Source organism: Helianthus annuus, chromosome 7, assembly GCF_002127325.2.
Source record: "Helianthus annuus cultivar XRQ/B chromosome 7, HanXRQr2.0-SUNRISE, whole genome shotgun sequence".
NCBI classification, from domain to species: Eukaryota; Viridiplantae; Streptophyta; class Magnoliopsida; order Asterales; family Asteraceae; genus Helianthus; species Helianthus annuus.
This window is the reverse complement of record NC_035439.2, coordinates 110027426-110099514: the sequence shown is the minus strand read 5'-3', so window position 1 is coordinate 110099514 and position 72089 is coordinate 110027426. Positions and strand designations below refer to the sequence as shown.

The following is a 72089-nucleotide window of genomic DNA, read 5'->3' as shown; positions in this document are numbered from 1 at the left end:
TACTAACGGGTTGTGTGCAGGAATACGCGTGCAGGTGCCCAACGTTCACAAAGACCCTTTCTCCAGGAGACTCGGTCCAAGTCGTTCAAGTGAAGACGTTGAAGCCGCATTACTCGGTCTACAACGTTAACAATGGAATATTCAGGAGCATCCCATATTTGAAGGAATTTCAGTTTGTATTTGGTTACTATAAATAGGTGGGTATATCGGATCGAATAGGACATCACAGCTACACTCACTACACTTACACACTTGTTCTCTCGCAACTTGCACTCTCACACAAATCATTGTAACACTTAGCGATCTAGTCATTATCCTAAATTGTATCTTGAAGTTTGAAGTAATAAGAAGAACTAGGCAGCTGCGATTGTCAGCTCCCGAGGTTTTATACTTGCGATCTAGATTGATCAAGGGCTTTCCTCGTACATCTTGTGTCAACCCCTTTACTTTTTGCTCATTGTTTGATCATAGATACAGCTCAATATCCTGAGCCGTATCCTGAACACTGTTTTTCCAAACAACATAATCAGCATATTTTCAACACACTTTTCAGCACACTACCTCACTTAACTAATTTGATCACTTAATTGCTTCGGTAATTTTTGACCAAAACAGTGTAGAACTGCTTGATTGATGAGAACTTGATGCAGCATTTGAAGTGTTATAAGCACTGAAGGACTGCCTTTGTAGTATAAAGATATGTCTTGTTGCATGCTAGCAGAATTCATCTTCTTTATCTTCAACAACTCAAGCTCGTGGGCTTCGATCTTTTCAATAAACGAAATCTGATTGAGATTCACAAAATCAGAACTGTTTTTCAGCATCATAAGATACGTTCCCCACTCATCATATGGAACTGCATCACAAAGCTTATCAATCCATTCTTCATCTGTTTTTTCAATTTCTAATCTTTTCATTTCAACTACAAGGTGGCAATATCTTTCGATAAACTGTTTTGTTGACTCTCCTTTGATCCCAGTAAAAATATCGAATTCTTTCTTGATAAGCGCCTTTTTGCTCTTGATCATAGAAACACTTCCTTTAAACTTCAGTTGTAGTGCTTGCCAGATTGACTGAGAACTTTCGTCATGTTGTAGCAATACGAGGATGTCTTCTCTAATGGCTTGCTGCATGAAGGGGTAAGGTCCCAAAAACCTCATAAAAAGGATTTGAGACCATACCACAAACTGGCCTTTCAACCTTTTAACCTTGCGCGGTCGCGCATTGATCTTACAAAAGGGAGAAAGTAATCAACAAATTATAGTCGCGCGCTCAAAGGAAAGCATAAAATCCTTGCGCCTTCTTCCATTAAAATCCTGAGATCAATACTTCCGCCCAAATATCCAAACTTGAATATCATTTTACCCAGACTTGGGATTTATTCATCTGTGTACACACAGTAAGGTGTCACACTAGATTACAGCAGTAATCTTCTAGAAAGAATATGATTGTGCACCACCCAGACGGTTATAACCGTCTGGACACGTGTCATTACCACAAGCATCCCTGAAATCACAACAAAAGCATGCAATTGGAGAATGATCTCCACTTAATCACTTTCCACGTGGCAATCCCCCAGCCATAGATCAAACCACGATCCGTGTGCATTCACATCGGATCGAGGCAACTTAACGTGGGATTAAAGAACTTAACGGAAGAAAATATAACCGCTACGGCGTTAGCATCTTCCGTCATCTTTTCAATAACAGGTTTTCCCTCCCAAACTCCCGGTTATAAATATGAGAACTGTTCAGGTATAAACTCAGATCTCACTCACTTCTCAAATACTTTCTCTCCTCCATTACCAATACTTATTCTCACACCGGAGTCGGGTCAAGGAGAGAACCCTCTTCTCCCCTTGACGAGGCTAACGGTGCTCTTTTTTGCAGAACCATCGGAGAAGAAGTTCGGCAGCAACTGAATCAACCGAGAGAGAGCTAACCCTTTTATGCGGATTCGAACCCCCTAGATATTTCGGTTCTGACCATTTATCTAGTGTTTCTTCATTGGTGCCCACCGTTTTCTCAGTTTTTCTAGTTTCTACCTCTTTTCGATTCAGTTCATTCCATTTTTCTGTTTTTGCACATGGCAGAAAAATCATCTTCTCACCGGCAACTGGTCCTCGACCAAAAGTCGGAAACAATTTCCAAATAAAAGGATCCCCAGAACATTGGGTTAACAGATGCCAAGCTGCTTTAAACACAATCGTTATGCAAATCGCCAGATCTGATTTACCAAACATCAGATCTGGAAAAGAAATCAGTACTACAGAATTGGACCCATCAACACCACGTTGGGGGGATATCCAATCCAGCCAATCCAGAGATAGCAGTTATCAGAAACAAATACCCATGGTTCAAGGAGGTCTATCACGAAGACCAAATAAACGAAACTATGATCAACATTGGAGAGAACAACAAGTCGTGTTCCCTGTTGTTCCTGGGGGTCCTCAGGAAGAACGACCAGTGATTACCACTGGTATTTTCGGTCATTACCGAACGGATTATATGTTCATAGATCCAGGAAGCTCGATGGACATCATATACGAACAGTGCTTTAAACAGCTCGATTCAGAAGATAAAGCACGTTTAGAACCGGTCGATTTTCCCCTCACCGGATTCTGTAATGAAGCTGTATTCCCATTAGGGAAAATCGCTTTCCCGGTGACTTTATCAGATGGCAAACATTCACGAACAGTTACAGTCAATTTCATGGTCATGCCAGCAACATCACGTCATGATGTTTTGCTCGGAAGAAGGTCACAAAGAGAATTCAGCATGATCACTTCCATTCCACATGCTGCTTGTGGATTTCCGACAGAAACCGGAGTTGCAATTCTCTATTCAAGCAAAGAAGTCATGTCTGTGGACGATGAACCACCAGCAAAGGTAGTCAAATCTTCGGCACCAAACGAACTAGAGAAAATGGGCTCTGAACAACGAATACCCAGAGCAGACCATTCTGCTAGGACAAGCCATTTCACCAGCAACACGCATACAACTGAAAGAGTTGTTGTCTAACAACAAAGATATATTTGCCTGGTGCCCAGCAGACATGACTGGAGTTCCATGCGACATCGCGCAGCATTGTCTAAACATCAAACCATCAGTAGAACCTGTTGCTCAGGGGAGGCGCAGCTTCAGTGAAGAAAAAGCAAAAGCGATGGACGAGCAAGTGACAGAGTTACTCAATGCGGGAATCTTGCGAGAAGTAAAATACCATACATGGGTTGCCAACCCAGTGATGGTACAAAAACATAGCGGCGGGTGGAGAATGTGTGTCGACTTCAAGGACCTAAACAAAGCATGCCCCAAAGATTGCTACGCGCTCCCAGAGATAGACAAAAAAGTCGACTCTCTAGCATCATTCAGATAGAAATGCTTTCTCGACTGTTATAAGGGTTATCACCAGGTCCAGATGAAAAAAGAAGACGAAGACAAAACCGCGTTCCGCACAGATAAAGGCATCTACTGCTACACGAAAATGCCGTTTGGCTTGCGCAACGCAGGCGCAACTTATCAACGCCTAATGGACGCAGTCTTTAGCGAGGATATTGGCAAAACTGTCGAAGTATACATGGATGACCTCGTCATCATGAGCCATGAAGAGGAGACGATGCTCAGCAATATCCAGCGCACGTTCGATTCCTTACGTAGCGTGAACTTAAAACTTAACCCGACAAAATGCTCCTTCGGCATGGAAGAAGGAAAATTTTTGGGTTTCATAGTTACAAGAGACGGCTTTAAGGTTAATCCAGAAAAAGTGCTGGCCATCCAGCTAATGCCATCACCTGCAACAGTCAAAGAAATGCAAAGGCTCGCCGGACGATTGGCAGCTCTGAACAGATTCTTGGCCAATCATGCGGCAAAATCTTATCTATTTATCAGTACGCTGCGAAACTGCGGAAAGAAAACTCCTTTTCAATGGACGCCTGAAGCAGAAGCAGCATTCAAGCAAATGAAAGAATGTTTAATTCAGCTGCCAACACTGACCGCGCCAAAAGAAAAAGAACCGTTAATCTTATATCTCTCAGCCGCGGAAGTAGCAGTAGGCGCAGTATTAATGGTAGAACAGGAAAATATCCAGACTCCAATCTACTATATCAGCAAAATGCTCACTGGCCCCGAAACTCGTTACTCAATGATAGAAAAATTGGTTCTAGCGCTAATACACGCATCCAGACGCTTGCGCAGGTATTTCTCAGGCCATGTCATCACAGTTCTCACAAATTATCATTTAGGCCAAATCTTGTCAAAACCTGATGTGGCGGGAAGATTAGCTAAATGGGCCATTGAGCTGGGAGCTACAACATTTTTTACAGACCAAGACCAGCAATCAAAGGGCAAGTTCTAGCAGACTTCACCACTGAAGTTCTCATCGATAAAATACAAGAATGTGAGGCAATCCAGAACCCGACACCTGTTTTTGATGACAGAGTCTGGACCTTACACACAGATGGTGCTTCTAATGATGATGGAGCAGGAGCAGGCCTCCGATTAGTCAGTCCGGATAATCACGAACTTACATATGCCATACGCTTAGATTTCCAAAGTACCAAAAATGAAGCAGAATACGAAGCATTTTTAGCAGGCCTCCGTCTAGCACTCAAAATGGGGGCAAGAAACCTTGAAGCCAACGTTGACTCAAAGCTAGTAGCCGAACAAGTTAACGGTCGTTATGATGCGAAAGGGGAAGCTATGGCGTTGTACCTTGAACAAGCGCGGATGTTAATCAGCCAATTTCAAACATTCAAAGTTAATCACATAAACAGAAGCGAGAACAAGCACGCTGACGCGCTAAGCAAGTTAGCTGCTACCAGTTTTAAACACTTAGCAAAGGAGGTACGCATAGAGGTATTATCCAACCCTTCCATTCATCTCAAGCAAGTAAGCGTCATAGAAATGGGAGATCCATCCTGGATGTCTCCAATCATCTTGTACCTTCAACACGGAAAACTTCCGGAAGGAAAGGCAGAAGCTCGAAAAATACAACACAAAGCAATAAATTACGGGATGGCGGATGGCGTCCTTTATCGAAAATCATTCATGGGCCCATTACTACGCTGTGTTGATAAAACAGACGCCCAATACCTAGTCAGAGAAATCCACGAGGGATTATGCGGGATACACGCGGGACCGCGCATGGTCGTGGCAAAAATAACGAGCGCCGGATACTACTGGCTAGGAATGCACATGGACGCAGTTGATCTATTAAGAAGATGCGAGGCATGTCAACGCCACGCACCAAAGACACTCCGACCCAAAAATCCGCTAATTCCCGTTACTTTCGCCTGGCCATTCCAACAGTGGGGCATCGATCTTATTGGCCCATTTCCTGACGCGCCAGGTGCAGTAAAATTCATCATCGTCGCGGTGGATTACTTCACAAAATGGGTGGAAGCTAAAGCTTTAGCCTCAACAACAGCAATGGTAATCCGCAAATTTATATAGGAACATATCATTTGCAGATTTGGATTACCATTGCGCATCATTTCTGACAATGGTACAAACTTCGCCGCAGAAGATCTTCAAAAATGGTTCAAAGAAATGAAGATCGAGCACAACTTTGCCTCTGTTGCGCATCCTCAAGCGAACGGTCAGGTAGAGAGCGTAAACAAACAAATCGTTGACGGCATAAAAGCGCGACTTGGGACAGCGCGTAGAGGGTGGGTTGACGAACTTCCCAGCATCCTCTGGGCACGTCGAACAATGCCAAAGACTAGCACCGGAGAAACTCCGTTCAGTCTAGTCTATGGGTCTGAGGCCGTCATTCCAGCTGAGATAGGTTTACCATCACCGTGCATGTTAGCCATGGAAAAACAGAACAATGAACAAGAGCGAAGAATGGATTTGGATCTTCTGGAAGAGAGGCGCGAGAACGCCGCCATAACGGAAGCAAGGTACAAATCCAAGCTCGAAAAATATTACAATGCGCACGTGCTTGTTTGCACCTTTGTCCCCGGCGATTTTGTCTTGCGTGACAATGAGGCTTCAAACACTGAAAAGCCCGGCAAATTAGCGCCAAGGTGGGAAGGACCATACGTCATTAACGGGGTCCTAGGCAAGGGGGCATATACCCTAAAAAGGATCGATGGGACCCTAGTCCCCCGCACCTGGAACGCACAACAGTTGCGCAGGTGTTACATATGAACCAAGTCTACAAAAGCGGAAAGAACATACAGGCAATGTATTTCTTTATTATGTCTTGTATCACAAGCCTTGCGCTCTTATCAATACAAACATCATTTTTACTTATATCACTGTTTATTACAAATTGCATGTAATTTCTTTGGTTCGCGCGAAAACGATATGGTCAAACATTGTACACCTCATGAACAGTCTAAAAACAGGCAAGCTGTTGTGCCTTTTAGACAAACGTTCACACATGAGCACAATACCATCCCTCATTCGCCTTACCTATCCAAAAGTAATTATACACATGCAACATATTGTAATCCACACATACAAGAATTAAACCCTACGGGAGTAGAAGTATATCACAATATACATCATCAACAAAGTGTAACATAAACACTTAACAAGATCATAGCAATGATCTTCAAAAAATTGTCCAGTACCAAAAACTTACAAAAAGCATTAACAAAAGACGGAAACTGGTCCTAAGGTTAAACACCTAACCAGTACCAGAATCATCATCAACAACAGACACCTGCTCACTCCGACGAATTTTCCGGCGTCGATACACTAACCGGCATTCACCTTTTTGAAGCATCGGGAACCGAGCCATCAACCCATCGACATCCAACACAATACTAGCACCAGCAGTAACATCCGTATGCTGAAGAGCCTTGCAGTCAGAATCAACAACCGCCGGAGAAACAGGTTTGACCAGATTCTTTACCGGAATAGTAGTAAGTGGCGGTGAACGAGAAAGAAGTACGAACCTTCAGTAGCTTCATACACCCTAAAAACATCCAGCAAGAGACGAGTATGGTAAGAACGTTTCATCCTTTTTGATAAGAATCAACTAGGAGACAAGGTATCTCGAAAATACATATATATAAAGAGAACTCAACCTCGAGAAAGGAGAAACCTATCATTAACTGTCAGAATTACATCACATCCAAACGTCGCTACAGGAACCAGGGTCATTTCCTCATTAATGAAGTCTGACAAGCGCCACTACAAATCTCAAGACCAAAGAGAAAAATACCCACTCTTACTGCCAGTTGACGTCATTACATGTCAGAGCATGATTACAAAGTCACATTTTTTCCTTTCCCAACAAAATAAAGCTTCCAAGAGAAGATTTCTTACGTCTCGCGCCCAAAAAAGCATTTCCCTCTCATAAGTCCAGTGCTCCACTTATTTGCATAAGTACAACACTAGACTGGGGGGACTTGAAGGGGTAAGGTCCCAAAAACCTCATAAAAAGGATTTGAGACCATACCACAAACTGGCCTTTCAACCTTTTAACCTTGCGCGGTCGCGCATTGATCTTACAAAAGGGAGAAAGTAATCAACAAATTATAGTCGCGCGCTCAAAGGAAAGCATAAAATCCTTGCGCCTTCTTCCATTAAAATCCTGAGATCAATACTTCCGCCCAAATATCCAAACTTGGATATCATTTTACCCAGACTTGGGATTTATTCATCTGTGTACACACAGTAAGGTGTCACACTAGATTACAGCAGTAATCTTCTAGAAAGAATATGATCGTGCACCACCCAGACGGATATAACCGTCTGGACACGTGTCATTACCACAAGCATCCCTGAAATCACAACAAAAGCATGCAATTGGAGAATGATCTCCACTTAATCACTTTCCACGTGGCAATCCCCCAACCATAGATCAAACCACGATCCGTGTGCATTCACATCGGATCGAGGCAACTTAACGTGGGATTAAAGAACTTAACGGAAGAAAATATAACCGCTACGGCGTTAGCATCTTCCGTCATCTTTTCAATAACAGGTTTTCCCTCCCAAACTCCCGGTTATAAATACGAGAACTGTTCAGGCATAAACTCAGATCTCACTCACTTCTCAAATACTTTCTCTCCTCCATTACCAATACTTATTCTCACACCGGAGTCGGGTCAAGGAGAGAACCCTCTTCTCCCCTTGACGAGGCTAACGGTGCTCTTTTTTGCAGAACCACCGGAGAAGAAGTTCGGCAGCAACTGAATCAACCGAGAGAGAGCTAACCCTTTTATGCGGATTCAAACCCCCTAGATATTTCGGTTCCGACCATTTATCTAGTGTTTCTTCACTGCAAGATGCTCACCATTTTCTTTTCAGCTTTAAAATCTGTCTGTTCAGTATCTGTAAGACTTCCAATATGTTTAACCATCCTGAGCCCATCAACTGGAGGTACGTATTTCTTTTCGATCTTTATCCAACACTCGAAATGGTTGGCCTGAACCCAGTTTTTAAACCTTCCGGACCATCCAGAATATTCATCTAAGCTCATCAGTTTGGGTGGCTTTTGCATTGTTCCCAATTCATTTTCCATATTGACGTTCTGTACGATACTAGCTGGACTTTGAATAGCCGCACCACTTCCCGCAAACATGTTGAAGAAATCTTGATTATCCATTTTTAGTGACAAATCTCAAACACACACTAAATCTCCAATACTTGATTGCGTACAAAACGGACTAAATGCTCAAAACACAGATTTTTCACTAACACAGGTCAAATAAGCGAAACCAAACACCAAGTGTTCGTACAAGCGAAACCCCTCAGTAATACCCAATAAGCGAAACCAGAAGATGTACAACCAAGCGAAACTACACAATGACTTCACAAGCGGAACTATTTCAAGACTGATAAGCGAACCCTTCAAGCGAAACCTCAGCACAGACGTTTGAAGCGGAACCAATAAGCGAAACCTACAAGACTAATAAGCGAAACCCTTCAAGCGAAACCTCAGCAAAGACATTTGAAGCGGAACCTATGAGTGAAACCTTCTAAAATGTCACAATAAGCGGAACTCCACAAGCGAAACCTCTGAAAATGGCACTTGAAGCGAAACCTTTTGAGCGAAACCTTGAATTTCCAGGTCCAAATAAGCGAAACCTCTAGGGTGACACACAAGCGGAACCTATTCTCGAGCCATTTTAGGTTATTTTTGAGCTGTTTTAAGGTCTGAGCTTTTCAAGGGTTTGTTATTAGGTACTTTTACACAGTATGTCTAATTCTCAGTCCATTTTATCCGGCAAAACTGTCAGAAACTCACAAAGTGATTGAAAAATGCCTTGATTCTGGTCAACTACCTCACAACTGGCTCTGATACCAATTGTAGGATCGAGTTTGTCCTTCGTTTGAGACAATCGGAGCTAGCGCCTACCGAATATGTAGCGGAAATACATATTTGGCATGAATCAAAGCAAAACCGTAGAAGAAATGAGTAGAAACAGAAGGAATACACTTTAACAACATTTTCTCATTCAACTTTCAGAAAATATAAGGTCAGCAGGTCGGCTACACTTGTGACATCCACGTACAAAATGAGAAAACATATGGGGTATTTATAGGTGAGATGGTTCCGCTTGAATGGTCATGACCATACAAGCGAAACCTTATCAAGTAGTTCCGCTTGTATGGCATGTGTCCATTCAAGCGAAACCTAAACATCAAAATCATACAATTACACCTTTAACCCCTGTACATTACATAATTAACCAAAATAGACCCTATACATTAATCAACTACAACTAAGAGGCAGGCTTTAGACATTATGCACCAACATAGGGAAGTAAGGACCACAAAACTGCTTTTCTAGGTGATAGTTTAAGTGCCGGGAAGTGCCTAAAACTCACCCAAAGTGCAGAATTCTGCATATTTCAGCAAAATTCAGCATTTTAACAAGCTAGTAATGTGCAAAAATATGACAAAATGGTCATGTATGCCTTCCTAAGTGTCGGGAATTAAAAGTGTCAGAAAAGGGTCCTTAATGAACACTAAACGGTGCAATTAGCACTTTAACGAACCGGTATTTAACCGAACAACCGAACATTACCCGGAACATCAAAATATTACTAGAAGCATTGTTTTAATGTTTCTGAACTAGTTATGGTCCCCGAACACCATAACACCCCTTATAACATAACAACACATCATGTCCCTAAACTTTACACTTGAAAACTAACTTATTTATGTAACTAGGATTTGGAATTTACACTTTGCCCCCCCCCCCCTCTCATCTTCATGGTCATGAAGGGTGGCCCCCACCTCCAAGATCTTGCAAAGATTACCTAAATCTCCATGATCTTGCTTGGATTCACTTAGATCTTGTGTAATCTTCCATGATCTTGCCTAGATCTTCCTTGGATTTTATTTGATATTATTAGATATGGTTCAAATTTACACAAGACCCCCCTCCCCCTTCCTACTTATGGTCATGAGATGGCCCCACCCATGATCTTTCTTGATCCTACAATATATTATGTGATATCCTCTGATTTCATTAGATCTTATAAGATCTATGGAAGATTATATTGTGTACTATAAGTAAACTATCTCCATCATCATCTTTCACACTTCACAACATCTCCTTCCTCCCCCTCTAATGCTTACGGCCCAATATCCCCATTCTACTTCCACCATTTTCATTCCACTAACAAGCATTCCAAGGTGATTTTGAGGTGTTAGAAGGTGCCTAACGAAGTGTGAAGCTTGCGGTTTATCAAGGACCTCACCCGTTTGCTTTTATCCACTCAAATTTCATCATTGTTTCTTCCCTAGCTTGAAGCTAGTAGTAAGATTCTTTTTTACTCTTGTTACTTCTATTTTGTATGGTTAAAAGATGTAATATGTTGAAATCACTGGAACAATAAAAGACATAAACTTGAATCTTGAAACATATGATGAAATATGATGATATATGGATGAAATGAAGTTGTTTAGTATATGAATAATGTTTGCTTGTTGGCTACTAGAGATGATGATGTTAATCATCACATGGAACTTGCTAGATGGTGATTTAGTACATAATCTAGCAAGTGGGAGGATGATCATATAACAACATATGATGATCATCTTCTAGTAAAGACATGAACTTGATGAATAAATATGGTTTCTTGGAAAATAATAAACAAGTAAGTTAGTAAATTTGTAGATTCAAGATTTACAAACGATTTTCCAAGAAAACCAAGCTTAAAAAGATGATTTTTGAAAGAACATTTGTTTTTACTAAACTTACACTATTTTTGGTGATGAAATAAGTGTAGAAACACTAGAAAAACAAGAAGGTTTAATAGAGAAACCTTTTTGTAAAATATATTTGCAAGTTGTAAAGATCTAAACTTTCCAAGAATGAAGTTTACCAAGAAGTAAATACATTTTGGAGGGTAACTAAGGCTACTAAACACTTTACCAAGTTACTACGCGTTTTTGTTAAAAGATCAAGTTCATGTTATATTGTAAAATGTATAATTTTTGCACTTGGTAAGTGCAAGATGATTAGGGTTTGATTGAGGATTATTGTGTGATGATTTTTGAAAACAAAATGATATGCTAAATAGCATGGACACCTCTATTTACAAAGGGAACTATGGCGAAATTTTCTAAAAATTCGAACACTTAGAAAATATTTTCTAAACAAGTGTTCACAAGCGTATTTTAAATTATGATTTATAACATAAATTTTGCCATAAATTTTTGTAACAAAAATACAAGTATTGGAGGTTGGTTTTTGTAAATAAAAATGGGTAAATATATATTTAGAATATATATTTTACATTAAAGACACTTGTGTGAATATGTGTATACCTTGTGTATAGTTATATTATTTTTGGATTTAAAATAATATGACTTAACAAAAATACCAAGAACTTACAATGCAAAATAATACCGAAAATTACAAGGAATAAAGTATATGAGTTACACACTTAAATATTGGCAAATCAAACAAGAACGTAACTTATAAAATATTCCGAAAAATACCGTTACAAATATATTTTTGGTAAATATTATTTTGAATACAAGAAGTGAAAATATGATTTTGTACATATTACCAAGTTATGTCAATTTTCAACAAGAAGAAAATATACTATCTTTAGGAGATAAAAGTATATATTTTCTTGGAATACATTATTTTTGGACAAAACGATGTCTATATATATTTTTTAAGTGAAACTTGAAAATATATTATTTTGGAAACTACAAATACAAGAATACGAGAATACATGTATGAAATACTCCCATCCTTGGGAAGGAAATACGAGAATAAAAACTTGAGAAGTAATATAACTCTGGATAATGTTAAAGACATAAAGGAAACGTAACTTAAAACATGAATACTATGGCAAGGCACGACCCGCTCGTCTAATAGACTCTAGCACATTGTAGGTAGTCGTGTTTGCTGACGAGATTTGAGTTACGAGTACTGAAGACGCAAAACAGTGAGTTCATGCTCCCCCTTTTCTTTAACTGTTTTTTGTTTTATAACTCTCGGGGGTGAAATACATGTTACTTAAACGGTATGAAATGCCTGTGAAATACTAGATCATGTGAGCATAGATTAAATACAGAAATGCCATTAATACATAATTAGGGACGATAGTTAGATCTAACGGGCACGGCCAAACCCCACTCAAGGTCACAACTAGTACCTAGTAGTGCTTCGGAGTCCCAGTCGAGGTAAATCGACACAGTCGAGGTAAATCGACACAGTTGAGGTTAATCGACACAGTTGTGGGTAATCGACACAGTCAAGGTAAATTGACACAGTCGAGGTTAATCGACACAATCGAGGAAAATCGACAAGGGTATAAGCCATTACAAGTGCTTCCTATGTCCTCATATGCCTTAAAGCCCTTGAAAAACACTTATGTTCATACACGCTTTTCATACCTGTTTACAAAGGAGTCTCTCGAAGATTTACAAGAATTACAGTATACCAACAAGACGCATGAACTCGCTCAACCTTTGTTGATGTTTTCCAAAATTACATGTATTTCAGGTAACAGGAATGGATCTTGGGCGCGGGTGTCGTAACTAGAAGTAGACTACAAGTTTAGATGCCATCCACTTTTGTTGGTTTGTAACCTAGTCGAAGGTTGTGTTTTAAAAACTTGAATAATCAGTGTTTGTAATACTCAAATTTTATGAATGGATGAACAACGTTTTGATCATGTAGTTGTTTACTATGATTGAATGCAATGATATTAAACTAGTCACACATCATACGCTTCCGCAAAAGTCAGGGTGTGACAGTTTGGTATCAGAGCTTTGATTGTAGTGAACTAGGATTCCTTCTCGAGTCTAGATTACAATCACTAGAAGTTCTCTCATGAAAACATTTTATAAAAAGGTTTTCGTTGCATTCACGTAAGCGTCAAGATCCACGAGTCAAACACTTTTCAAAAAGAGACAAGGCAAAGACATTAGTAGGGAATACCCTCAAGATAAGGTGCCAATTAAGGCATAGTCTACACGAGTTAGACTTGCCAAAGATAAAATACACTCTTGGTGATAACTAGTACCGAGTAGTGTTTTTGTGTCTCAGTCGTAAATCGACAACTAGAAAAATGACCCCCCAAAAACGAGAGTCATAAGTAATATGATGCATCGAAATGCCTGCTTATGCTAAGTAACATATTTGTTTATCGATACATACATACGGATAAGTGTACGGAATAAATATTGACGTGAATACATACAAATAAGTGTACGGAATGATTATTGATGTGAACAAGATACTTTCGACTCCGACTCCTATTATTGTACATAACTCGCACGATGAAGCTACCGACCTCGCGTACTTAGCAAAGCTCATGGCTAGAGTGATTACCAAACAAGATTCCGAGCTTGCTTCCGTAGGAAATGGCGGCTCTTCCCTCTCGATCGTGAAGGTGCCTGACTACGATGGTGACGGCGAGGCAGAGGCGGCAACCTTGAACGAATTCTTAATCAACGGGACGAGATCCCTGCGGCTTATGTGAAGCAAGATTGACGACATACTTGACCAGAAAAGGAAGACGAAGTATTCATCTTGAAGGTGCCCCTCCAACTACTAGGAATTCTCTTTATTCCTACTTCATTTAATCATCGTGCCTATTCACGCGTAACGATAACGAGTGTTAGCGCGTGGACCACTGCAATGGTCCTTTCCATGACAAGAGGTATAAGGACAGTAGTGTCCCCTCCTTGATTGATCATCTGCTTGGACGAGAGAAAACTGGGGTAACTGTGCAAGACAATTTATTATTACGGGGGCCCACGTAATAACAACTTGTAGTGCATGGAAATCCTGGTGGACTCTGCGGGCCAAGCTAACGATTACTATACAAAAATAATCTATAGGTGTTCACACCTTCATCTGGTAGAACAATACACAGACCAGTGCCTTAGCACTCTATAAAGTAGGAAGCCTGTCTTCACCTACTTCCTTCTCTGACACTTCTACCCATGTACGAGACGTTTGAGAACCGATATTTAAAGATGGATAACATTCAGAAAGATTCAGTGATGTTACACTCTACCACTTTATGAAACTTGTATGACCAGGGTGATGTAGCCTCGAATGCATTATTACAAACAATAGGCCAAGTTACCAAGCCTATGTGAAGGCTCAATAATTGTTCCCTCGCTCATATAACGATGATTATATATATACATGTGATATCGGGTGATTACCTGTTTACTTATGGTACTATGTACCTCATGGACAATTATGGAATATTGTCTAACCCACCTCATACCTTTTGACAGAAAAGGAATGCCGCCCAGACGTGACACAGACACCAGTACGTTACCAAGGACAGAAGCCGAGCTTCAAGAACGAATCTCACAGGTAATTGCACGACATGAAGCCCTCCGCTCTAAGCACAGCGATGGCACTACCGGAAATAACCCTCCAACTGGCTGCACCTATAAACAATTCCTGGACTGCAAGCCATTGAATTTTGATGGCACGGGAGGTGCCGTTGCATTTGTTCGTTGGGCAGAAAAGACTGACTCCGTTCTAAGAAAGAGTAACTGTTCACCCCAGCAGAGAGTTTCCTTTATCTCAGGGTTATTTTTAGATGGCGCACTCTCCTGGTGGAACCTTCAGGTTCAAACCCTTGGCGCAGATGCTGCTTATGCACTGAGCTGGGACGAGCTCAAGGAAATGATGGAAAAGAAATACTGTTCTAGGACTGAAATCTAGAAGCTTGAGGTGGAGTTCTGGAATTTGAAAATGGACGGACCGAAGATTCCTGAATACGTCCAGCGATTTCACGACTTGTCTAGAGTCGTCCCCTACTTAGTCAAACCGGAATTCGAAAGGGTTGAACGATTCATTTGGGGACTTGCACCTCAGATTAGGAGCATGGTTACTACCTCAAAGCCCTCAACCATTGCAGAGGCTATCGATTTGAGTGTCACTCTTACTGAAGAAGCTCTACGCATGGGGAAATTTTCGGAATCTGAGGATAACAAGAAAGAGACTCATGTGGAGTCATCAAGAAACAAGAAAAGGAAGTCCTCAAACCTAAAGATGGGCACCCAAGTCAGCTATAGAAGCTCTAAAGTAAACAAAAGAAAGAAAGTGAATCCGCCGCATGGCAGGAAAACTGATGGAGCCACTAATAAGGCCGGTGGCAAAGTTTACTTGGGGACTAAGCCGAGGTGCGGGGAATGCAATTTTCACCATGATAGTCGATGTCTGAGGCCTAAGTGTGGAAAGTGTGGAAAGGAAGGACACAGCAAGGATGCCTGTTGGGCAAAGAATCCAGAGGGAAAAGATAAAGGTAGAGTCCCAGGTTGCTACAGATGTGGTAAAGCAGGGCACTTTAGGAAAGATTGCCCTAGGAAGAAACAAGCAAGGAAGGGTTTTCACGATCGAAACTCGTGAAGCACGCTAGGATCCAGATGCGGTTATGGGTACGTTACCTATTAACCAATCTTATGCATCTATTTATGAGTAATACTGGCATCAACTTTAACCTTGCATGCTTAGAACTTAAGAAACTGCTTGGCCTAGTTTCGAGTAAAATAAGACGTCCCGTATTCTTTAGAAATGGGCATATAAAAGGCTAGTTTAAGATGAAGTAATTAAGGATTGTATTTAGGGACTCAGAAGGCCGGAACCTTCTGTCACCATTGACTTGAGAAGTCATAATATGATAGTCAGCATGGATTGGATATCCAAGTATTGTCACACCCCGATATTTCCACGTATTACCGGTGGGCCCGGTGGGGAGTATCGTGACGTAGTTGATATCATCATAGTCAAACAACACAAATTTAAATGCACAGCGGAAGCAAAAGATAGATTTATTTCAACCAACAAAGTGTAATATAAAGTATGACAAAATGGCTGAAACAGATCCACAGGCGGATTAAATAAAAAGGAAACTTTGTTCAACAGACTTTATAGGCATCTAAGCTTGCGAGACTTCTCTTTGATGCTAGGAGAGACCAGCCTATTCCGATTAGTACCTGCACTTAGCCTTTTTGGGAAAATACGTCAGTTTACACTGGTAAATACAATTTAACTAACTCATTTTGAAAATGTTTAAGAAATTGATTTGAATGCACGTGGCACAAAAGATTTTATAACTTGGGATAATTATTTATAAATAAACTTGTAAAAGAATTACATGTTTCTTATACGTTCAGTAGCCCGGGTTGAACACTGGGTTAAAGATTAATTGACACACCACATGATATAGTCCCGCGGCGAGTTATTCTCGAAACCGGCGGTTATATCTCTTTATTTATAAATGCACTGGCGGGTGTACTGTTGGTGCATGTTTTGTGACAACAGCTTAGATTTGGTCTTTGGATATCTTGTAATTAGTAAAACGATAAACGGTTAGCGGGTTTAGCTTTGTAATAGTTTGTAATAGTGAATTAAGAGTGATTGGGCCAAACCAAACCCACATATGGGGGAGGGTTTGCGAAATGGGCCTTGCCCAAGACCTAGCCCATATGCAAAGCTTTGTCCTATATAAACAAAGCTTAGCATTAGGGTTTAGGTTAATCATCCAATTACCTTAATCACTTGGAGAGAATTCGTGAAAGACAATGGCTTGGACGAATTAGGATCTTGATTGATTGTAATCGTTACGAAGATAATCAAGAAAGATCGGGTTTGAAGGAATTTCTATTTTCAACACTTTTCTGTGAAATCTGATCTAGAGGATTCCGCACTCTAGGTTAGATCGACGATTCTGTTACGATCCGCACGTGTTAGGGGACTTACAATTGGTATCAGAGCATTAGGCTCTTGATTGGCTTGGTTCAGAATCGTTTTCTGCAGAAAATCGAGATTTTTCGGCGTTTTTGGAGGTTTTTGAAGGCTGAGTTCGTGTTCTGCTGGTGATTTCGGATAAGATTCAAGCATTTCGGATCATTACTGATCAAAATACTTGAATTTCGTACCATTACTGATAGAAATCTTGCATTTCTGATCAATTTCGGACCAGATTACTTGCATTTCGGACAGAAAACAAGCATTACGGACCATTTCGGATTTAAAAGGTTGCATTCCGGATCTAAAAGTCGCATTTCGGACCAGAATTCAACCATTTCGGACAAAACTGTTGAATTTCGGACCAGATCTGTTTCATTTCGGATCATTAAGTACCATTTCAGATCAGAAAGTGATTGATTTCGGACCAGAGTGTTTCATTTCGGATCTGACTAGTGCATTTCGGACAAAAAGGTGTTCGTTTCGGAAAATCATCTCCATTTCGGACCATTCCGGATAACCATCAACATTCCTGACCATTTCGGACCTTTTCTGATCATTTCGAACGAGGTGGAATTTTTCTTGGCTTGCGTAAGAAAAATTTCACTGTTTCGTGATTAGGAAATTAACCGTAGCTCATCTCAGGAAACTGTTTGCACCGTTGATCCTTGGATTTTTAGGAAAAAAAAAAGATTTCGGACAAAGGTTTTTGACATTATATATCATTGGAATCGTAATCTTGAGACGAATCTAACGGTATAATTTGGTAAAAACAGATTTCGGACAAAAGTTGTACGGTTTTGCCAGTCTGCTTACGTTAAAATGTCGAACATGACCAAATTGAATGAACTCTTAAGGATGGAACATGAGGTTGGCACTACGAACAAACCACCAAAGATGATGAAGGTGGAGAACTACTTGACATGGAAGGATAAGTTTCAATCCTTCATTGAATATCCGGACACTCGTATGTGGATCTGTATTGTTGACGGGTACACAAACCCTACACATGACTTTGAAGGCAGACCTCGTGTGACAGCTTATGTGAATATGCAAGAGAATGATAAGAAGATGCATGAGGCTGAAAAGAGAGCCTTGGCTGCTATTAAGATGTCCCTACCTGATAGCATCAAACATACCTTTAAGAAGTACACTACTTCAAAGGAAATGTGGGATGCACTAGAGAAGAGATATGAGGGAAATCCTGATGTCAAGAAGAACAAAGTTGATCTACTGAAAAAGCAGTTTACTGTGTTCAAGTACATGAAGAATGAGTCACTCGAAGATATCATCACTCGATACTACCATCTGATGTCAGAACTGGACAATTATGATGTAGATTGCTATACTGACATAGAGAAAAATGATAAGCTGCTTGATGCTCTTCCTGCTAAGTGGGATATCTACACCCTAATGATTAAAGGAGAAGCAGATTATAACACAAAGGAACTAGAAGAAGTTGTTGGAAAGCTAAGAGCTTATGAGCTCAGTATGAAGAAGAAGGACACTGCAGGTTCAAGATCCAGGGATCTACAATGGGCATACATCTTCTTCATCACATGATGCTTCTAGCGACTCTGCTACTGCTTTTCTTTCATGTGATAATGAGCAGGTTACAGTTAATGAAGATGGTGATGTGTGTTTTGTAGCTGCTGCAGGAGGATCAACAGGAGTTAAGAGACCATCAGCTTCTAAGCAAACAAGCAGTGCAAAGTCAATGCCTATAAGTGTGAAGTCTGCTGAAGAACACCGTGCACTACTTGCTTCGTTTGTTGCCTCTTATGAGAACTACATTCAGAGGAAGATATCTGATCCTGCCACTTTAGATGAAGACTATGATCAGATTGACCCTGATGATTTAGAAGAGATGGATTTACAATGGCAGATGGCCATGATTTCGAGACGTGTGAAGAGGTTCATGAACAGAACTGGAAGGAAGTTTGTGGGTAAGAATGTAGGTTTTGACAAGGCCAAAGTCAGGTGCTTTAACTGTCAGAGTTATGGTCACTTTGCAAGGGAATGTCAGAAACAAAAGCATGAGACTTCGAGCCAGAGTTCAAACAATAGAAATTCATCAAACAACTCTAACTCAAGGGCGTTGATCTCTACTGCAAGAGAGGGTTCATATGACTGGAGCATTCACTTGGAAAATGATGAGAATGTTACACAAGCATTTATGGCAGAGATCGTGCCAGTTGAAGAAGCTGAAACTAAAGCAAATGCTGAGAAAGAAAGTGGTGCTGAGGTAAAGAAGGTTGATCAGACAACAGATGCTGAAGAGGAAAAGCCAGAGTATAAGCATGAAATGGAAGCTGAAGAGAAAGATGAAATTATCAAAAGAATGGAAGCTCAACTTGCTGCTCTCATGGCAAACTCAGACAAATCGACAGGAGAGGTAAGTAACTCTGTCACTTCTGTTTGTTTAAAGTGTCATGAACTACAGGGTGAAGTTGACAAATTGTCAAATCAAAACAAAAGTCTTATGAGCGAAATGTCTAACGTAAAAGAATCAAATTTCTTTGCTAAAAGAAATGAGTCATCATATTTGAAAAAGATAAAAGGCTATGAAGCTGAAATTGATGCTTTAACCTGCAAACTGGATGAAAAACTTCAAGTCACTGACTTAGCTTATGACATGATGGCTGAGAAAACAAAAGAGATTTCTGATAAAAACAATGAGTTGTCAGATGCACAACTTAAAATTGTTGAACTTGAAAAGAAATTAGGTCAATTCAGGGATTCTACTTTTGTTATGAAACATATGATGGGCGGGTTAAAGAAGAGTAATGACAAGAAGACTGTGGGATTCCAGGGCTTTAATGAAGTCCCACCTCCTCTTTGTCATGACTATTCTTTCTTACCTGATGAAGATGAGTTCATAGACTTTCTGTCAACATCATCAAGTAGTTTCACATCCAGTCAAGATGATGTGTTTGACGACAATGATGCTAAGAAGGAAAATAACAGCAAACCTGTTTTGAAAAAGAAAAATACACCTTCTAAAAACAATAATCAAACTTTTGTTAAAAAGGTTAATTTTGTTCAAGGAAGTGATATGAAAACCAAAACAGCTGTTATCGAAAAGGAATCAAATGTAGAGTTTGCTAAAAACAAAAACATAGAAAAATCTAAAATTAAGCAAACTGAACAAAATCCTTCCAAGGCATCATCATCAAAACCAGAATCTAGTTCAAAGGCTTCAGGTGAGAAGTCTTTGAAAAAGAGATCGTGCTTCAAATGTCACACAAAGGGACATGTAGCTAGCTGATGTCCTAATAAAAAGGTTGAAGCACAAGTTAGTGAGAAATAGAGAGGGAAGTCACCAGAAAAGGACGGTGATAAAAAGGAAAGAGAGTCTAACTCTCCAAAGAAATCTGCTCCAAAGCAACAACAGGATGTTGCTAGTGGTGTAGATAAGGCTGAAAAAGGAACTCCTCAAGTTCCTCGTTTTCAAAGAAATCAACCAAGATTTCAGCCTGAATCTACATCAGGCAGATATGAGAGACCTAGAAGTAGTTCACCAAGAATGAACAATCAAAATTCGAATAATTTCAGAAGTCAAGGTCAATATCAAAATCGATGCCATAATAATGGTGGTCGAACTTTTTATAACAATGGATTTAGAAATTATAACAATCAAGCTTCTTGGAACCAAAACTCAAGATTTCAAAGGTCACATAGTCCAAACACATATAGGAACCCAAAGGACCAGAGACCTTATGGAAATCCTGCCCCATTTCCATCAACAGGTCCAAGATCCAAGACTCCAGTTAGGAGTGATGGACATTGGATGGATGTTCCTGTAGTTGATGAATCTGGACGACCCAAGACCATCAAGGCTTGGGTCCCCCACTCTAACTAATCTTTTGGTTGGTGTGTGCAGGAGCTGCTAAGGAGGATTATCAACTTATGGTATGTTGATAGTGGCTGCTCCAGGCACATGACGGGGGATGCGAGGTTGTTTTCTGAATTTGAAGAATATGATGGTGGACATGTTAATTTTGCTGGTGCTAAAGGTGGTAGGATTACTGGAAGAGGAAAAGTGACGAATGGGAAGATCACATTGGACAAAGTGAACTATGTTGAGCAGCTGAAACACAATCTGATGAGCGTGTCACAAGTTTGCGACAAGGGTCACTCGGTCCATTTTACAAATACTGAGGCATTGGTGTTGAAACCGGGTTTGGTCATTCCGGACGATTGGATAGTGATGCGTGCACCAAGGAAAAATGATACTTATGTCATGGACATGGGTGCCAAAGATCCAACTGCTGCGGTGGCGTGTTTACTGTCAAAAGCATCTGAAGCTGAATCTATGTTGTGGCACAGACGCATGGCTCATATTCACTACCGCAAAATGAATTATATCATAAAAAATGAGCTAGTGAAAGGAGTTCCATTGCTGAGGTTTCAAGTGGAAGACAAATGTCTTCCATGTCAAAAGGGAAAACAACACAAGAAACCTCATAAGTAGAAAACAGTAAATTCCATTAATGCCCCTTATGAATTACTTCACATGGATCTATTCGGTCCAGTGAACGTAAGGAGCATCGGTGGAAAGTACTACTGTCTTGTTGTCACTGATGATTACTCACGTTATTCATGGGTTTTCTTTTTAGGTACAAAAGATGAAACAGCAGAGATGATGATAGATCTTTTTACAAAATTGGAAAACGTTCATGATGCAAGGATCAAGAGGATAAGGAGTGATAATGGCACAGAGTTCAAGAATCGTATTCTAGATCTCTATTGTCTTCGAAAGGGAATTGAACATCAATACTCTGCTCCCTACACTCCTCAACAAAATGGAGTCGCTGAAAGGAAAAACAGGACGTTGATTGAAGCCGCTAGGACGATGCTTTCAGATTCAAAGCTACCAGTTCTTTTCTGGGGAGAAGCTGTGAATACAGCTTGCTACGTCCTAAACAAAATGATTCTCAGCTGATTCAAATAGTGATTGGTGAAGACGATGAAGGCGAGTTAATGCCTAGATCGAATGTTGATATGTCAGATGCTCCGGGAACTTCCCATGGTGCTGCTGATCCTGATTCAAGTGATAGTGAACCTGAACCCAATCAGGGGGAGGATTTCATTAATCCATTTGCAAATCAGAATGTTCAGGGGGAGGTTGGATCAAACCTGGGTGACAATCTGGAAGTCGATGTTGTTGCTACTACACGAGCAAATAGAGATCATCCAGTTGACATGATTCTTGGAGATCCTACTGCAGGTGTTCAGACAAGAAGAAGCATTGCAGCGAATTCTGGGTTATTTGTTTCGATTGAGAAGACTAGGATAGTGAATGAATACTTGTATAGTTGCTTTATTTCCCAAGAGGAGCCGAAGAACATTCATATGGCTCTTAAAGACAATTCATGGGTTGAAGCTATGCAAGAGGAATTGGCTCAGTTTGCGAAGTTGAAGGTCTGGGAGTTAGTGGACCTTCCTAAAGGTGAAAGAGAGATTGGCACTAAATGGGTATTTAGGTGCAAGAAAGATGAAAGAGGTATTGTCACGCACAACAAGGCTCGGTTAGTTGTTAAAGGGTTTAATCAGCAAGAAGGGATTGATTACAATGAAGTGTTTGCACCAGTGGCAAGGTTGGAGGCAATTCGTTTGTTTCTGGCTTTCGCTTCATTCAAGGGCTTCAAAGTTTACCAACTTGACGTGAAGAGTGCATTTCTTTACGGAAAAGTCCAAGAAGTGGTGTATGTCTCACAACCAGAAGGGTTCGTTGATCCAGACTATCCAGATCGAGTGTAAAAACTTGATAAGGCTTTGTATGGGTTACATCAAGCTCTCAGGGCGTGGTACGAGACACTGTCTACACATCTGCTCAAGAATGGTTTTGAAAGAGGTCAGATTGACAGTACACTGTTCATTAAGAGGAAGAAGGAAGATTTTCTGCTGGTACAGGTATACGTAGATGACATCATCTTTGGGTCATCTGATGAGAACATGTGTAAGGAGTTTGAACAGGTGATGAAGAGCAAGTTTGAAATGAGTGCTATGGGTGAGCTGTCTTACTTTCTGGGATTACAAGTTGAACAGAAGGAGGATGGGATGTTTATTCATCAAACGAAGTATCTGTATGACATTTTGGATCGGTTCAAAATGAATGATTGCTCTACTTCCAACACACCTATATGCGAAAATCACAATCTTGGCCCAGATCATGAAAGTACTGAAGATGTTGATCCAACTCATTACAGGGCGATGATTGGTTCTCTAATGTACTTGACTGCTTCAAGACCTGACATCATGTTTGCCGTATGCTTGTGTGCCAGATATCAGGCGAATCCGAAAGAGTCACATATGAAAGCAGTGAAGCGTATTCTTCGTTACTTGAAGGGGAAACCTAAACTTGGGTTGTGGTATCCAGCTGATAGTGATTTGAGGTTCGTTGCTTACATTGATTCAGACTTTGGAGGATGCAAATCGAACAGAAAGTCTACAACTGGTGGTTGTCAGTTCTTAGGAGGCAGGATCGTGTCTTGGCAATGCAAGAAGCAATCCTGTGTGTCTACATCTACGTGTGAAGCTGAATATATTGCTGCGGGTAGCTGTTGCTCTCAGGTTCTCTGGATTCAACAGCAGATGCGTGATTACGGTTTAGATTTCACTCATACTCCTATTATGATAGATAATAATGCCACTATATCAATCACAAACAATCCCGTAAAGCACAGTAGAACTAAACATATCGACATACGTCATCACTTTATACAGGATTGTGCTGAAAAACGACTAATTGAATTACATCGAGTCGACACAGAAGATAACCTTGCTGATCTTTACACTAAAGCTTTTTATCGAGCTCGCTTTGAACACTTAGTCGAACTCAACGGGATGAGGAATCCTGAATAACTGGTTTTTCATAAGAATGTTGTAAATAGTTTACTGCTTTCTCAAAAATCAAAAATACAAAAACATTAAAAAAATCAAAAACATAAAAAATAGAAAATCAAAAATGAGTTATCACTATGTGAAAAAGAAGAAATGATAGTACATCGGCAAGTTAGACTGTCACACTGAAATTGAACCAAAATTGCTTAAGTGTGATAGCAGCTTCATCATATGATGTACCAGTAGGCAAAAGCATGAAATAATCAACTTACCAAAGTGATATAAACCTAAATGCACTGAGTATGAGTGGGGAACACATCAGTGGTGTATGGTTTAATGACCTTAATTCTTGCGTTGATTGATTGCCAAAATCTGAAGTTTTGGGTCTTTATACTGTTATTTCATCCGGGGATATCAGGGGTGTCCTTCTGCTGCATCCAGATACATGCTGACCTAGACACACCCAGGATATCTTAAAAGAGCTAAAATATGCCAAAACCCTGAAAATGAAAAAGCTCTCATAGAGAGTCATTCAATAAGTGCAAAATGCACAATTCGTACCAAAAATGGTATCTGTCTTAGCCCTCGATAAGATATTTTGGTCTCTCTGCTGTACGGAAGTACTGACCTGTTCACCAATTATCTATCGTTCAAATACAAAACGGATGAATTCAGTATACTCACCTACTACGATGAATCATTGTGCATACCTTGATCGTGGGGGTACATCCTGAAGTGGGACACGCTTGTATTTCGGTATAATAAAATTACCTTAACGTATCATATGGTAATGGTACTTGAAATGTTCATGCATTTTGTTTAAGTGGAAAAACATACTGGTAATCGTCTTGAACTGCTTTTCACGAAAATTACCTAAAGAATTATCTAAATGTGTGAAACAGTTTGATTTTGCTGATATGATCTTCTTACCGGTGATTCTCACAAAAATAGAGTGTGTATTGCTTTTCGTATTTATTTGCTTTCAGAAAATACAAAAATAGTGTCTTTTTCTGTTTAAAATTCTTAACGTACGGAAAACTGTTATTTCATGGAGGAGTTGTTACCGATAGGGGGAGACAGTGTTAGAAAGTGAGTTCAAAACTTTCAAATCAAGCAGGTTATAAAGTGTTTGTTTAAAATTTGTGCGTGTTGGTGCTGAATGGATAGTGCTTAATCTGTGATACAGTTTAACATTCTCTTGAATAATAATAATTTGTTTAACTTTTTGTTGAAAAATTCTTATGGTTTCTCGAGATGTTTGTTTTATAGTATACAGATTGAAGCTGTGTGTTGCTGAGAAGTTGCTGTGAGGATGAGAGTTTGCTTGGATGCATGGTAGGACCTCCTTTCTACATTGCAGACAAAGTTGAAGAGTTGAAGATTGCTATTCAAATGCTGAACAGAAGTTTACTCAAGCACTAACGTTTTGAAGATTTGGTGATTGGATGCATCAGCTTAGGGGGAGTCTGTTGCTGACAGATGCTGTTAAAGCTGAAGCTATCCAAAGACCAAAAGACTTGAAGATTCTGAAGACTGAAGTTACCTTTGCGAGCTATTGTCAAGGGGGAGTTTGTTGGTGCATGTTTTGTGACAACAGCTTAGATTTGGTATTTGGATATCTTGTAATTAGTAAAACGATAAACGGTTAGCGGGTTTAGCTTTGTAATAGTTTGTAATAGTATTAAGAGTGATTGGGCCAAACCAAACCCACATATGGGGGAGGGTTTGCGAAATGGGCCTTGCCCAAGACCTAGCCCATATGCAAAGCTTTGTCCTATATAAACAAAGCTTAGCATTAGGGTTTAGGTTAATCATCTAATTACCTTAATCACTTGGAGAGAATTCGTGAAAGACAACGGCTTGGACGAATTAGGATCTTGATTGATTGTAATCGTTACAAAGATAATCAAGAAAGATCGGGTTTGAAGGAATTTCTGTTTTCTACACTTTTCTGTGAAATCTGATCTAGAGGATTCCGCACTCTAGGTTAGATCGACGATTCTGTTACGATCCGCACGTGTTAGGGGACTTACATGTACGCCTACATCCGCGTGCTAAGGTCGTGGCCATTTCTATGAATGATGCCAAGGATATCTGGGACATTGTCATTAACCCCCCAAAGGCTTTAAGCAAACAAAACAATTTAAACGGGTCATCTCAATAAATTAACCTTCATACGATCAACGATTCAATGCCCGACCAAGCGGTATTTTATATACCGTACCCCAAGCCCATATAGGGAAAATAAGTTAAAAGTATTTACCTTTGCAAGTAATAATCACAAATAGCAAGTGCACGTAGCTTTTACCGGGTCTCCTATTCTGGAATGAAGGTTTATAATAATCTATTAGATTCCTAACGGGTCTTTAATTAAGCTTAAACTTGGACCGATTAGTTTTAAAGGAAGATACGGTTCAAACGAATGAATAAGCGAAGACCGGAATAGAATGTGATTTAGACCCAACAAGTTTGAAGACTTGTATAATATGGGTAAACTAAACACATTCTGGATTTTGAGACAAAAATGATAAGGTTTGACCAGTTTTGGTCAATTTATGCAAACTAGTCACATAAACCGAACCGAACGCGAAATATGCGCAACGGGTAACCATAAGAGTCATATACAGGTTTCCTAAGTTAATATGCCTTAAATATGTTGTGACATCAGTAAGATATCTTCTATTATGCCCAAAACGAATTTAAACTCAAACTATGCCCCGTAGGGGCGTTTTGGTCATTTTAAAAGGTTATAAAAGAGTTTAATTAATAATCTGAGTTACAGGTCTGATATAATCAGTAAAAGTACTAATTTAATAAGTTATAACAGTAGGGTATTACATATATGTGAAATTTATCATTTATAACCAAACTTTGCACCTTAGGGGCATTTTGGTAATTTCACATAGGCTTAAAAGGTCAAAACTGGAAATCTGAGTTTAAAAATTTTGCTTACTGTTAAAATATAAAAATTTACTGAAAATATCAGTAGGCATCAAACCTTATATGTTTAAAATAGTTTTAATACATACTATGCGTTAAAAACGCTTAAAATGCGATTTTAAGCTATTTCCGGGTTTTTAAAGGAAAGCTGATATTTTTATTATTCCAGAAGGCTTAAAATAATTTATTTATCATATAAGATCAGTAGAAAAAGGTTTGGTATCAAAATGATTTGTAAAACTCATTTTATAGCCCAAAAGGGCAAAACCGACAATAACCGAGTCAAGCTTAGAACCCTATGTTATGCTCAGCCTAAAAATAAATAAAAATCTTCAAAACTCCCAAAATATTATATTACATCAGTGGGTAAAAAGTTTGGTATCAAAATTTGGGTTTAGATAGGCTATACGCTAATTATGCTGTTTAATTACTAAAAAGCTTTTCATTTACGCTAATGAGCATAACTCCTAATCTATACCTCAAACTGATGTCAAATTTTAGGGACAAGTCTATAAATCAGTAATGAAGGTTTCTATTCTTTTACTTTTTCAAAAATCACGTTTTAAGGTGAAAAGGGCATAATGGTCAACATTTAAGCACTTAACGGAAACATGCATATGAATCGGATAACTAATGAACCAAATTGTATAATCACAGAGGGTTATACTAATATGAAACCTGGTCCTAATAAGGCTCTAAGGCATTTCTAAACTATGCTCAAACGTGTCAGAACTGAAAGTCAAAGTAGAAGTCAAATTATGCGATTTTCAGTTGTGAACCGAGCCTAAACTGAAAATTGTCGGGTTGAACATGTTTAACATCTTCTTACATTAATTACCAAGTTATATTAATGATAAAACAGGTTGCATGGCTTCTACATTGCTAACTATGTGTTAATTTGAAAATAAGCTTTCTGTTGACTTTTTAAGATTAACTTTGACCCGGCATTGACCTACTTAGAGTGGGAATCAGAGAGTACCCTTTTAAGGGTTTATTACCTACATAATTACCAACTCATAGGTATTTTCAATTCGAGATTTGACTGGACAAATTATGCTTAATCTCGAAGTCAAACCTTAATTACGACGGTTTGACTTTAAGCTAATTAACTAAGCAAAACTGAATTAAGGAAGGTTAAGGACACTTACAAGAGTCCTAAGCATGATTAGGGATCCTAAGAAAGCTTGCTTGCTGACCAGAGAACTCCAGAGAATTGCCTTGAATGAATTTGAAATGAGCAAGTTTAATGTTGCAACAACGGGTCCTTTTATAGTAAACACAAATGCATGAGATCCTTACACCTAAGTCTAGGAATGATCCCAGATGAGTCCAGGTGCCCTCTATGCATGAAAAACTGTTGGCCATACTCCTGAATTCGAAAACCATGATAATAAGGCGGTGCAACAGGCTGAACAGGCATCTGTCCATTTTCTGCTGCCAGCGACAGTCTTACGGACCGTAAGTCTAGGCGGATGCGGTCCGTAACCGTCTTTTAATTGTATCGCCCAGTTATGCCCCTTGCGGACCGTAAGCCTAAGCTTATACGGTCCGTATCCGCTAGTCAGAAGACAAAAGTTTGCCAACTTTCAAGCTTGACCATGCAATCTTTACCATTCTGAATCTTATGCTTTCCTTTCATTGTAGGGACCATGGGACCAGGCTTTGCATGTCCTTGCCATGCACAATTGCCATCTTGGATTCTTGTGGGAGAGTCTTGAACATGATTTTGTAGTAAACACCCATAATATCCATTTCTTTGAGGTTTTAATCATTTATTCCAAAGGAGAACCAGATTTGTAATTCATATAAATCCAATGTTTATATATTAAGGTTTGGGATTTATAATTAGGCCGCTCAGAGGTATTTATTAACATGTCGACACTTTTAAATTCTACCATACATCTTTTAACTTGATCTGGTTTTCCTGACACGTTTACCTTACATGACACGTGTCTTTATTTTATTGGGTATGATTTTACGAGGTGTTACAAGTATAGAGCCTAAGCACATCCCCGTGATGGAAGAAGTTCCAGAAGCCTTTTCTGAAGATTTGCCAGGAACGCCCCTCCACAACGACAAGAGAGGTTTAAGATGAACCTCGTGCCAGGAGCGGCACTAGCGCCGAATGACGCCTTACCGACTAGCTTCGTCCGCGACGCATGAGCTTTCGGTATAACTGCAAGAGCTGCCAGACAGAGGAAATTAAGGACATGACATCCTTAGTTAAGGACATAAAGAGAAAGTTGACAGTTTACACCTTGCACCAATTCTAGAGAATTGAGAATCAGAATCCTTTGCCAAGGACTGATAACATGAACAGACAAATCGTCAGGTTATAGTGACCACTCAAAGATCAACTTGAGGACAAGATGTCCTCCACTGTGAATACAAGAAGGAAATATCCCTAAAACGACCTTTAGGACTCGCTTCGAGCATTACGAGTTCCTTGTCGTACCATTTGGCTTAACACATGCAACAACAATGTTCGTGGACCTCATGAATCGAACGTGTAAGCCATACCTGGATAAAGCATGATTATACTTATTGGCCGCATTCTTATATGGCCAACGACCAAGGAAGGTCGTGAGCAACAGTTGCAATTTACCTTACAACTCTTAGAGAAAGAACAGTTATGTGCTATGATGACGAAAAGCGGATTTCGAATTCGCGAAATTTAAGATACATGGTGGATAAGAACGAAACTCATGCCAACCCTGTAACCAAGAGCTAAGGAGCTAGAGTTGCAATTATGTGACGCTTCTCGACAAAGTCTCGATTGCACGTCGATGCAACGAGACCACAACATTGCATACGTGGCACAGTGATTAAGGAATCATAAGAAGAAACCTCGAGCTAGATACAGTAATTGCGCGCCGCAAATTCGACGTCATTACCTGAAAGAAAATGCTCTACGATCTTTACTGATCACAAAGATTGCCGCAAACCGTTGATCGTAAGAACTTAAATATTAACGTAGATGGACTAAGCTACTGAACGATGCAAACTGTATGGACATGATACGTATTTGTTTGATAAACTTTGATGAACAGTTGGAAAACTCACTTGCCCTTAGTGGAGTCTTCGTACAACAGTATTTATCATACCACCGTTCAAACCGCTTCGTGCGAAGCTTTAGATGGGACATAATAAGTCGATCCCCGTCATGTTGAACGGAGACCCGAGATAAACGATCTACTAGCCTAAGTTGGTGCAGGAAAAACTAGAGGCAAGATCGTTCAGATATGTGATCATATCGAGATAGCCGCGGAATACAGAAAGAATGCGCCGATGAGCGGCAGAAATCGTAAGAATTTGAGATAAGAATTATGACTTAAATGGGAGCCTCGCCTAGAGAAGGCGTGGTGTGATTTGGAAAACGTAAAGGTTGAATCCTCGATGTAGGGATCAGAACCATTGTTCACAAGATGAAACTTCAAGAAAAAGATCAGTAGTGATCGTGACATATTCCATGTGTCTAGAGGAGTCTGACTCAAGGAACAGTCGTTGTTCCCACAAATAAGATTCACGTCAATGACAAAATGACAAAATTACTATAAAACCTGTTAAGGTTTCGGACCAAGAGTCCACAATACTATAAAACCTGTTAAGGTTACGGACCAAGAGTCCACAAGACACAGAAAAGACATAATTGATTTACTTGAGTGCAATAGAATTCATTACATAACCCAGAGTATATGGGAACATAAAGACAAATCTTGAACGCAAGTGACCACATTTGATTCACAACTCCCTTGCGACCTATGGCATTGCTTGAATTTCGGGACGAAATTCTTTTAACGGGGGGAGACTGTGACAACCGTCACTTTTCCGTACATTCCGTACACTAATTGAACAGTAATCTGTACTTTAAAAATTGTGCATGATCTAGTTTACAAGACAAATGAAATTTTGATTACTGTTATATACATACAATGGCATTTCATATTCGTTGCTACATGCAACACGATGTAGTGCTAATAATGCACAGAACAGAATTGGCACCAATATCAGACAAACAAAAAAAATATCCTGACGATGTTCAGTACATAGACAGACAATATTTTGAGGTCCAGTATGAGCCAGAGACCAAGTGATACACTAGTATAGTGTGTAGGGAAGTAAGGACCACAAAACTGCTTTTCTAGGTGGTAGTTTAAGTGCCGAGAAGTACCTAAAACTCACCCAAAGTGCAGAATTCTGCATATTTCTGCAAAATTCAGCATTTTAACAAGCTAGTAATGTGCAAAAATGTGACAAAATGGTCCTGTATGCTTTCCTAAGTGTCGGGAATTAAAAGTGTCACAAAAGGGTACTTAATGAACATTAAACGGTGCAATTTAGCACTTTAACGAACCGGTATTTAACTGAACAACCGGATATTACACAGAACATCAAAATATTACTAGAAGCATTGTTTTAATGTTTCTGAACTAGTTATGGCCCCCGAACACCATAACACCCCTTATAACATAATAACACATCAAGTCCCTAAACTTTACACTTGAAAACTAACTTATTTATGTAACTAGGATTTGGAATTTACACTTTGCCCCCCCTCTCATATTCACGGTCATGAAGGGTGGCCCCCACCTCCAAGATCTTGCAAAGATTACCTATATCTCCATGATCTTGCTTGGATTCACCTAGATCTTGTGTAATCTTCCATGATCTTGCCTAGATCTTCCTTGGATTTTATTTGATATTATTAGATATGGTTCAAATTTACACAAGACCCCCCTCCCCTTCCTACTTACGGTCATGAGATGGCCCCACCCATGATCTTTCTTGATCCTACAAGATATTATGTGATATCCTTTGATTTCATTAGATCTTATAAGATCTATGGAAGATTATATTGTGTACTATAAGTAAACTATCTCCATCATCATCTTTCACACTTCACAACATCTCCTTCCTCCCCCTCTAAAGCTTACGGCCCAACACCCTCATTCTACTTCCACCATTTTCATTCCACTAACAAGCATTCCAAGGTGATTTTGAGGTGTTAGAAGGTGCCTAACGAAGTGTGAAGCTTGCGGTTTATCAAGGACCTCACCCGTTTGCTTTTATCCACTCAAATTTCATCATTGTTTCTTCCCTAGCTTGAAGCTAGTAGTAAGATTCTTCTTAACTCTTGTTACTTCTATTTTGTATGGTTAAAAGATGTAATATGTTGAAATCACTAGAACAATAAAAGACATAAACTTGAATCTTGAAACATATGATGAAATATGATGATATATGGATGAAATGAAGTTGTTTAGTATATGAATAATGTTTGCTTGTTGGTTACTAGAGATGATGATGTTAATCATCACATGGAACTTGCTAGATGGTGATTTAATACATAATCTAGCAAGTGGGAGGATGATCATATAACAACATATGATGATCATCTTCTAGTAAAGACATGAACTTGACGAATAAATATGGTTTCTTGGAAAATAATAAACAAGTAAGTTTGTAAATTTGTAGATTCAATATTTACAAACGGTTTTCCAAGAAAACCAAGCTTAAAAAGATGATTTTTGAAAGAACATCGTTTTTACTAAACTTACACTATTTTTGGTGATGAAATAAGTGTAGAAACACTAGAAAAACAAGAAGGTTTAATAGAGAAACATTTTTGTAAAATATGTTTGCAAGTTGTAAACATCTAAAATTTCCAAGAATGAAGTTTACCAAGAAGTAAATACATTTTGGAGGGTAACTAAGGCTACTAAACACTTTACCAAGTTACTACGCGTTTTTGTGAAAAGATCAAGTTCATGTTATATTGTAAAATGTATAACTTTTGCACTTGGTAAGTGCAAGATGATTAGGGTTTGATTGTTGATTATTGTGTGATGATTTTTGAAAAGAAAATGATATGCTAAATAGCATGGACACCTCCATTTATAAAGGAAACTATGGCGAAATTTTCTAAAAATTCCAACACTTAGAAAATATTTTCAAAACAAGTGTTCACAAGCGTGTTTTAAATTATGATTTATAACATAAATTTTGCCATAAATTTTTGTAACAAAAATACAAGTATTGGAGGTTGGTTTTTGTAAATAAAAATGGGTAAATATATATTTAGAATATATATTTTACATTAAAGACACTTGTGTGAATATGTGTATACCTTGTGTATAGTTATATTATTTTTGGATTTAAAATAATATGACTTAACAAAAATACCAAGAACTTACAATCCAATATAATACCAAAAATTACAAGGAATAAAGTATATAAGTTACACACTTAAATATTGGCAAATCAAACAAAAACGTAACTTATAAAATATTCCGGAAAATACCGTTACAAATATATTTTTGGTAAATATTATTTTGGATACAAGAAGTGAAAATATGATTTTGTACATATTACCAAGTTATGTCATATTTTCAACAAGAAGAAAATATACTATCTTTGGGAGATAAAAATATATATTTTCTTGGAATACATTACTTTTGAACAAAACGATGTCTATATATATTTTCTAAGTGAAACTTGAAAATATATTATTTTGGAAACTACAAATACAAGAATACGAGAATACATGTATGAAATACTCCCATCCTTAGGAAGGAAATACGAGAATAAAAACTTGAGAAGTAATATAACTCTGGATAATGTTAAAGACATAAAGGAAACGTAACTCAAAACATGAATACTATGGCAAGGCACGGTCCGCTCGTCTAATAGACCCTAGCACACCGTAGGTAGTCTTGTTTGCTGACGAGATTTGAGTTACGAGTACTGAAGACGCAAAACAGTGAGTTCATGTTCCCCCTTTTCTTTAACTGTTTTTGGTTTTATAACTCTCGGGGGTGAAATACATGTTACTTAAACGGTATGAAATGCCTATGAAATACTAGATCATGTGAGCATAGATTAAATACAGAAATGCCATTAATACATAATTAGGGACGAGGGTTAGATCTAACGGGTACGACCGAACCCCACTCATGGTCACAACTAGTACCTAGTAGTGCTTCGGAGTCCCAGTCGAGTTAAATCGACACAGTCGAGGTTAATTGACACAGTCGAGGGTAATCGACACAGTCGAGGTTAATCGACACAGTCGAGGAAAATCGATAAGGGTATAAGCCATTACGAGTGCTTCCTATGTCCTCACATGCCTTAAAGTCCTTGAAAAACACTTATGTTCATACACGCTTTTCATACCTGTTTACAAAGGAGTCTCTCAAAGATTTACAAGAATTACAGTATACCAACAAGACGCATGAAGTCGCTCAACTTTTGTTGATGTTTTCCAAAATTACATGTATTTCAGGTAACAGGAATGGATCTTGGGCGCGGGTGTCGTAACTAGAAGTAGACTACAAGTTTAGATGTCATCCACTTTTGTTGGTTTGTAACCTAGTCGAAGGTTGTGTTTTAAAAACTTGAATAATCAGTGTTTGTAATACTCAAATTTTATGAATGGATGAACATCGTTTTGATCATGTAGTTGTTTACTATGATTGAATGCAATGATATTAAACCAGTCACACATCATACGCTTCCGCAAAAGTCAGGGTGTGACAAAAGTAGAGTAAATGAATACTCTTACATGAACAGAACGATTATAGGATCAGATACAATAAACAATAACTGACCGTGGAATATTCGGCCTCTCAAACCACAATATTGTGCAGTTTGCCGCCGATGGGTTGCCCATCCAAAAAACTCACATATTTGTGTTTGGTTACCCCAGTAGTGACTTCCTAGAAGGTCACCTGTCCTAGTACTACTCCCACCTAAGTACGCTTAACCATGGATTTCTCTTCTCATCCACTAACATTAAGCCAAAAACGTATTAGTGATTTAAGAGGCAGGGATTTCCTTATAAACCAAGAATCTGTCCTGTTCACAACCGATGTGGGATTTTCCTTAGCGTTTTACAATGGTCCATGTTAATCTTCTCGGTATTGTTAGAATCATCCCCCTTAGGGACTCATCATTATCGATGGGGTTTGCCTCAGCAGCATCCTGGACGACACAAGAGTGGCTCTGAAACCGTTTGTAACATCCGACCTCTCGTACTATTAATATTGTTTGCTTTTCCCCCGATGGGATGCCAATTTAGGAAGTTATGGATTTGTTTTTGGTTACCCTGACAGAGACTTCACAAGAGATCACCCATCCTAGAACTTCCCACCTGAGCACGCTTAACTGATGAGTTCTCTTCTCATCCACTAACATTAAGTTCGAAATGCGTTGGTGATTTAAGAGGCACGGTAATCCTTATGAATCACACCTTTCGTCCTTTAACACTAACCAGGTTATAATTTTATGTTAAGTCAGATCATGTGCAAGGCACAGGAGGGTATGTTAATCATTTTTTCCTACAAATTTATCTAAAAGTATATTTATAAAAAAAACCGCCAACTCTCTCTATCTTAAATCCAAAAACTACACCTCTTTCTTCCTTTTTGGCTAAGCACCACCACAGATTGAATTCATTTCAAATTGAAATTGGTGAAATAAATTATCCACAAACAACTATTGTGTGTCTGTCATCAGATTTTAGAGGGAGAAAAAATGAGTCACGTACACAAATAACTGTGTCTCTGTCATCGGATTTTAAAAAGAAAAACAAAATGGAGTGTACGAAATCCAGATATGGTGGCTTTAGGCGGTGGTGGTTGTGAAGATGGTGGTAATTGTGAAGATGGTGGTGGTGAGGGTTTGGGGGAGTTGGATCTGAGCATAACAGAAGGTTGTGGTGGTTGTCGTTGGGGGTTTTTGGTCACCGGAGGTGCGAAGTGGTGGTGGGCAGTTCTGTCGGTGGTGGTGGCAGAGAATGTGGTGGTGGTGGACGTTGGCGGCTGAAGTATCCTAGATCTATCGTTGGTGGTTTTTGCAGCTCTAAACATCCCAGATTTTTCGGCGATGGTGGTTTTCGTTGGTTGTGTCGGTGATTGTCGGAGATGGTGTCGGTGGCTGTCGAGGTGGTGGTGGCTGGATGATGGTGGTGGTGGAGAAAAGCTGGATAGAGAAAGAGAAGAGAGTTGATAGAAGATAGTTATAAAGGGAGGAATGAGGGTGTGAAAGGACATAAATACCCTCATGTGCCTTGCACATGATCTGACTTAACATAAAATTCTAACCTGGTTAGTGCTAAAGGAAGAAAGGTGTGATGGTTTTCCAAACAAAGGATTGTGACTGTAATTATTGAAGATAAAGGTAATCCATTGCAATCCAATACAAACATAAAGGAGAAAAAGTGTAATTTACCCTTAAATTAATCTTCCTATACTAATAAACAAAAATCTTTTTTGGACACGTGTCGCTCTCTGGTGCTTTCTCATCTTATTTTCTTATTTATCTCTCATATTAAATAATAATAATAATTTAAAAAAAATACTAGATAAGAATAAATATTTAGATAAGGATAAACTTTTGTTTTTATTATGAGCATATTAAATAATAATAATAATAATAATAATAATAATAATAATAATAATAATAATAATAATAATTTTAAACAAAAAGTTAGATAAGAATATAAACGTTTATTTTTATTATGATCATAGTAAATAATAATAATAATAATAATAATAATAATAATAATAATAATAATAATAATAATAATTTTAAACAAAAAAATTAATTAAGAATAAATGTTATTGAAATTATGGTAAATTAAGAATCAAATGTTCCCGTTTGATATATACTAAATAATTGTATTATTGTTTTATTTTTCACTAGAATTAAATTATTATTCTAGGTCATATGCTTCTATCAAATTGTAAGTGTTTTTAAACGCATCACTATAATGGTAGGCATATGCTTCTAAATTGTGAACTTTAAACCCATCATTTTTAGATATAAAGAACATCACTATAATTGTAAACTTTGAACCCATCATTTGTCGCACATTGCATCAACATGTATAAAGAACACCATTTCTAAATATAACAGTTCTATACTTCATTCAAAGAGAATTTATTTCTCGATTTTACGATATAATTCATAAAAATGATGAAATATATAAAATGTGGGGATTGATCTCTACCTTTTTTGTATCGTAAACTCTCTTGAATACAAATTTAAGACGGGTGTTTTACGAATGAAATAAACAAATAAGTATGAAGGTGCATAACAACTAACTAAAATAATTGTATATCATAATTTGAATGTATCATAAAAAGGAGATTCAAACCCATGTAAATATGTAAAACATGTGTTTTTAACATAATAATTATATTTTTTTCAACGCCTGCAATATACGAGTTTTTTTAAAGATATATCTTTTTATTATCTATTATATAAAATTATGCAACCCGTGTAATACACGGGGTTCTAACCTAGTCAATTTAATATAAAGGAATGGTGGTTATTTTCTAATCAGTCGAAAATTGATGATTAGGTTTAAATCTCTTTTTAAATTTCATTATGTCGATGATGATGGTTACCATCATTGTTTAATTGAATTGAATCTGGATTTTGATATAACTTTTAATAGATTGGTTCCACTGATTCCTTCCATTCTCAAACTAGGATAACGTTTTTTTATCACTTCAGTAATCTTTGTTCAAGTAGGGGGATCTAGACTAAAATTTCGGGAGTAACGTCCAATTTTTTTTTTTTTTACCATATTTTCTACAATGTAAACGAAACTAAAATAAAAACACGATAATAAATAAAGTTAAACACATAACTAATAGATTTCTCCACTTTGGTTTTTGAAAGCTTGATATGTCAAACTTAGAAAACCAATCTTTCTTTTTTACTAAAATCATTAGAAACATCTTAAAAACATCACTATCTTAGATATGTCAAACTTAGAAAATAAATCACGAGGATTTAAACCATACATGTTTTCTATCAAACTAGTTGGACCAATATCATCATTTTCTTGCATATCAATATCAATATTTGAAATTTGACCGACATCATCATTTCCTTGCATATCATTAGGCTCGATAGCAATATTTGAACTTAGAGCGATATCATCAATTTCTTGGAATTTCCTTTTTTAAAAATTGCTAAATAAGAACTTGATTAGAATGTGGTTTCATCTTCAAAGTTCCAAGTACCTTAATTTTAAGGGAAATTGAATTTTAAATCCCACATAGAGGTGGTTGGCCAATAATATTTACACCTTCAAATATTGTCACTAACAGTCCCATCTTTAAAAATAAATCTCACTGGGCCTTCACTAAAAAAACTTAACTCTGTTAAGTTTGGTTCAATTTTTATTTTTTCGTATTTCAGGCACATATTTAAGGGCTTTTGATCAGAAAGAGGATACAAGTCAATTGATGTAAAATTTACCTTGGAACGATGCTTCAAACGACGCAAAACGATGCTTCAATTCGGGTGTTTAAATTTTCTAGTTATCAAATATAAAGCAGTTTGGAACACTGTTTTAAGGTAAGTTTTACCTCAAACAACTCGTATCCTAGTTCTGATCAAAAGCTATAAGACATTAGTTTGAAATTCGGAAAAAAAAAACTTAACGGAGTTAAGTTTTTTAAATGGAGGTCTAGTGACAATATATGAAGGTAGAACTATTATTGGTCAACCACCTCTAGCCGGGATTATTAAAATCAAATTTCCCCAATTTTAAAAGAAACAAAATGTAAACTATAATCAATTGCACATAAATGTATAAACCCTAAGTCCCTAATCAATTGCAAATAATGATATAAACCTTAGAAAAATTAAAATCAATTGCACATAAACCCTAAAACCAATTGCACATAAACCGATATCAATTAAAAATAAAATTTAACTACCATCAATAATTAAATGTAAACCATTAAAAATTGCAATTTGCAGATAATCAATTAAAATTTGCAGATAATCAATTGCACATACCTTCTTTATAATGGAGACTTGAGACCGGAGATTGGAGATTTGGAAGCGTTCAACAATTGATAGTGGGTCAGTGGGAGGCAGAGTGGCGACGTTTGGCAATCGGCAGTGGGAGGCGGAGGAGGGCGAAGAGCGGGAGGTGGGAAGCGACTTGAGGTGAGGTCGCTGACTTGATGATGTTGTGCGTTGTGTGCTACTGTTGTTTGTTCCGTTCAAAATCAGACCTAAATCATTAGGGCTTTTAAGGCTTAATCAACCACGTGGGCTGTTGTGTTTTAATTATGTGGGTTATTGAGTTTTAAGTATAGTGGCCTTTTAACCGTTTATTATTATTGGGCTTTTAATCATAAATTTGCGATTGGGCTCTAAATAAAAGCCCAACTTTTTTGGGTCTACGTCCGCCCTTGAACGGCAATGTCGCGTTCGACTCGTTCAAGACGACATGACGCGTATTGCGAGCTCTGAAACAGTGATACAATGTCTTCGATACTAAACTAATTATATGTCAAGCTAACCCATATATACAACTGGGTTTAGCTCATTCTTTGATAAATGACCTTATCATAATTGCATACAAATGAGTGTTCTTTTTGTGATTCTAACACACGATATATAGATTACTCTATCATAATTGAATAGTGAACATCTAAACACATACAGTATACTTTTTATCGAGCTTGTAAACGGGTTATGGTGATTTCATCAACAGAATCCAATGTTGGTCCAGATGAAATACATCCAAAATCTGGCATTTCTTCTTCGGTGAAAAATGCAGGTTGTTTAGGTGGAGGCAAAGCATTCTCGTTACCTAACATGAGAACCACCGACAACATAGTTGGTCTATCTTCTGCATGATGTTGCACACATAACAAACCAATATGTATTGATCGCAACACTTGAGACTCAACACACGAGGCTCCCAGAGATGAACTCATGAGCTCAAGTGACTTTCCTTCGTTGTACAGTCTCCATGCCTAAGTAACGTCAAAAACATGAAAATTTGATCTTAATGGGCAAGCTAATAGTAAGAAAATATTTTTGATGTATAAAAAAACCACAGCATCATTTCAAACCACCTATCTCCCATATCAACAGAAATCCTATAATCCGAAACTTACATGTCCAATAAGGGTATGGTTATGTTCTTCATGAGAGAATCCTTGGTTTTTCTTCCCACATACAATTTCAAGCACCAAAACTCCAAAGCTATACACGTCGGATTTTACTGAGAAAAGCCCGTGCAGTGCATACTCCGGAGGAATATAACCACTAGAAAGAAGTTTAATATGAGCACTTAAAATGGAATAATGCGATCAAATGATTTTTTTTTTAATTCTTACTAGGTTCCAACCACTCTGGTAGTATTAACTTCAGTTTCATGTCCACTAAACCTTCTTGCAAGACCAAAGTCTGATATCTTTGGGTTCCAGTCCTTATCCAACAAAATATTGCTAGCTTTCAAATCTCTATGTATGATATTTAAGCGTGAATCATGATGCAAATAAAGAAGTCCACGAGCAATCCCATGGATAATATGAAAACGATGAGGCCAATCAAGTGTTGAACTTCTGTAGGTCCCTTTCCGGAGGATGACGAACCTAAACCTTGTTATACTAACCTACTAGCGAGTGCGGAATCCAAGCTAGCAATCAAACCGGGATGAGACAAGTATAAACACAAACACACAAAGATTCACCGATTAACACCACTGTATTAATACGTATGAAAGGTTTCGGTTACAAGCACTATGTTCACAAATCTGTTCTGCGAACTCTCAAGTGTGTGTGTGTGTGTGTTCGGACAGAATGCTCTCAAACTCTCTATCTTTCTATCTGTGTGCCTCTATCTAACACAACACACTGCATGGGTATATAAATACCCATACACAGCAGGTCTGACCGAAGGATCCGATTGATGGTCCGAAGGATCATCTTTCGAATACAATGCTCTCGAAGGATCAGCAAGGACCTCGAAGGATGATCCTTCGAGGTCTATCAATCGAAGCATATCTTTCGAGTTGATCGAAGGATCTACATTATCCTTCGATCACTCATCCTTCGAGTCAGACAACTTACATCAAATTTACTAACTGTTGACTGAGTCAAACCAGGAGGACGGTTGACTTGGTCAACTTACAAGACTGACAAGGACATCGTTTACATCGTGACCGAATACAGACAAAGTACAGACACAAGTGCACCAACAAACTCCCCCTTGGCTGTAGCTTTGTCTTTATCTTCTATAGTTGTAGACTCGTCTCGAACTTCGATGGTCTTTGGTCTTCGAGTTCTCAAAACTCTGATGTCCTTTCAAGTCTTCAATGTCGGAGGATCTTCAAAGTCTTCACGTCTTGAAAGCAGAGAGTGGATCAACAAACTACCCGTATCATGTAGGAAGTGTGTTGACAAACTCCCCCTTAACATAAGCTCCCCCTTGAGTTATGCTCGCGAAACACTTTATCTTTATGAAGTGAGATCCTTGAGGTGTTGATGATGGCCAGCGGCAACTCGATCATCTTCATCATTTGAGTGCCTTCACGTCGTGTCTTCATTCCAAAGCTTTGTCATCGACCATGTTCTCCCAGCCTTTAGAATCTGCACATGCAAGAAATCTAAACGCATAATGAGAACACTGCTTGGAATATAGTTAACATAAACAAATGACACACTGATGACCATGTCACTATCAAACACCGTCCGACAATATGAAAGTTTAATAAATTTGTCAATTTTAGTTTAACTTTCAAAACATGCAAATTTCGACCGTTTATGAAGATTTAGTCAGTTCGGTTTTCGTTCAGGTTTCAGGTAACGAAGACTAGAGCTCCAACATCGTACGATCGAAAATAAAGTAGAAATAAAATCTTTTTGGCTTTTACAAAGTTTATATTAAAACTCTCCTAAAATCTTTTTGGTATTTTTGAATAGATTAAAGGGCAACAAGTTAATATCCTTTGAGTGTTATCAAACGACATCACCGCTAATGCCGTGCTGATATGCACCAAACGACGAAACTGTTTAAAATAAGACAATAAAAGTTAAGCAATAGATAAATATATAAAGACATTCTTTTTGCGAGTTTCGAGGGTAAGAGAATCATATCAGTGTACGGTCATGCCAGAACACTCTTGTTGTTCAGTTAGTTAACATTAAGATAAGTATCCTATAACAATTATCGGTATTGTTATCCACTTAAGCTCAACTTATCAGATGTAATCATGGCGAGGGGATACGTTAAGGTATGATTTATACTTACCGACCGGTGTTCATCCACATCACGACACATTCCCGTATCAAGGTATGCACGAGAGTTCATCTTACCGGTGAGTATACCGATTATCATCTGTTTGACCGTATATGATGTGAGATACTCACTTATTTTGATTTGAAAACAAGCCCTATGTGATATAATCACTTATTGATGAGGAGCTTGATTTTCATATGCATGAGGGCACAGGTGCAAGTCCGTGAACAGGTCAGTACTTCCGTACAGCAGAGAGACGAACTTGACACCCGGATAAATGTGATATTTTATCACTTATTTGTTTTGGACATGTGATTGTTTATCACTTATTGAGGTCGAATGCAGTATGTAATATGTACACGTATGTATAGTATCATGGAAAATCTAGACTTGCGTCCCCGTTATTTTTCGGTAAAAGATACAACCATGATACCCAGATGATAAGCAGCATAAAGACCGAATATCTCAGAACCTCGGCAATCTATCAAACGAAATTTCGGTACTAAGACCATATGCCAATGAATGGTTCCCACCTGGTCTTCAGTCGATTAAGATTTATATCATCCTGCACACTTTAAAGTGATTGTGAGCCTACCGATACATCTTATATAGAGCTGCTTATCGTTTTTCATTTAAAGTTTAAAGAGGTTTGGATAGACCACTGATGTACTATCATTTTCTCTTTTGCTCGCCAGGAAACTCATTTTTGTTTTTCTATTGTTTTTGTGTTTTTGAAATTTTTCGATGTTTTTGGATTTTCATATTTTTGGATTTACTCCCCCTAAAATCAATAAACTAAGATAAATTTAAAACACAAAGGTATTTACAAAAATGATTTTCCGATGTTGGTTTTACTCTTGCTTGACCTTAATGCCGTTTGTTTTCTGGAAACCATTTTAGTCAATTCAGTTTTATCTTTCTTTAATGTCTCAATCATTGACTTAAATTCTTTTTCATGGTTTTCGTAAAACATGTTGGCTTCTGTGCATTTGGAAAGGTCCACAGTCAATTTCTGATTGTGGAGAAAAGTCACATCATACTTTTCTTGCAAAGCGTCATGCTTACTTTGCAAGTCACTCAAATTCTCATTCACAGTAGTATGTTTGTCTTGCAAGTCAAACAAACTAGCTTGTAAAGCATCATGTTTGCCTTGCAACTCAGACATACTTTTCTCCATATCAGCACATCTAGCATGCAACCTAGTACATTCATCACAATTAACAGCAGTGGGTTCATCGACACATACCTGACTTGATGAACCGTCGACATTAGCCATAAAGGCTGAATGGAGAGAAGACGAAGTATAAGCAGCTTGATCCACCAAAATAGATCTTCTTTGAGTTTCTGCTGTAGCTTCCTCCAAAAGCTCATCAAAGTCAGCATCATCCGAAACATTAGATGTCTCACCCATATGATCATCCCCAGAATTGGATGATTTTTCATCAACACTCCTGCTGTACCCAGACGAATCTTCATCTTCAGACGATTCACCACCACTGGCAGAAGATTCTCCACCACTGGTGTGAACTAACTCCTTCACAATCTGAGCAAAACATGCTGTTCCATCGGGAGCATCACCACCCAACTGGATTGACCAGTCACAACCTTCATCCACCTGAACTGCAAGTGCTCGGTTGGTTTGGTTGTTGACAGGCACCAATGTACGCTCATTGTTTCTGTTCTGCTGGTTGCCTTGGTTCCTGAAGGGGTTTTGATTCCCGTGTTGAGCTGGCTTTGTGCACTCCCTTTTAAAGTGACCCCGTTCACCACAGTTGAAGCACTTAACAGCTTGTTTATCGAACCCATACTTGGTGTCTCTCTTACTTTCCAAGCTGGTTCTTCCAGTACTTTCCATCCAATCCTTTGCTCTTCTCACAGCACTAGCAAAGGCCCACTTGATGTCCATCAAGTCCATCTCTTCTTTATCAATCTGCCTGTAATCTTCTTGTGTCAGATTAATGTTGCCAATCTGACCTTCTATTAACCCACAATACGCGCTCACTACAGTGTTAAGCAGCTCCATGTGTTCCTTAGCTACTTCTACACTGATTTTAGAGAAGCTTGACGTGTCGAGCTGTACGGTACCTGACTTTGATTGTTGACCAGCAGATGATGTTCCTCCATAACATGCACGTTGTTGTTGAGCAGGAGGAGGAGGAGGTGGTGGTTGTATTGGATTTCCGTACATATCTGTGGTGGGAGGTGGCTTAACAGGAACTTGCACAGGGTTGCCATACATATCCGTGCTAGTAACAAACGCCGTTTGAAGTGGAGCATGTGGACCGGTTCTTGCCGTCGAAGAATTGGAAGTTCCACAATACATCTCTGGATTTTGCGCCACTGGAACTCTTTTTGCCTTTAATGTTTCCTCCTGATCCTTGTTTTCCAAAAGCTGCACGAAGTCGTTGATATTAGTGGTTCTCAACACTCCGTTGTACTTCAGGATTTCCAAGAAACTACTCCATTGAGGAGGCAAAGCATCAGCAAACTTCTTCACCACTTCAGCTTGAGTTGTCGTTACACCATAATTGTCCAATTCCGTAAGCAAATGATAAAACCGGCTTGTCATATCTCCCAAGGACTCCTTATCCATACAAGTGAAACCATCAAATTCTTTCTTGAGAAGATCATGACGCATTTGACGTGTTGCTGCATTTCCTACTCCTCTAGTTTTCAATCCGTCCCACAACTTCTTTGTTGTCTTGAAGCTGACAAACTGGTGGTAGATATCCCTGCTTAACGCCTGGGTGAGAATGGCGTATGCCTTCTTTTCCAGATCATAGGTTTTCTTTTTATCTTCTGGAAGGTCGGCAAACGTAGCAGTATCTGAAGCAGCAACCTCTATGGCTTAATCGAAATCTGTAGTGAAACGTATCCACAGTTCGGTATTTTGACCAAGAACATATGTTTTAAATCTCTCAACCCATCCTGAATATTCATTCAAATGCATCAACTTTGGAGGTCGATTCAAACTTCCTGTTTCGCTTTCGCTTAATAAGATACTTTGAATGCTCGGAGTTTGATTCGATACCAATGCCCATTGATTTCCCTGAGAAGATGTCGATACCGGAGACTCGGCCCATGAAGGAGATGACCTTGTATTCGTGTATTTTCCATCGTCTGGAGCCGGTGTACCCCACCATGAGGGAGTGACACCTGAACTTGTATATTTACCACTATCTGGAGCCGGATTCCACCAATTCGGATTCATGATTGATAAGCAAAATAAATGCTAAGTGAATATTCCGAAAGATCACACAGCCGAAGGATCCTGTTTGAAAGATCTAAAATCACAGAAACTTGTTAACAACAAACAGACCACAATCGAAAGATCAAATCTTGTTCGAAGGATCAACAGTGCTCGAAAGATCACTGTTGTATCTCGAACAATGATTTCGAAAGATTCACAAGCTCGAAGGATTCACTATTTGAAAGATCCTTATCTTTCGAGTATATATCCTTATCTTTCGATGAACTGTCATTCGAATAGATTCCCTGGTCGAAAGATATGTTTCGGACTCCGAAGGATGGGTCGAAAGATGATGATCTGTCAATCCTACCTTGATCGAAAGATGGTCTTTCGATGTCGAAAGATATCTTTCGAGCGACTCTGACACACTGACACTGATGTGAAAGGTTGGTGAAAAGGTGATGTGATAGGTAAGGTCAACTTTCGGCAAAAGGGTATGGCAGACTGTACTTTCTTACCAACCCAAGATTTTCAAACAAAAACTTACCCAAAATGGACAACAACCAGTCACCGGAATAATGACCGGAAATTGGCCGGAAAACACCAAATCACTTAAAAACAAGTTTTAAGTTACCCAACCCGCCTTTGAACACTCCCGGAGGTTTAGAACTCGTTTTTCAGTTTAAAAGTGCAATAAAAACTCCAAAAACGGGTGCAAAACCAAATGTCCAAACACACCAAGAACTTGAATAAAACCCGGTTTTAAACAAGGTAAAGAGCCTTAGCTCTGATACCACTTGTAGGTCCCTTTCCGGAGGATGACGAACCTAAACCTTGTTATACTAACCTACTAGCGAGTGCGGAATCCAAGCTAGCAAGCAAACCGGGATGAGACAAGTATAAATACAAACACACAAAGATTCACCGATTAACACCACTGTATTAATACGTATGAAAGGTTTCGGTTACAAGCACTATGTTCACAAATCTGTTCTGCGAACTCTCAAGTGTGTGTGTGTGTGTTCGGACAGAATGCTCTCAAACTCTCTATCTTTCTATCTGTGTGCCTCTATCTAACACAACACACTGCATGGGTATATATATACCCATACACAGCAGGTCTGACCGAAGGATCCGATAGATGGTCCGAAGGATCATCTTTCGAATACAATGCTCTCGAAGGATCAGCAAGGACCTCAAAGGATGATCCTTCGAGGTCTATCAATCGAAGCATATCTTTCGAGTTGATCGAAGGATCTACATTATCCTTCGATCACTCATCCTTCGAGTCAGACAACTTACATCAAATTTACTAACTGTTGACTGAGTCAAACCAGGAGGACGGTTGACTTGGTCAACTTACAAGACTGACAAGGACATCGTTTACATCGTGACCGAATACAGACAAAGTACAGACACAAGTGCACCAACAACTTCTAGATGCATCTGCCAAGAAGTTAAGTTACTAGATTATTTGGAACATAATGAACAATAATATGTGTTTGTGTATGTGCATGGGTAGTGAAAATTTGTATGTCTAACCAAAGATAAACGAGTCAAGACTTTTTTTTGCCATGTATTCATATATCAACATTCTTTCCTTTTCCTGAATGCAGTATCCAATAAGCTTTACAAGATTTCTATGCTGCAGTTTGGCAATGAACTTAACTTCATTCTTGAACTCATCTTGCCCTTGTGTTGAAGTTTCCGACAGTCGTTTCACAGCTATTTCTTGTCTATCTTCCAACACGCCCTATAATTCCCATTTATGTTAGATATAATCCTCACTAAGTTTTAATGTAACATGCACATATATTGATAATATTACCTTGTAAACCGAACCAAAGCCACCTTCACCAAGCTTATTGTTGAGAGAGAAGTTGTTAGTAGAATTAGCAATGATGGATAGGCTATAAGACGACAACTCTTTATCTTCCTTGCCACTTTCATTGGCACACTTCTCGTTCCGGGCTGGTACTCGACCTACAAATTTGGATAGTGTGAGTGTGTTTACCATGAATTCTAGTTTTAACCCCTCCCAAAAAAAAAAAAAAGATTGTTTGGGTTACCTAGTATTGTCTTGTGAGATCTCTTGTTCTTTCTCCATGCTAAATAAAGTGCTAGAATGAGGATCGAACCAAGTAGAGTTGACACAACTATTATGATCGTTTGCTTCTTTTTGTTAGAGCCGTGTTCCCGGGCTGTAGGGCCTTCAATCCAGATACATATAAACACAATAGTCATGTTACTGTTTGATATTAGATAAATCATGAACATTTTGTAAAAAGTTTTGCAAATAGAGCCTTACTTGTTAGCTCAGAGGCAGGCATTCTAATGTATAGCTGTTGAGTTTCGTCATCCAAGCGTATATCCACTAGATCACTGAACCATAGCAAGCATCCACTTCCGCCATTTGTAATATCTGAATTAGCATACGCCATACACAAGCAATTCCTCTTGCAGGCAACTTCACATTCGGCAAGTGTCATGCTCTGATTGTACCATGAGACATTTGTGTCAGGGAATTTTACACCAGTAATATTAGGAAAACTATCCCCATATCCGTTCTCATTCCCACATGCTAATGGCTCTATCCGTTGACACCCACTCGACCAATCTGCTCTTCTCCAATCTTCAGCGTTTCGTGGTTCAAAACCGTCCAGGCAACTACAAGCAGGGGTGTTATCAATGTTACAGACTCCATACGGACCGCAGATGGAATAACTTGCACAATTATCATTTGTTGCAGTTGAAAATGCATTCCAGCTTTGTGTGAGATTTATCCAGTTTAAGTATTCAATATCTCCATCCGGCTTCAAACGCATCCTGGAAGCCTGTGGGCTGTTCACAAGATTGTATCCAAAGTACCTCCCTGTGTCATTAAATATAAATTGTATTGAATTACCACCGAAATCAGGCATGCCTTTAAACGTAGCACCATTCCATGGTCCGAATCTCGACTTTGAATCCAAATTCTGCGTCTCAAACAGTTGTGGATACCCATTTGGAGCCACCCGAAGAACATAAGGACCTGCAGACGGGTCATCTTCGGTCTTCCATGAAGTTAAGTGTCTGCTTTTTCCTGTTACCAAGTCTACACCAATTCTCATTCCTGGAAGAAGAGTGTCTCCAGGATGATCAAAACTTTGCCAGATCAAAATCCCCTGATCACGTAAAACAAGATTCCCATATTTAGTAGCTGTGCCACCAAACTAACATATCCAGATGAATTAGTTGACCAGATAACCATGTTGTTACCGCTGAACAGTTGCAATCCACCATGGCTAACTCTGAGCTCACCAAATACATTGGTCAGTGGAGCCTCTGTGTTAGCAACCCAGACGGCGGTTTGAGGTGATATGTTTTTAAACCATATCCCCAGAAACCGGTTTCTAGAGCTTCCTGGACTAAAAAACCCAAGTTCGTATGTTTCATCAGCTGAAACAAGAGTACTATCGCCATCTCGGATGACTTGACCAACTGTTATGGTGTCCTTCGCTGCACAAGTTATAAAGATTGGTATTAGAACACTAGAGTATAAGAATAATAATGCTAGCTTCTCCATAATCGAAGTTGCTCAAAGATGATGATCGGTCAAGAACTTGATATATAGAAATATATGGTCCAAGTAAATGCAATTTGATACAATGTGACTAAGTTATCATAAAGCAATCTATAATACAACTTGCTTCACAGGTTATTCTAATATTTGAAACTTGAAGGCCCCATGCAGAAAAAATAAACAACGAAGTTTCTCATGAGTTAAGCTGGCTTAAAGGTCCAGATGCGACAACTGTGGGTTGAACATAATATTAATGGGCTGCCAAAACTAATGGCTTACTTTCTTCTTTTCGGGTTATTCGCTGTTGACTTGAGTTAACCATCAGTCTTTTTAAAATGCTAAATTAAATGTCACTATATGTCTAGATATATTAAGTTATGCAATCTTTATTGGCTGTAAGTCATTTGTCGCTAGACTATAGATGTATTTGGTATTTTGTCCACTTTCTTGACTTTTAGGCTACTTTTCTAACTAACCTATTATTAAGGGGAGTGGGGGTGGTCACTAGTGATAGAATTCCATCACTCACAAACACCTAATCAAGTTCCGCCATGTCATCAACCATTTTTCCATCACCCACAACCTTTTTTGATGGCAATGGTCATCACTCACAACACTCAACAATAAACCCCCACACCCCCTCATATCCATTTATCACTCACACCCCATAACGCGTTGAAATTATCACGAAATCTATACCATCACTCGTTGAACTTGTATGTGGCGGTGGAAGTTTGTTAAATTCCACGCGTTATAAATGGTCTATCACGGAGAACTGGGCACCGCCCCCAGTCCCCTAACATAGCCTAAGTATGCTATCAGAGAAACTAAATTATATCTTAATTTGTTTGAATGTTATTTTGTATGGCTAAGTCATGGTGTTATCACAAGAATATATCTCGGTGCGCAAATATGCACATCTTTTAAATATTAATAGTTAAATATTTTTACTTTAAACCATGATCATTAAATTTATGATTCTTCTTTACCGTTTAATTAGCTGAACAAGTTATCAAGATTGAGATTAGAACACCAACGTGTAAGAAGATTAAGGCTAGCTTCTTCATAATAAAAAGAACATGGTCCAGCACTTGATAGTTAGAAGTAAATGGTCCAAGTACACGCATTTGATTAAAGCTCCACCACCCAAATTGATACACTGCATGGGAATATCTCATAGCATCCAGACCAAGAAGCGCTAATTAAGAAAGCCAAAAATAACGTGAACAATCAGTTGTTAAAAACACCAATTTCTTCCCTAATTAATAAGGTTAACAATTGCTAAAAACTGTTATTATCACCAAATTTTACATTTATTTTTAATAACAAAACTACTTTTTTTTTTGTTTTGTAATACTTTATATAACAAGTATATATAAATTATATACAAATATTCTAGAAATGAGGAGATATTTTGAAATTTAAACGTACACCTTTTGGGGAAACATAGCTATTTGAAATGTAAAATCTATAAATTTATTAACATAAACATAAAATTTAAAATGTTGGAATTTAAAATTAAAAATTTATTAACAAAATTAAATTAAATTAAATTAAGAGTAAATTACAAGTTTTGTCCTTTATGTTTACATCAAATTGCATGCGCTGTCCTTTTGGCCAAAAGTTTACAGGCGATGTCCTTAACCTTTCAAAATTTTGCACCTTTTGTCCTTTAGGCCAAACCTGGTTAGAAATCTCAGTTAAAAACTGTCATATGCAATGCACATGAGGGTAAAATGGTAATTTCCTCTCAACCCTTTCTATTCCCCATTTATAACCCTCACAAACCCCTTACCAACCCTCAGTTCATCTCTGGTAACCTTCCCACTTTTCAACAGACATACCACAAGCAACAACGCCAGGTCCTCTTTCTCCACTATTTGGATGTCTGCAATTTGCCCTTTATATCGTCTTCTTATATATGCATCAACATCCAATCCCATCTTATCCTAAAGATGTTAACTCTTGAGGACAACAGGTATAGGAGATGACAATTGAAACCTATAAACACAAAGTAATCCACTAATAATAATAACAATTCAATCCAAATCCAAGAGCAAATGATATAATTGCATCGTCATTTTATTAGAACTGATAATAAAGTATATGAAGTGAAATTAGGGCAACATAAGTGTACAGTGGTGAATGTGAGGAGCCATCCGAGACGCTTTTCGCCTTCGGTGAACACATCGAAACCGAACTTTGACTCGAGGCTTTCGTCGGCAGATAGAACGACCTTCAGCTTTTTGGAAATTTTGGTGTCTCTGCGATCTCCTCTTCGGTCCTTTATTTTTGCAGGTTGATCGAGATTGAGTTTGAGATTGAGATTCAATACAAAAGCCCTTTTGTGAAGAGGATTTGAGGGGCGGGAGGGCTATAATGATTTCTGAAGTAACCTGTCAGACATTATTAATTTTTTTATTATATAGTTTCTCATTTTTTATCATTTTACCCGCATTGCACATAACAGTTTTTAACTAAGATTTCTAACTAGGTTTGCCCTAAAGGACAAAACGTGTAAGATTTTGAAAGGTTAAGGACACCGCCTGTAAACTTTTGGCCAAAAGGACAATGCCTGCAATTTGATGTAAACATAAAGGACAAAACTTGTAATTTACTCTTAAATTAATTAATATATTACAACCAACTATTCACACACGGCTGCCCGGATCACAAGTGTTGTCTGACCCATCCTTCCACAAAAACATCACCCTAAAAACGGACCTTCCTGAAAATGCCTCAAGCAAAAAACAGGATCAAACGGTCAATATAATTAATTTAATTTAATTTTGTGGATTTATTAGGACCTGACAAAGGCTGCTGGCACAGCCTTTGTCGGTTCACTTTATTCTATATGGGCCGTATAACATTATACGGCCCGTATCAACTATGTTAGAATAAGATGATACTATGTGGATTTATTAGGACCCATTTAAAATTAAAAATTTATTAACAAAATTAAATTAAATTAAATTAATTAATATATTACAACCAACTATTCACACACAGTTGCCCAGATCACAAGTGTTGTCTGACCCATCCTTCCACAAAAACATCACCCGCAAAAAACAGGCTCAAACGGTCAATCGTCACATAGAACCCAAAAACTACCAAGAGAATGCCTCTGTTGCGAGTGTTGTTATATATGCTAATCTGAATGTTAATTTATATAACTAAGCCATACTAATATCTCCATGTCCAAATATGAATTTCAAACTAACATTAATATTTATTATCAATATATTAAATGTTATTAACGTTATCAATTTTTATAACCAATTTATCTGATGCATTTTGCTAGGGTTGTGAGTTATAGAAAATATTTTAGATGTGCTTGGTTGACTTCTATTTTTAAACAAACAAGATAACCTTGTATTTAATGTGGTTCAAATTTAAATTTGTAAATAAATGTTCCCACCATATGTCATGAAGAAAGAACACCTATTCAAATTTCAGATTTTCAACAATAATATTTTTTCTTGTTGATTCTCCATCAATAGAACTACAGTAGAAATCCAACTATCAAGATTAATTTTTAGTGTGCAGCATCTTTGTAGAAGCTTGGAGAGCGACAATGATATGAAAAGAACTAGTAAGCATGTAAACCACTTCAAGGAAATTCCCATGCATAAAAAGAAAATTATATAATATTTTGAAACAAAATACAATTGCCTTTTATGTATGAAAAATTCTTTTTATATATGGGAATTTCCTTAAAGTGATTTACATGTTTCCTAGTTTCTTCATCTTACTTTCTCTTCCTCTAACCTTTGTACTTTTTCTTTCTCTAAGATGCGTACTTTGAAGTGATTTACATGCTTTCTTACTTTCTGTTTCTAAATTCATTGAAGTGATTTACATGCTTCCTAGCTCCTTTATCTTACCCTCTAAGCTTCCCACTTTTCCTCTCTAACATGAGTACTTTCTTTTTCTAAATACACATACATAAGTATATATCACTTCATTTCGAGTAAAATACCCGGATAGTCTCTGTGATTTGGTAAAATTTCACCTTTAATCTCCAACTTTTTGAAATTACACTCCTGCTCCCTATGTTTTGCTCGGTTGTTACTCAGATAGTACCTGAAGTGGATGACAGTTAGTTTGTGGCGCTAAGTGTGGTGAAAAGACAAAATTACCCTTTTATATTTAAACAATATAAATTAATTAAGGATTAAATAAATATATTTATGGGTTGCGGGTTGCAATGGATGACCTTTAACTTCAATAATTACAGTCACAATCCTTTATTTGGAAAACCTATTGCATATTACGTCCTTTACCCCAAACTATGTTAGAAATTTAAGTTAACTCTGATCATGTGCTTAGCACGTGAGGGCATTTGTGTCCTTTTACTCTTTATTCCTCCCATCTTATAAACCCCTCTTTCACTTTTCTTCCCAAGTTAGGGTTTCAAACTTCAAACCTGCAATCCAAGACACATCACCCATCAAAACCTACACCCACCCCATTCACTGATCATGCATTACTTCCTTTGTTACGCTGTCTTGAACAAGTATTATTACATGTAGTTTCCTAAAGATTGTTTAATCAACCAAAAAGATTGACACTTTGCAGATAATGACACTGAAAAATAAGGAGCCAACAGAACTAATCAACCTCAACATAAAATAAACAGAAGGATCTTGCAGCAACCAAAGCAAAATCAGCACTGAAATCAAACTAGACATCTCAAGAACACCGGCTAACGATAGCCCTTTATCATCAGTTGCTCCATTGAAGATGATTGTAATGCTGGTGGAGCGGTCCTAATAGTCTTCTTTTTTCCGGTGACGGTGGCAATGTAATATCTTTTTTTTTTCCGATGACTTAGTGCTCAAAACCAACAAATAGGATTGAGGTAATCACCACCACCACCACTCTTATTGTTTTTGAGAAGGGGAGAATTGGGGGCTGTTGATAATCACCACCACTACCACTCTTATTGATTTGGGTTTTTTTTTTTGTGAAGAAGACTGAGAGAGAGAGAGAGAAATAAAGAGAGGGAGAGAGTGAGAGTGGAGGGGGGTATTTATGAAATAATTAAATGCTAATTTCTTTGATTTATTAAATAATTTAAATAGTTAGGTATAAGGACTAAACTACCCTTATGTGACTATACTTAACTGAATATTTTAACCAGATTAGAGTCAAAGGACGTACGGTGTACTGAGTCTTTCAAATAAAGGATTGTGCCTGTAATTATTGAAGTTAAAAGTCATTGATTGCAACTCGCTACAAACATAAAGGATGAAAAGTGTAATTTACCCTATATTTATTTATGGGCCCACTTATTATAAAAACAATATAACAATCCAACCCCATCTGCCAATCCCAGATCTCTCTCGCTGCTCTCCTTCTCTCTAGCCTTAAATTGAAGACGGTGATAGAGGATGATGGTCGTGGAAGGAAAATGGTGGTGGGAAGGTGTAGTAAATGGTGGTTAGGGTTTTCTTTCACCGGAGGTTTCTTGTGGTGGGTTGTAACAGGATAAGGTGGAGGTGCGGTGACGAAGGTGGAGGTGTGGTGGTGGAATCGGCTTGCATACGGGGTTGGTGATAGGAGGTGGAATCGGATTGTGGTGCGGAGGTGGTAGCAGTTGGGGGTTAAAGGGAAAGTGAACGGTGGTGACAGGTGCCGGCAGTCACCGGCACTGGTGGTGACAGGTGTCGGCAGTCTCCGACGTCAATACCTCTTTGGTGGTAGGTCGGGAAAAAGATCTTCGATGGTACTATTTTGTTTTGAGCAACTTGGGTTTTGGTTGTGGATGTCGAGTCGCCGGCGAGGCGACACTCTTTTGGTTGTGGAGAAAACGATCTGGTGGGGGGAATTTGTAATTTAATCCAACAAAATTTGTCTGTGGTACAAAAATAATCTGATATGATTGTAGCTTTATGTCCATTTTGTTCCCAAAATTTTTAGCATATTTAATTGAAGATATCAAATATCTGGTCCAATAAAAATCATAAAACATTGAGGAGCTTTAATCCCATTCAAAATATCTAAATTAATTTTATTTCATTTTAAACTTGACTGTGAAGCGAAGCAGATGGACATCAAGTTTCTTTTTTCGATTTATACTATTATAATATATTAGTGGCCGGGATCTTGTCGCCGGCGATTTGGGGAAGATGACTGCAAAAGGGATTAAGAGAGGTTGGGGTTTTAATTTGTTTTTTATTTAATTGTGTGTCCAACTAATTTTTCAGTATTTTCTTTTTATACACAATTGATGTATCTTTCTAAGAGTAATGGTATATTAGTCCTTTTACACCTACTTAACCTTAAAAACTAACACCCATCCATACCCAAGAGCATCCGTGTAACATATCTGTAAACCATAGGGAGCAGGAGTGTAATTTCAAAAAGTTGAGGACTAAAAGTAAAATTTATCAAACCAAAAGGACTATCCAGACATTTTACTCCTCCATTTCACTTTACACTCAAGCTATTAATTGATCAGTAACCCAACTAGAGGCAAAGCAGACAATATTAATAGTACACGGGGTCAAATGTTACATTAGTAGTTATTGAAATTATCAAGCATGATCGTAAAATATTCATGCTTGCTTTGAATATTATCACACACCTGGTAGCCATAATATAGTATAATGTGTGTATGCATTAAACATATTTCTATCACATAGATATGTGTAAATACAAAGAAAAAACAAATCAACAAGTGTCCTAACAAAAAAGCACCTTGAGATTGATGTGCATTTTGCTAGATTATGTATGCCTTCTATAAGTTATACATATATCATTCTCTTTCACCTACATAGGGTTTGTGTGACAATATTGGTGTTACATATTTAGTAATCAATCCGACATTTCATCAACATACAAAAAAACCCTTGAGATTGAGTTTCATTTCATACGACACATGGTGCTCGCACAAAGTATCAATGTATGGATGTTCCTAGTACTGCTATCCAGGTTGCATATATTTTAACCAAAGAGTTGTCTTCTACATGGTTTGACACTCTTTATTCCAACCTTCACGTCGATACACATATTTAGCTTGAGGCGACATATTAGAGTAGTTATTTGGACTAGTCATGTTGTTATTAGTTTGTTGCATTTATTTAGTAGTTTGTTGTAACATCTAGTTTGGTAGACACCTTAATATATAATGTGTTCCAGTTTTGTATGTTGCATTACAACTCAATATACAATAATCACACTTTCTCCTTTAAACATACAATTGCTTCATACCTCGTAGGTAAATGGCGACCTATAATCATGAATGACTCTCAAATGGTTCGTCCTCCTTCCAAAATGGACAAAACCTATTACTGTGAGTGCAAAAGTGGTAAAGGCTACCACACCAATTAGGGGTTGAGGAAGTAGGAACCATAAAAATCCAATAATGAAGGATAATGTACACTAAGACGATCCTCTTCATAGATTAATAGATGGTTTGAACCAACATAGAATGCCAAAGCTTAATATTCACAAAGACAAATATGATCCACGGTATGGGACAACACAAGCTTGCTCGTAGTGAATGAGAAAGCAGCACCATCAACAAATCCATGTTAACAATGGAAACTTTGCAGAATTAATGTTAGAATAGTTCTTCCAAGACATCTCAGCCTGCCTTGGATAAAATCTAATACCTCCGGGACTCCCGTTAGTAGGGTTTGATTAATAATTGGTATAGAAGTTACGTCAGTCTTTGAAGGATCAAAAGAGAATCAAAGGTAAGACATTATTAATGTTTTTAATATCGGCGGCTTATACTCCTATGTATCTCAAGTATAAATATATAATTTTCACTTCATACATCTTATACGAGTCATTTAAATATATTCTTTTACATCTACATTACTATGTAAAAGTGCATTTGCTTGAAAAGCATATGCATAAAAGAAAACTAATTACTTATACCCAATGGACCAAGGCATCATATAAAACTTATCGAGGTTCCAACATCGTAATAGTAACATCATTAACGGAGATCTGTTTAACTTTAGGTAGAATGCCTTCTGCAAAAAATGCAGGTTGTTTAGGTGGAGGCAATGCACCATCTTGATCGAACATCAAAGCAACTGATAACATTGTGGGTCTATCATTTGTATGATGTTGCACACACAAGAGACCGATATGTATTGACCGAAGTACTTCAGATTCAACGCATGATTCACGCATATGCGCACTAAGCAACACAAGAGCCATGCCTTCTTCGTAAAGTCTCCATGCCTAAGATTAAAAAAAGTGCAACTAGAGTTAACTACATTACATACCAAAATTCATGTTGGCATTAGTTTTATTAAACTTACATGTGTAAGAAGGTTATCATTGTCCTTCTCACGAGAAAATTCTCTATTTGTTTTTCCGCTTACAATCTCCAACAGAAGAACCCCAAAACTGAATACATCAGATTTCTCTGAAAAAGTCCCGTCTACAGCATACTCAGGTGATATATAACCCCTAAAAGTAGAAAGATTTGATTAGAAATATAACCAAGTTAAAAGCGTATCATATCTCAGGAGTTGCTTGGGTTATGAATTCTTACAATGTCCCGACGATCCTGTTCGTGTTTGCTTCGATTTCTTGATCTCTAAACATTCTAGCAAGACCAAAGTCAGATATCTTTGGATTCATGTCAGCATCCAACAAAATGTTGCTAGCTTTAAGATCTCGGTGAACAATTTTAAACCTTGAATCATGATGAAGATAAAGAAGCCCTCGAACAATCCCATGAATGATGTGAAAACGATCAGACCAATCTAGTGTTAAACTTCTTATTTTATCTGCCTAGTATATATATAGTTTATTAGTAAAATTAACTAATAGTGCTGAGAACTGTTGGAAATTTTGTTAGGAAAATGATTTTTTCCTAATTTTGGACTAAACATAAATATAATAAAATGAGCGGGTTTTATGTATTTATTTGTGAGTTTGTGTTCTACGTTGGAAGGGCATCACAACGAACTAAACCACGTCCAAAACGGAGCTAAGATGAATGAGATATCGATGCTCAAAGTTTGGTGTTTGAAACTTGAATGCTGAAATAAGTGGGAAAGTGGCACCTTGTCCCACATAGGATGAGAGATGGAACTTAAAGGGGTATTTAAGTAGGATCTCTCCATCCTTATTGTTTCATGGAAGCACACACTAGTGTCATCACGAAGGGCGCGGAGCACCCTAACTCGCACTCGCACTCGCACACGCTCGCGCGCGTGGCGTGGGCGATGAGGCGCAATGTGGCGCTTTGATGGTGCACTTTGCACTTCGCACGCTCGCATCGCCGCGAGCCGCTTGAGAGCCGCCTTTGTATTTTTGACCGCGCGCGCGTGGTGGAGCACAAGGGTTGCAAGGACCAAGTGGTAGGTGATGCGACGCATGACGTGGCAGTCATGCGCATGCGCGCGCGAGTACACATGGCACGGAGTCGCGCGGTTGCGCGCATGGTGCATGGGTCCTGCTGTGTGGCGCGCTCGTATAGGCTCACAGGTGACGTGGCGCACGCGCGCATGGACTTGAGCCAAGTGGACGCACCGCGCATGCGGGTGCAAACCTGCGCGCGCGCTCATGCGCGCATGGACCTGAGTGAGTATGGCGCACGCGCGCATGGCAGTGAGCCAAGAGGACGCACCGCGCGTGAGGTTGCAGACCTGCGCGCGCGGCAGTGTGTCTTGCGTGCGCGCGCGCGGAAGCTTCCTGCTGCAGTTAATGCTAGTGCAGTTACATTCAGCATTTGAAACTGACGAAGTTAATGCGTTTGACTGAGAATTAAGTGACGAATTAAAGTGCATTAAAGACGTTTAATGCAGTTTAATTCACCCATTTAATTCATTTTTCATTTTCTTCAAGACCTGCAGTATAAATAGGAGGTTCCTATGGCAGATTCAAGATACTGAAATTCTCAAGCTCTCTACAATCTTCTAATAGCAGATCTCTTCACCTTTCTTCAAACTTTCGAGGTACACCTTCGGGTCGGAGTCAAGACCGGCTGTGCAACTGCTTGCGGCTGTTGTATCCTGGAAACAAACGTGTTCTCCTGGGAGACACGAAATTTGTTTTAAGGGACCCGTGTCTAACACGATCCTTAGCCAAGAACAGTTTCGTCTGTTCGAGTTTTCTGTCTTTGTTTTTCCCTTTTTCAGTTGTAATTGTATTTACTTTTCAGTTGTAATTCTGTTATTGTTCTTGTATTTCAAGTTAATAAATTATTTTATTTATTTTACACGAACGGATTCCTACAATCTTAAAACAAATTTTAAAACACCGTTCGTGTAGAATCACAAACTTCTCTGCTGTGAATTCAATTTTTTTTCTTTCTCACAGCAGGTTGTGTTTTAAAAGGTTTTTCTCTGTTTTGATTCAAAGTAGCGACTTTGTCAAAACAGAACTCTGTTCTTCTACTCCTTCTTCGTCTTTGGGTTCTTAGATCTTCTCTCGTAGTCTTCAAAGTTGGACTTAGAAGCTACGAGGCTGATTTTGTTACTCATCGATCTTGTTAGTAAAATAATAAATCAGCACATTTATTATTCTAACAGTTTTATTAACTTGGTTTTGTGGAATTTTTCAGAATGTCGACTGAAAATACCAACGTCAACGTTGTTGTCGGTACCCCTGCCAACACTGTGGGAGCGTCCACAGTGGCGTCATGCTGAACGACCCGAGAAGTTCTCGGGTCTCCACTTCAAAAGGTGGCAACAGAAGATGTTCTTCTACTTGACCACCATGAACCTTGCGAGGTTCTTGACGGAGACCGTTCCCAACCTGCGGAAGGGGAGACCGATGCTCAGGCTCTGAGCGCGGTAGAGGCGTGGAAGCACTCGGACTTTATATGTCGAGGCTATATACTCAACGGTCTCTCGGATGCGCTGTATAATGTGTACTATAATATCAAAACTTCCAAAGAATTATGGGAGTCTTTGGAGAAAAAGTACAAAACGGAGGATGCGGGAACAAAGAAATTTGTTGTCGCCCGTTTCTTGGACTTCAAAATGGTTGATAACAAGAGTGTTATGAACCAAGTCCAAGAATTGCAAATTATACTAAATGACATCCACGCTGAGGGAATGGTACTTAGCGAAACATTTCAAGTGGCAGCCATGATCGAAAAATTACCTCCTGCTTGGTTGGATTTTAAGAATTATCTTAAACACAAGCGAAAGGAAATGTCGGTCGAGAACCTTGTTCTTCGTCTTCGTATAGAAGAAGAAAACAGGGTGGCCCAAAAATGTAACACCTCGAATTTTTGTGTCCAATGATGTGTTAACACGTGTCATTTGTTTACACGTGGCATTGATAATAAATAAAGGACTAATTTTGACAAACCTTGAAAGTATATAAATTCGAGGGTTATAAATGTCAACAAGGGTAATATACTGTATAGTAACCCTAAATAAATGCTTGTACCTTCAAACGAATAAATCATAAATCGTACGGAAGCGAAACGCGGAAGAAAGTGAGAGATTACGAACTACAGGGGTTAACTGTGTCAACATGTTTAATATTACCTCTGAGTGACCCTTTAACGTTCCCAAGACTTCGTAACAGTATTATACGCTCACTAGAATATACTGTATAAATTCCGCGAAGTTCCGTCTTAAAACGAAAGAGTTATACTCAAATTCGTATAAGAAGGGTTAAAAGCGTCAACAGTGAAAGCTAAGGCTTTCCAAATAAATAATAAACTAAAAGGGGACTTTATAACGCGGGTAAATAACACGAGGCCCCTATCGGTAAATAACCGAGGGCCAAACCGCAAAGTTACCCCTTCAAAACCGAAAGGTCAGGTAAATCATTACGAAAGATTTCGTTATTAATTACCAGATTCTGTAATCATGACAAAAGATTTAAAATTTCTGAATTATAAACCTCAGGCGGCCCGCGTGAGGTTTAGACTTAAGTTGAGGCGGGCCGCGAGCCACCTCAATTACGCGTCTGAGTTCTTAAACTCAGGCGGCCCGCATTAAAATGGCATGGAACTCCCATGCGGGCCGCATTAGACGCCCAGATGCAGAATTGTTGTAACTACTTGACCTTTGGACCATTTGAACGACCAAACACCAATCAATGAGGCATGGGTGCCCGCTACTCGACCCATAACCCTCTAATACACCTGCCATTCATCCAAGGGCACTTGTAGAGTTGTGTGTAATGATCTTGAGCCATGACATTTGCTATAAATAGCACTAGTAAGTTCATAACATTCATCACACTCAAAAACACATTCTCTGGTCATCTCAAGAGCTAATAAGCATCCTTCTCTGCTCCATATTCAAGTTCTAACTTCTGTAAGTTACCTTGATCATCCGTAGTTCAGTTTATGCTTAGTATTTAGCTAAAAACCAAACCGTCGTAAAAACGGTTTGACTTTAAATTATGTCCATGATGGTTCTGTCTTATGACGAATCAAAGGTGGTTATAAGTTGGTATCAATGGAGGTAATAAACCCCTAAAAGGGTTCCCTCTGATCACCACTCTAACTATGTCAAATGTCGAGTCAAACGTGCGGTTAAAAAGTCAACAGAAAGCTATTTTAGCGATTTATGCATAATCTGTAATGTATATGTTATGGAACCTGTTTTGACAATCATAAAACATGATAATAAGTATATAAACCTGTTTGCGCTCGTTTGAATCGACCATTAGCTATATTGAACCGGTTCGGAGCCGAATGTCGCAAAAGTTTGACTTTTGCTTTGACTTCAGTTCTGACCCGTTTTAGTGAGGTATAAATATACCTTAGGACTCTCTTAGGACCAGGTCACATGTTGGTATAAACCTCTGTGGTCGGTTCATAAGTTATCCGAGTCTTTTGCGCATTTCCGTCATTCGCCTAAAAGTTGACCGTAACGGCCTTTTAAAATTAAAACGAGTATTTCGGACACGTGAACGGACCAAAACCTTACTTATTAAATTATAAGCATGTCCTTAAAATTTCACGTCGATCCGAGGTCTAGAATGAGAGTTATGCTAATTAGCGCAATTTAAATAAACTTTAGTAATTAACGGCGCAATTAGCATAACGCCTATCTAAACCAAGATTTCGTCACCAAATCTTTTACCCACTGTTATAAATTAATATTTTGGGAATTTTAAAGATTTTTAATAATTTTTACCTTGCTCATAACCTGCGGTTATGGCTACGGTTCGGTAAATACCGAATATGCCCTTTTTGGCCAAAACATGAGTTCTACAAGGTCTTTTGACCCGATTCCAATTGCTACTGGTTTTAAATAATAAATAAAGTATTTTAAGCTTTATAAGCTGTTCGGGAAACTCAGATTTCCTGTAGAACTCGAAAAGCTCTTTTAAAGTCTTTAAAATGACCGAAACGCCCCTACGGGGCATAATATTAACTTAAACTCGTTACGGGCGTCACGGAAGGTATCCTACTGATACCACAACCCATTTAAGGCATATTGACTTAGGAAATAAGCGTACGACTCTCATGGTTAACCGTTTCGCCTATTGCGCGCACGGTTCGGCTTATGAAACTAGTTTTCATACATTAGCCGATACGGGTCAAATAATATCATTTGAACCCCTAAAATCCAGAGTGTGAACCATTAACCCATATAAAACAAGTCCCTGAACTTGTTGGGTCAGAATCACACTCCATACTCGGTTTTCGCCTTTCCGCGCGATTAAACCATATCTATATATATCGGAACCAACCGGTCTAGGCTACGGCCATTATAACGACCCGTTAGGATTCTAAGAGGTTAATTAAAACCTTCGTTCCAGATTAGGAGCCCCAGTAAAAGCTATCGGTGATTTAATCCAAAATAAGGAAATATACTTGCAAAGGTAAATACTTTAACTTATTTCCCCTATATGGGCTTGGGTTACGGTATATTAATACCGCTTGATTGAGCATTATATAATTCCATCGCTTAGGTGGTTAATTGATTAAATATGATCGGCTCATTTAAACAGTTTTGTTGCTTATAAGCCTTTGGGGGGTTTAATGACCGTTGTCCCGGATATCCTTGGCATCATTTTACGAAATGGCCACGACCATCGACATCCCGGTGTAGGCGTACACCCGGTATAAAGTGTCGACATTAAAATTAAAAGACGTAGCCGTTGGTTTTTATACTACGGTTTTACGCAAACGTGGTGTGTCTATAAATCTTTAACCCGGCACGACCCGGGCTACTGAACGCATAAAAGAACATGTAAAACGTTCACAAGATTTTATTATAACTTTCCCAAGTTATAAAAGAGTTTGTGCCTCGTGCATTCAAATCAATTTTAATAAACATTTTCAAATGTGTCAGTTGAATGTATTTACCAGTGTAAACTGACGTATTTTCCCCAAAAAGATTAAGTGCAGGTACCTAAACGTAAATTGGCTGGCATTAGCTCCCTAGCGTCATGATAAGTCTCGCAAGCTTGATTGCAGTATCTGATGGAACAATACTTTATGTTTATTTACGATCCACTGTGGATATATTCAACTTCTGTAATACATTTGATATTACAACCAGAGGTTGAGTTTATATATTTATCTTTAAGCTTCCGCTGTGCATTATATAATTGTGTGGTTTGACTATATTGTTGCCAACATCGTCACGGTAATCCCCCACCGGGCCCACCGGTGAGACACGTGGAAATCGGGGTGTGACAGGTTGGTATCAGAGCCAACATTGAGTGAATTAAACACTATCCTATTGTGTTTAATCTCAATGACACAATTGCACATACTTGAGTCTAGACAAGAACTTAGGACAAATTCGGATTATTACTCTTTTTGTCTTTATTTTCGATTTGATTTTTAATAAGTTTTGGAGCAGGAAAATGCCACCTGTTATATTCCGAGGAAGAGGAAGGGGAAGAAGAGGCCGAGGAGAAATCGTGACACATCACGATAACGAGGCTGGACCATCTGGTACAAGACATCCTTCGATGACACGAAGCGAAGAGCCACAACGACGAAGAGATCTTTACGAACCCGCGAGGCATTCCACTTCGCACAGCTCGACGCCATCCTACCGGCACTCCTTTGGGCCAGATTCAGAAAATGATCCCAACAACCCACAACCTTCCTTCATACCTCTACAACGTTCGGTTTCGCACCGGAATTATGACGACCCTACTCCATACTACGTAGGTCAGTTTAATCCGGCTGACTACATACAGGAACCTTCAGGTTTTGTTCCACTTGGTCCACAAGACCACTTTTCTGAAGATCCCATGGAGGAAGATGAGGATCCTACTGAACCAGCTCGTGGTACGCCCACGCATCCGATAGAAGTTTCTGATGGGTCATCCTTCCATGGAACGCCCTATCAAGGACCAGACAGTTTCCAAGCGATGTTTGACCGACATGAATGGTACTACACGCCATCTCGACAGACATCTCAACAACCGAGACATCCACAGGATCCCTCTGAGGATTCACGCTTTGAGGCAGTTACGCCACCACCTCCGCCACCGGCGCAACCAGTAATACCTGATCCGCCGAGGCGTAGGAGGACCAATGCTCGTATGTCTACACGAGGAGGAGGAGGTATCCACTTCAGCACTCCTCGACATTCTAGTAGTAGCCACTATCCGCCACTACGAGAAGAAGGACCTTCATATCCTATACAGGAGGCGAACTCCGCACCAGCTGCACGAAATTCGCCACCATTTGGGTATGACCAACCCATACCTGCTTATACGGGTCCAACGGCTTACAACCCGTTTGAACCATCACAAGCACAATACAACTACGGCTATGAGCGCGACCCATATGTGGTGTCGGCAAGATATAATGCGCGCTACCCTGACGGAGCACATGGAAACATGGGGCCACCGGACTACTCAGCTCATGGGTATCCAATACCTCCCAGACCTCCAGTTCCGCATCAAGCGCCACAACCGCGTTTCTCTCCTCCTGAACAGGAAGAAATACTCCATCGACTAGATCGTGTGGAGAGAGAGTTCGAGGAAGAGAAGAAAAGCCACCGAGGATTTCTCAAGGGCTTGGCGAATCTACTAAAGGGCAAAAAGAAGAAACGTGACCACTAGCCCTTAATAATTGTACGAATGTAATTTCTACTTTAAAATAAGTCCCTGTGTGGACAACTTATCGTATTTCAGTCCCTACGTGGACTTATCTTTAGTCCTTGCATGGACACCTATCTTGTATTAGTCCCTGCGTGGACTTGTCACTTATTTTTAAACTCCTATGGGGGTATGTACTATTTGAAAGACCCGTTTAGGGCAATATGTAATGATAATTGAGATTATGGAATGTATGTTATGAGTTTTTTTTTAATAGGTATAAAAATAAATCAAAACCATTCCTTTTATATTGATCTGCCTAAATAAAGAATCTTAAAAGGTGAAACCTAGCTTGGTGTCTTTTAAGATCCAGCCAAGATGGTACGACCTAATTGAAAGGATTCTGATTCCCTGTTAACCTCTGTACGCATGTTAACATTCATGGCAGATGTGATTCGTTAAAATCACGCACGTCATTCTTATACAATAATCCTTTAAGGATTTCAAAACCCAACTAAATGATTCATAAATCGCGGGTTAAATCACCAATGAAGGTGATCAATATTATAAAGACATCCATTAGTGATGCAATGCCTACGGGCCAGTATTATAAAGACATCCATTAGTGATGCAGTGCCTACGGGCCAATATTATTAAAACATCCGTTAGTGATGTAGTGCCTACGGGCCAGTATTATAAAGACATCCATTAGTGATGCAGTGCCTACGGGCCAATATTATTAAAACATCCATTAGAGATGTAGTGCCTACGGGCCAGTATTATAAAGACATCCATTAGTGATGTAGTGCCTACGGGCCAACCATACTAAAACATCCATTAGAGGTGTAGTGCCTATGGGCCATAATAATTGTCTTATAAAGACAAAAGGCAGTGGTAGTCTATGACTCTCTGTCGGAAAGAGATAAAAGAACTACGGTTCAAATCTTTATGCCTTTGATTCTCTGAAATCTCGGCTAATATTATAAAACATCATCATGATTAGGCTTTATGCCGCCAATACAATTTATATAGCTGAAATAGGATATATTCAAATCCTAATATTTAATGAAATAATAAGTTAACCAAATATGGTCTCTGTACCATGGTTGACAAATTGTCATAACAGACAATTATATAATAATCTCCTGAATAAAATTTTGTTATCTTCTGTAACAGATTCAAGTTACAATGGCGGATCCCAATGGAGAGAACAGCCACACAAATGAAGATGACTATGACAATGCGTCAGTGCATTTGACAGGCGCACAACTGAAGGCTCTGATTGACAATGCTGTTCAGGCAGCTATTGATCGTCAACATACTGAGTCCCAAGGCAGAACCGTGTCAAAGCCACCCTCTAAACCAAAGACACACTCCAAACCACCCTCTGAACCCAAGAAAGATGACGACAAACACTCGTCTACTGAGCACAGCGTTCATCGCGATAGAGAATATACTGATGCGTCGAGTGCTAAGGGTTGCACCTACAAATACTTTGTATCATGTAAACCCCGTGAATTTACAGGGGAGAAAGGTGCGGTCGACTGTATCACCTGGCTAGACGAGATGGACACGATAGTGGACATCAGCGGGTGCGCTGAGAGGGACGTGGTTAAGTTTGTGTCCCAGTCATTCAAGGGCGAGGCCCTGGCGTGGTGGAGAGCTCTGGTGCAGGCTTCAGGTAAGTCTGCCTTATACAAAATGTCATGGGGGGAGTTTATTGCCCTCATAAAAGAAAACTACTGCCATCAGCACGAGGTTGAGAAGATTGAGGCGGATTTTGTCTCACTAGTGATGACAAACTTGGATTGTCAAGCATATCTGACCAGCTTTAACACCATGTCACGCCTGGTGCCATATCTTGTGACACCAGAACCTAGAAGGATTGCCCGCTTCATTGGGGGCTTAGAGCCGGCGATCAAGGCCAGTGTGAAGGCCTCTAGGCCGACGACCTTCAGGTCAGTTACTGACCTCTCCTTGTCTCTTACACTTGATGCTGTCCGTCTGAGGGCACAAAGGAGCAAGGAGGCTGAAAAGCGAAAACGTGAGGATGATACCTCACGAAAGTCTGGGAAAAAGCACCGTGGAAACGGTGAGGGCAAGAGAGGGTCGGAGGCAAAGAAGGAGGGGCAAGCTGATGGAAGACCTCACTACAAGGTCTGCAAGAAACCTCACTCCGGGAAGTGTAGGTTTGCGTCTGGTTCACAGTCGCAACAAAAGACTCCATCTTGTGGGCTATGCAAGTCCAAGGATCACAAGACCGTGGAGTGCAAAAAGATAAAGGATGCAACCTGCTATGGTTGTAACGAAAAGGGGCACATAAAGAGTAATTGCCCAAAGTATGCCAAGAAGGCGGAAGAGACTAAGAAGTCAAATGCGAGAGTTTTTCGCATGGATGCAAAGGAAGCGGTTAAGGACGACACTGTGCTTACAGGTACTTTTCTCGTAAATAATATATTTGCAAGAGTACTATTCGATTCTGGCGCTGATAAATCCTTTGTAGACCAGAAATTTTGCCAACTACTAAATATGCCAATCAAAACCCTTGACGTGAAATACGAAGTAGAGTTAGCAGACGGCACGATCGAAACCGTCTCTACTGTTCTAGAAGGATGTGAAATGTCCATTATGAACCATTCTTTTCCTTTATCTCTACTTCCTTTCAAATTAGCGGGTTTTGACATTGTGCTAGGCATGGACTGGTTATCCCGTAATCAGGCCCAAATCATTTGCGGCAAAAGGCAGATAGTCTTAAAGACTCCGAGTGGTGAATCTCTTACCATTCGAGGGGATACGCATTACGGATTGCCCGAAGACGTATCTATGCTGAAAGCTTCAAGGTGTTTGAACAGAGGCTGTGTAATTTACATGGCTCAGGTGATAATAGAAGAACCTAAGCCGAAGATCGAGGATCTTCCTGTCATTTCTGAATATCCCGGGGTTTTTCCCGAAGAACTACCTTGTTTGCCACCAGATAGACAAGTGGAGTTCAGAATAGACATCATTCCTGGAGCGGCTCCGATAGCAAGAGCACCTTACAGATTAGCTCCGACGGAAATGAAAGAACTGAGGACCCAGTTGGATGAACTGCTGGCGAAAGGTTTTATCAGACCTAGTTCATCTCCCTGGGGAGCTCCTGTCCTATTTGTAAAGAAGAAGGATGGATCGATGCGGTTGTGCATCGACTACCGAGAGCTAAATAAAGTTACCATAAAGAATAGATATCCTTTACCAAGGATCGATGATCTATTCGATCAGCTGCAAGGAGCGAGCTACTTCTCAAAGATCGACTTAAGGTCGGGCTATCTTCAACTAAGGGTCAGAGATGAAGATGTACACAAGACTGCATTTAGGACTCGCTATGGTCATTACGAGTTCCTAGTGATGCCTTTTGGGCTCACAAATGCACCGGCTGCGTTCATGGATCTCATGAACCGCGTTTGCAAGCCGTACTTGGACAAATTCGTCATAGTCTTCATTGACGATATCCTTATCTATTCCAAGAATCAAGCTGACCACAAGAAGCACCTCCGTTGCATTCTCGAATTACTACAGCGTGAGAAACTCTACGCCAAATTCTCGAAATGTGAATTCTGGCTACGAGAAGTTCAGTTTTTAGGACACGTTGTGAGCGAGCGTGGTATCCAAGTGGATCCCGCTAAGGTAGAGGCGGTCATGAACTGGCAAGAGCCAAAGACGCCTACCGAAATTCGTAGTTTCCTGGGGTTAGCAGGATACTACCGAAGATTTATTGAAAACTTTTCGAGGATTGCTGCGCCCTTGACTTCCTTGACCATGAAGAAAGAAAAGTACATTTGGGGCCCAAAGCAGCAAGAGTCCTTTGAAATACTGAAGCAGAAGCTAAGCAACGCACCTGTGTTGACCTTACCTGAGGGTACAGATGAATTCGTAGTTTACTGCGATGCATCACACACGGGCATGGGGTGTGTGCTTATGCAGAAGGGCAAGGTGATCGCCTATGCTTCGAGGCAATTAAAGGTGCATGAAAAGAATTACACCACCCATGATTTGGAGTTGGGTGCCGTTGTATTTGCCCTGAAGTTGTGGAGGCACTACCTTTATGGTATTAAATTTGTGATTTATTCTGATCACAAAAGCCTCCAGCACCTGTTCAACCAGAAAGAGTTGAACATGAGGCAGCGCCGTTGGATGGAGACCCTGAATGATTATGACTGTGAAATCAGGTACCATCCCGGCAAGGCGAATGTGGTCGCCGATGCCTTGAGCAGAAAGGAAAGGGTAAAACCCATTCGAATCAATGCCAAGAGCATTGAGGTTAAGAATAATTTGATAGAAAGGATTTTGGCTGCACAGCGAGAGGCTGTGTTGGAAGCTAACTATCCAAATGAAAAGCTAGGAGTAACTAAGGAGCAGTTGACTCTTAGCAAGGATGGAGTCCTTAGATTGAACGGACGTATATGGGTTCCGATTTATGGAGGACTACGAGATGTTGTTCTCCAGGAAGCCCATAGTTCCAAATACTCAGTCCATCCTGGTGCTGACAAAATGTACCAAGACTTAAAGGCAAATTATTGGTGGATAGGCTTGAAAAAGTCTGTAGCCGCCCACGTAGCGAAGTGCTTGACTTGTGCTCAAGTCAAGGCCGAGCACCAAAAGCCATCTGGCTTGCTACAACAGCCTGAACTTCCCGAGTGGAAGTGGGAATGCGTAACTATGGACTTCATAACCAAGTTACCCAAAACCAGGAAAGGAAACGATACAATATGGGTCATCGTCGATAGGCTGACTAAATCAGCTCATTTTCTACCCATCAAGGAGACGTATAGCTCCGATATGTTAGCCCAACTTTATGTTGATAAGATTGTAGCCTTACACGGCATACATGTGTCTATTATCTCCGACAGGGATACTAGATACACATCTCACTTCTGGAAAAGTTTCCAGCAATCTTTGGGCACGCTTTTAAACTTTAGTACGGCTTACCATCCACAGACGGACGGTCAAAGTGAGCGTACTATACAAACGCTAGAAGACATGCTTCGTGCATGTGCGATCGATTTAGGTGGTAACTGGGATAAGAACCTACCCCTGATCGAATTCTCCTACAATAATAGCTACCACACCAGCATAAAGGCTGCGCCTTTTGAGGCATTATATGGTAGGAAATGTAGATCGCCTGTTTGTTGGGCGGAAGTAGGAGAGGTCCAATTATCGGGACCAGAGATTGTTTTCCAGACAACGGACAAGATTGTCCAGATCCGGGAACGTCTCAAGGCTGCCCGCGATAGGCAGAAGAGCTACGCTGATCCAAAGCGTAAGGATTTTCACTTCGAAGTGGGTGAAAAGGTATTACTTAAGGTATCACCCTGGAAGGGGGTGATGCGTTTCGGCAAGAAAGGCAAACTGAGTCCGAGATACATAGGACCTTTTGAGGTCATTGAACGGGTCGGGTCAGTCGCCTATAAGTTGAACTTGCCTGAAGAGCTCAATGGAATTCACAATGTGTTCCACATCTGCAATCTCAAAAAGTGCTTCGCCGATGAATCGTTGGTGATTCCACACACAGATGTGCATATAGATGAGAGCTTAAAATTTATAGAAAAACCTTTGTCGATTGAAGATCGACAGGTGAAGAAACTTCGAAGAAAGCACGTACCGATTGTAAAAGTCAAATGGGATGCTCGTAGAGGTCCTGAATATACGTGGGAAGTCGAAGCTACAATGAAAGAAAAGTACCCCTATTTATTTGAGTAAATCTCGGGTCGAGATTTATTTTAAGGGGGTGAGGATGTAACACCTCGAATTTTTGTGTCCAATGATGTGTTAACACGTGTCATTTGTTTACACGTGGCATTGATAATAAATAAAGGACTAATTTTGACAAACCTTGAAAGTATATAAATTCGAGGGTTATAAATGTCAACAAGGGTAATATACTGTATAGTAACCCTAAATAAATGCTTGTACCTTCAAACGAATAAATCATAAATCGTACGGAAGCGAAACGCGGAAGAAAGTGAGAGATTACGAACTACAGGGGTTAGCTGTGTCAACATGTTTAATATTACCTCTGAGTGACCCTTTAACGTTCCCAAGACTTCGTAACAGTATTATACGCTCACTAGAATATACTGTATAAATTCCGCGAAGTTCCGTCTTAAAACGAAAGAGTTATACTCAAATTCGTATAAGAAGGGTTAAAAGCGTCAACAGTGAAAGCTAAGGCTTTCCAAATAAATAATAAACTAAAAGGGGACTTTATAACGCGGGTAAATAACACGAGGCCCCTATCGGTAAATAACCGAGGGCCAAACCGCAAAGTTACCCCTTCAAAACCGAAAGGTCAGGTAAATCATTACGAAAGATTTCGTTATTAATTACCAGATTCTGTAATCATGACAAAAGATTTAAAATTTCTGAATTATAAACCTCAGGCGGCCCGCGTGAGGTTTAGACTTAAGTTGAGGCGGGCCGCGAGCCACCTCAATTACGCGTCTGAGTTCTTAAACTCAGGCGGCCCGCATTAAAATGGCATGGAACTCCCATGCGGGCCGCATTAGACGCTCAGATGCAGAATTGTTGTAACTACTTGACCTTTGGACCATTTGAACGACCAAACACCAATCAATGAGGCATGGGTGCCCCCTACTCGACCCATAACCCTCTAATACACCTGCCATTCATCCAAGGGCACTTGTAGAGTTGTGTGTAATGATCTTGAGCCATGACATTTGCTATAAATAACACTAGTAAGTTCATAACATTCATCACACTCAAAAACACATTCTCTGGTCATCTCAAGAGCTAATAAGCATCCTTCTCTGCTCCATATTCAAGTTCTAACTTCTGTAAGTTACCTTGATCATCCGTAGTTCAGTTTATGCTTAGTATTTAGCTAAAAACCAAACCGTCGTAAAAACGGTTTGACTTTAAATTATGTCCATGATGGTTCTGTCTTATGACGAATCAAAGGTGGTTATAAGTTGGTATCAATGGAGGTAATAAACCCCTAAAAGGGTTCCCTCTGATCACCACTCTAACTATGTCAAATGTCGAGTCAAACGTGCGGTTAAAAAGTCAACAGAAAGCTATTTTAGCGATTTATGCATAATCTGTAATGTATATGTTATGGAACCTGTTTTGACAATCATAAAACATGATAATAAGTATATAAACCTGTTTGCGCTCGTTTGAATCGACCATTAGCTATATTGAACCGGTTCGGAGCCGAATGTCGCAAAAGTTTGACTTTTGCTTTGACTTCAGTTCTGACCCGTTTTAGTGAGGTATAAATATACCTTAGGACTCTCTTAGGACCAGGTCACATGTTGGTATAAACCTCTGTGGTCGGTTCATAAGTTATCCGAGTCTTTTGCGCATTTCCTTCATTCGCCTAAAAGTTGACCG

General features: G+C 39.1%; 3 protein-coding genes across 3 annotated transcripts; 1 reads left to right on the top strand and 2 right to left on the bottom strand.

Moving 5' to 3' along the window:
* The first annotated feature begins 3054 nt into the window (after positions 1-3054).
* LOC118480231 lies at positions 3055-5450 on the top strand. The gene is made up of 3 exons (XM_035974967.1): positions 3055-3246; positions 3412-4193; positions 4322-5450. Exons 1-3 carry the CDS (start codon positions 3055-3057, stop codon positions 5448-5450), a joined length of 2103 nt encoding a protein of 700 aa, XP_035830860.1.
* Positions 5451-39416: 33966 nt separating this feature from the next.
* Positions 39417-48915, bottom strand: LOC110893258 (G-type lectin S-receptor-like serine/threonine-protein kinase At4g27290). The gene is made up of 7 exons (XM_035974966.1): positions 47490-48915; positions 47251-47391; positions 47010-47164; positions 46724-46934; positions 40089-40326; positions 39867-40017; positions 39417-39722 (listed from the first exon to the last, which is right to left on the bottom strand). The coding sequence occupies exons 1-7, from the start codon at positions 48289-48291 to the stop codon at positions 39417-39419; spliced, it is 2004 nt and encodes a 667-aa protein (XP_035830859.1). The 5' UTR covers positions 48292-48915.
* A 7745-nt stretch (positions 48916-56660) lies between these two features.
* LOC110893259 (G-type lectin S-receptor-like serine/threonine-protein kinase SD1-1) lies at positions 56661-58321 on the bottom strand. Its single transcript, XM_022140374.1, has 4 exons — positions 58295-58321; positions 57262-57503; positions 57026-57176; positions 56661-56945 (listed from the first exon to the last, which is right to left on the bottom strand). Exons 1-4 carry the CDS (start codon positions 58319-58321, stop codon positions 56661-56663), a joined length of 705 nt encoding a protein of 234 aa, XP_021996066.1.
* Positions 58322-72089: the final 13768 nt, after the last annotated feature.

Excerpts from the sequence above, each read along its gene's own strand:
- LOC118480231 (XM_035974967.1), top strand. The coding sequence starts at position 3,055 with ATGACTGGAGTTCCATGCGACATCGCGCAGCATTGTCTAAACATCAAA. Across the intron at positions 3,247-3,411 it reads GGGTTGCCAACCCAGTGATG|GTCCAGATGAAAAAAGAAGA; the intron begins GTACAAAAACAT and ends GGTTATCACCAG. Across the intron at positions 4,194-4,321 it reads GCATCCAGACGCTTGCGCAG|ACCAAGACCAGCAATCAAAG; the intron begins GTATTTCTCAGG and ends CATTTTTTACAG.
- LOC110893258 (XM_035974966.1), bottom strand. The coding sequence starts at position 48,291 with ATGAGAATTGGTGTAGACTTGGTAACAGGAAAAAGCAGACACTTAACT. Across the intron at positions 40,327-46,723 it reads TCTTGACTCGTTTATCTTTG|GGACCTACAGAAGTTCAACA; the intron begins GTTAGACATACA and ends TCCTCCGGAAAG. Across the intron at positions 40,018-40,088 it reads ACCAGAGTGGTTGGAACCTA|TGGTTATATTCCTCCGGAGT; the intron begins GTAAGAATTAAA and ends ACTTCTTTCTAG.
- LOC110893259 (XM_022140374.1), bottom strand. The coding sequence starts at position 58,321 with ATGCGCGCGTGCGCCATACTCACTCAG. Across the intron at positions 57,504-58,294 it reads CGTGCGCCATACTCACTCAG|GCAGATAAAATAAGAAGTTT; the intron begins GTCCATGCGCGC and ends TATATATACTAG. Across the intron at positions 57,177-57,261 it reads AACAGGATCGTCGGGACATT|GGGTTATATATCACCTGAGT; the intron begins GTAAGAATTCAT and ends TTCTACTTTTAG.